The sequence below is a fragment of the Pelophylax lessonae genome (genome assembly GCF_965119305.1).
Source record: "Pelophylax lessonae genome assembly, chromosome: 7".
In the NCBI taxonomy this organism is placed as follows: domain Eukaryota; kingdom Metazoa; phylum Chordata; class Amphibia; order Anura; family Ranidae; genus Pelophylax; species Pelophylax lessonae.
In genome coordinates this window covers 273,045,542-273,117,630 of record NC_138774.1, presented here as the reverse complement: position 1 = coordinate 273,117,630, position 72,089 = coordinate 273,045,542, and the positions used below count along the sequence as shown (strand labels likewise).

At 44.4% G+C, this 72,089-nt stretch overlaps 3 protein-coding genes across 4 annotated transcripts in view; 1 reads left to right on the top strand and 2 right to left on the bottom strand.

Moving 5' to 3' along the window:
- Nucleotides 1-8,193, bottom strand: part of NUP188 (nucleoporin 188) — a 152,020-nt gene extending 143,827 nt beyond the window's left edge. For both annotated transcript variants that reach the window (XM_082263034.1, XM_082263035.1), the window contains exon 1: nucleotides 8,098-8,193. In XM_082263034.1, coding sequence (XP_082119160.1) covers nucleotides 8,098-8,126 — 29 coding nt within the window. In that variant the 5' untranslated portion in view covers nucleotides 8,127-8,193. The remainder of the gene's footprint in view (nucleotides 1-8,097) is intronic.
- A 35-nt stretch (nucleotides 8,194-8,228) lies between these two features.
- Nucleotides 8,229-12,557, top strand: DOLK (dolichol kinase). The gene is made up of 2 exons (XM_082264340.1): nucleotides 8,229-8,288; nucleotides 10,644-12,557. Exon 2 carries the CDS (start codon nucleotides 10,776-10,778, stop codon nucleotides 12,339-12,341), a length of 1,566 nt encoding a protein of 521 aa, XP_082120466.1. The 5' UTR covers nucleotides 8,229-8,288; nucleotides 10,644-10,775; the 3' UTR covers nucleotides 12,342-12,557.
- Nucleotides 12,558-25,585: 13,028 nt separating this feature from the next.
- On the bottom strand, nucleotides 25,586-65,520 carry PHYHD1 (phytanoyl-CoA dioxygenase domain containing 1). Its single transcript, XM_082263937.1, has 11 exons — nucleotides 65,386-65,520; nucleotides 59,806-59,964; nucleotides 58,204-58,279; nucleotides 56,792-56,839; nucleotides 55,502-55,557; nucleotides 55,356-55,418; nucleotides 52,656-52,677; nucleotides 49,316-49,444; nucleotides 36,542-36,658; nucleotides 28,937-29,063; nucleotides 25,586-25,729 (listed from the first exon to the last, which is right to left on the bottom strand). Exons 1-11 carry the CDS (start codon nucleotides 65,416-65,418, stop codon nucleotides 25,684-25,686), a joined length of 876 nt encoding a protein of 291 aa, XP_082120063.1. The 5' UTR covers nucleotides 65,419-65,520; the 3' UTR covers nucleotides 25,586-25,683.
- Between the last annotated feature and the right edge of the window lie 6,569 nt (nucleotides 65,521-72,089).

The following is a 72,089-nucleotide window of genomic DNA, read 5'->3' as shown; positions in this document are numbered from 1 at the left end:
CCAGCCTGATGATGATTTTGTTTCCACTTTTTATAACAATATCAATCCTTTGATTGCTCAAAGCAAAAATGACTGAAACCCCAGCTGGAAGATTACTGCTCATTAGACATGAGCTCCGGAGTGTTCGGATGCTCATCAAGACGTATGTGAAGCTGTCACCTGTACCGAGCCAGGCCCCTTTCACACGGGCTTTCCGATCAGGTCTGCCTGTCAGTTTTTCATGGGGACCTGATCGGATGCTCCATGCGCCTCTCTGGGTGACATGTCTGCCGACAACCGCTGTTATCCAATTCGATGTGGTCCGTGAAATCCGGCCATATAGAAACCCTATTTTCTATCCGTCTGGACTCGGATCGGATTGGATGAAAAACGGACAGGCCGTCCGTTCTCATCCGATCTCCCACAGAGGAGTACGGTCATCGGACAGCTACATCTCTGCAAAGTAAGTGGAGATGGAGCTGTCATCCGCCTGCTCAGCGGGGATCGGCGGATCGATCCCCACTGAGCAAAAACGGAGTCCGCCGGGTGGAAAGTCCTTGTGAAATTACCCTAAAAGGCTCCTTTCACGCATACGGACCATTTATTTCATCAGTTCAGTCACGTTTTCTTGTTATCCGTTTTTCATCCAATCCATTTAATGGATACCATATAGGGCTTTCATCAGTTCAAAGAAAACTGATGTTGACGGAAGCTGATGAAAATGGATGTAAATGAATAATCATCCATTTACATCCGTATTTCCAATCCTGTCTCATCCCTATTCCCATCCTGTGTCATCCGTATTTCCAATCCTGGGTCATCCGTATTTCCATCCTGGGTCATCCGTATTTCCAATCCTGGGTCATCCGTATTTCCAATCCTGGGTCATCCGTATTTCCAATCCTGGGTCATCCGTATTCCCATCCTGGGTCATCCGTATTTCCAATCCTGGGTCATCCGTATTTCCAATCCTGGGTCATCCGTATTCCCATCCTGGGTCATCCGTATTTCCAATCCTGGGTCATCCGTATTTCCAATCCTGTGTCATCCCTATTCCCATCCTGTGTCATCCGTATTTCCAATCCTGGGTCATCCGTATTTCCAATCCTGGGTCATCCGTATTTCCAATCCTGGGTCATCCGTATTCCCATCCTGGGTCATCCGTATTTCCAATCCTGGGTCATCCGTATTTCCAATCCTGGGTCATCCGTATTTCCATCCTGGGTCATCCGTATTTCCAATCCTGGGTCATCCGTATTTCCAATCCTGGGTCATCCGTATTTCCATCCTGGGTCATCCGTATTTCCAATCCTGGGTCATCCGTATTTCCAATCCTGTGTCATCCGTATTCCCATCCTGGGTCATCCGTATTCCCATCCTGGGTCATCCGTATTTCCATCTGATCTGTTTTTATCCGATCCGTTTTTTTAAACAGATAAAAAAATAGGGCTTTCATCCATTCAAAAAAAAAAAAAAAACGGATGTTGACGGAAGCAGATGAAAACAGATGTAAATGAATGATCATCCACTTACATCCGTTTTTCCATAGGAATGCATTGATCTCCGTTTTTCATCCGTCAACAGATGGATGAAAAGCAGACAAACGGTCCGTATGTGTGAAAGAACTAAACAGATGTGTAGGAAGCCTAAAACTGGGAGAGGAACAGCCAAACTCTGCTACTAAGGTGAGGATGTGGAAGACATTTTCATGTCACAGGTCATACACCATGGCAAGACTAAGCACAACAAAACACAAGGTAGTTATACTACATCAGCATGGTCTTTCCCAAGCAAGGATTTCAAAGCAGATTGAGGTTTCAATGTGTGGTGTTAAACCTCTTTTGAAGAAGCAAAAAGGAATGGGAAACGTTGAGGACCGTAGATGCAATGGTAAGCCAAAAAAAAAAACTTAAAGACACATCATGCTTACTTCCTTTCCACATCAGATGTCCAGCAGTGCCATCAGCACAGAAACAGAAACCAGAGGGACCCGGGTACACCCATCTACTGTCCGGAGAAGTCTGGCCAGAAGTGGTCTTCATGGAATTACTGCGGCCAAAAATGTCATACCTCTGATGTGGAAACAAGGCTAAATAATTCAACTCCTAAAAAAGGAATTGGGGTGCAGAAAAGTGGCAGCAGGTGCTTTGGACTGATGAGTCAAAATGTGAAATATCTGGCTGTAGCAGGAGGCAGTTTGTTGGTGAAGGGCTGGAGAGTGGTATAAGTGCCTGCTGACAGCAGTGAAGCATTGTGGGGGTTCCCTGCAAGTTTGGGGCTGCATTTCTGCAAATGAAGCTGGAGACTTGGTCAGGATCAATGGTGTTCCCAATGCTGAGAAATACATGTAGCCCCCTCCTAGGTAGGTGCTAGGTAAAGAGATTGTTTTGCTCCATCTGCTTATCGGGGGAGCCTGATCAGTAGTTTTTCCTGTTACATGTGTGATTCACTTTGAGAGAGAGTGTCCCCACTGTATCCAATAGGGGAGCCTGTTGGACAGTGGAGGAAACCCAGCCAGTGACACACAGGCTTTTGTGGCTGTCCCAGTGGCAGGGCACAAGAGTGGTGCATTTTGGGATGGGTCATAAAAGCCAGGGGCACATGAGACAGGGCGTCTTTGGGTGGGAAGCCAGGTCCCAGGAGGAGGGTGACGGTTTGTCTCTCCTCCTGTCAGCAAGGAAGGTGGTCACAGGCAGTCGGCCTAGTGGATCAAGTGTGTGATGCTGAGCCAGGAGGTCCAGGATACTGACAAGAGGAGCTGAAGGCAGAGCAACCCAGGGAAAAACAGTGTCCGTGAGTACCGGGAAGCTTGCCAGGGGTCTTCCCAGGAAGGGGACCACTCCAGTGGAGAGTCGGTGGGCAAGGGGCTAGCATGCAAAGAAGTGAGAAAGGGAGTGCCAAGTCAGGACCCTGAAGAGAAGTCAGGAACCAATTTTCTACTTCACTTCAGTGGCAAGGTGAAGCAGCGGCCTTGCTGGACTCATTACAGTTAGTGTCCTCAGAAATTGTGCATAGTTCAAGTTGGAGTATTCCATTCATCCCTTCTCCCATCCAAGTTCCAAAATAAAACACAAAAACCAAATCACCTGAACTGTTCATTGTCTGAGCCAAGTCTTAAAGTGATGAGTTTTACAGACTGTTGCTATGGGTAACCCAGGGGAATCCACACTCAGAAGCTCCCAAGGGAGCAGTGCTACATACAGGCAGATACTTATCCATCATGCCAAATCATCACAGAGGTGTGTGATTGGCCCCAAATCTTTTCTGCAGCAGGACGACGAGCCCAAACATACAGCCAATGTCATTAACCACTTCAATACTGGGCACTTTTACCCCCTTCCTGCCCAGGACAATTTTCAGCTTTTAGTGCTTTCATATTTTGAATGACAATTGCACGGTCATGCAACACTGTACCCATATGACATTTTTTATTATGTTTTTCACACAAATAGAGCTTTCTTTCGGTGGTATTTAAACAGTTACAGACTGCCCGCTGCAGTTATACAGTGGCAGGCAGCCCCTCCTGCACAAACTGACGTAGGGGTACGTCGGTCACGTGCCTGGCACTGGGGGGCGAGCGCGAGCGGGGATGCCAATGCACGGGGTCGCGATTGCCGCTGGCCACCCGCGATCGTTCCCCGCTGAAAGAGAACGGGCACCTGTTGTAAACACAGCCGACCGTTCTTCTCTCTAAAATTATCAGAGCGCCTGTGATCCTCCTATATAGGATCACAGGTCTCTATGGTCATTTCACAAGCACAACCCCCCCCCACAGTTAGTAAACACTCCCTAGGCTTACATTTAACCCCCTGACCACCAACTAGGTTAACCCCTTCCCTGCCAGTGTCATTATTATAGTAACAGTGCATATTTTTAGCACTGATTACTGTAGTAATGTCACTGGTCCCCCCCAAAAGTGTCAAAAATGTCAGTTAGGGGTCCGATCTGTCCGCCGCAATCCCGCTAAAAATCGCAGATCGCCACCATTACTAGTAAAAAAAAAAAAAAAAAAAAGACAAATCTATCCCCTAAAGCAGTGGTCCTCAACTCCAGTCCTCAGGGCCCACTAACAGGCCAGATTTACAAGATAACTGAAATACATCCCAGGTGATATCATTTGCTGCTCAGTGATTGCAGTACTCTAGTCTGCATCTCCCCAAGGTAATACCTAAAATCTGGCCTGTTAGTGGGCCCTGAGGACCGGAGTTGGAGGACCACTGCCCTAATAGACACGATAACTTTTGCGCAAACCAATCAATATACACTTATTGGGATTTTTTTTTTTTTTTTTTTTAACCAAAAGTATGTAGCAGAATACAAATTGGCCTAAAAGGACGAAAAATGTTGATTTTTAATTTATTTTTGGGGAATGCTATACAGCAGAATGTGAAATTTTTTATTTTTTTTCAGAAATGTTGCTCTTTTTTTTTTTTGTTTGTTTATAGCGTAAAAAATAAAAAAATCGCAGAGGTGATCAAATACCACCAAAAGAAAGCTCTGTTTGTGGGAAATAAGGACTTCAATTTTATTCCAGTACAGCATCGCACGACCGCGTAATTTTCCGTTAAAGTAACGCAGTGCCGAATTGCAAAAAATGGCCTGGTCATTAGGGGGCAAATCCTTCCAGTCCAGAAGTGGTTAAGTAACTTTTCTTCTTTGCTGATGTGCACTGATGAGGCTGCACTGATGATCATTGCCCTGATTAGGAGTTTAAATGTCGCCCCCATCACAGGTAAGATGCTGATCGGCTTTCCTTTCCTCAAACTCTGACAGTGTCATTGGCTCTTTACACTGATTGGTGACATCCTGTGTCTGAGGGACACGGCTCACCACTGATGACCATGCTGAGTGCCCCGGGGACATGCAGGCACGGCATCACCATGACATCCAACCATAAGCGTTCCACCTAGCCATCAATCTGCTATAGGCCAGGTTGGAATTGGCTAAGAACTGTTTAGTGTAAAGAGGAACAAGGAGTCCTGGAAGTGATGGCCTGGAAGGGCCAGAGTTCTTTGGACAGTAGATGGGCATTCCTGGGTCCCACTGGTTTTAGCCAGTTCTGTGATGATGGCACTGATGGACATCTTCTGATGTGGAAGGGAAGCACGATGTGTCTCATCTGCTGCATTAAGTTTTCTTGGCTGACCACTGCATCTACAGTCCTCAAGATAGTCCCATCAATGATGGCCTCAATGCTGAGAAATACAGGCAGATACTTATCCATCATGCCATCATTGAGGCGTGTGATTGGCCCTAAGTTTATCCTGCAGCAGGGCAATGACCCTAAACATACAATCAACATTAAAAACAAGGAGTCCTGGAAGTTCTGGTTTGGCCCCCACAGAGCCCTGATCTCATCATTATCAAGTCTGGATTACATGAAGAAAATACACAGAAGGCTCTGAGGCAGCCGAGAAGATCTGTGCTTACTTCTCCAAGATGTTTGGAACAACCGACCTGCCGAGTTCCTTCAAAAACTGTGTGCAAGTATACCTAGAAGGATTGATGCTGTTTGAAGGCAAAGGGCGGACACCTCAAATATAGAATTGATTTGTATTTCTCCTCAATTCATTTACTTTATATTTTGTTATTGAGAGAAATAAACTATTAAACACTTAGAATCTTGGAACGCATTCTTTATTTACAGCATTTTTCACACCTACCTAAAACTTTTGCACTGTAATATATATATAGGATATATATGCTGGGAGTTGTAGCGGAGGATAGCATATAATGCTGGGAGTTGTAGTGAAGAGTATATAATGCTGGGAGTTGTAGTGTCAGTAGAATGTGTAATGCTGGGAGTTGTAGTGTCAGTAGACTGGGTAATGCTGGGAGTTGTAGTGTCAGCAGACTGGGTAATGCTGGGAGTTGTAGTGTCAGCAGACTGGGTAATGCTGGGAGTTGTAGTGTCAGCAGACTGGGTAATGCTGGGAGTTGTAGTGTCAGCAGACTGGGTAATGCTGGGAGTTGTAGTGTCAGTAGAATGTGTAATGCTGGGAGTTGTAGTGTCAGCAGAATGTGTAATGCTGGGAGTTGTAGTGTCAGCAGACTGGGTAATGCTGGGAGTTGTAGTGTCAGTAGAATGTGTAATGCTGGAAGTTGTAGTGTCAGTAGAATGTGTAATGCTGGGAGTTGTAGTGTCAGTAGACTGTGTAATGCTGGAAGTTGTAGTGTCAGTAGAATGTGTAATGCTGGGAGTTGTAGTGTCAGTAGACTGGGTAATGCTGGGAGTTGTAGTGTCAGCAGACTGGGTAATGCTGGGAGTTGTAGTGTCAGCAGACTGGGTAATGCTGGGAGTTGTAGTGTCAGCAGACTGGGTAATGCTGGGAGTTGTAGTGTCAGCAGACTGGGTAATGCTGGGAGTTGTAGTGTCAGTAGAATGTGTAATGCTGGGAGTTGTAGTGTCAGTAGAATGTGTAATGCTGGGAGTTGTAGTGTCAGCAGAATGTGTAATGCTGGGAGTTGTAGTGTCAGCAGACTGGGTAATGCTGGGAGTTGTAGTGTCAGTAGAATGTGTAATGCTGGAAGTTGTAGTGTCAGTAGACTGTGTAATGCTGGGAGTTGTAGTGTCAGTAGACTGTGTAATGTTGGGAGTTGTAGTGTCAGTAGACTGTGTAATGCTGGGAGTTGTAGTGTCAGTAGACTGTGTAATGCTGGGAGTTGTAGTGTCAGTAGACTATGTAATGCTGGGAGTTGTAGTGTCAGTAGACTGTGTAATGTTGGGAGTTGTAGTGTCAGTAGACTGTGCAATGCTGGAAGTTGTAGTGTCAGTAGAATGTGTAATGCTGGGAGTTGTAGTGTCAGTAGAATGTGTAATGTTGGGAGTTGTAGTGTCAGTAGAATGTGTAATGTTGGGAGTTGTAGGGTCAGTAGAATGTGTAATGCTGGGAGTTGTAGTGTCAGTAGACTGTGTAATGTTGGGAGTTGTAGGGTCAGTAGAATGTGTAATGTTGGGAGTTGTAGTGTCAGTAGAATGTGTAATGTTGGGAGTTGTAGTGTCAGTAGAATGTGTAATGCTGGGAGTTGTAGTGTCAGTATAATGTGTAATGTTGGGAGTTGTAGTGTCAGTAGAATGTGTAATGTTGGGAGTTGTAGTGTCAGTAGACTGTGTAATGCTGGAAGTTGTAGTGTCAGTAGAATGTGTAATGCTGGAAGTTGTAGTGTCAGTAGAATGTGTAATGCTGGAAGTTGTAGTGTCAGTAGACTGGGTAATGTTGGGAGTTGTAGTGTCAGTAGAATGTGTAATGTTGGGAGTTGTGGTGTCAGTAGACTGTGTAATGCTGGGAGTTGTAATGTCAGTAGACTGGGTAATGCTGGGAGTTGTAGTGTCAGCAGACTGTAATGCTGGGAGTTGTAGTGTCAGTAGAATGTGTAATGCTGGGAGTTGTAGTGTCAGTAGACTGAGTAATGCTGGGAGTTGTAGTGTCAGCAGACTGGGTAATGCTGGGAGTTGTAGTGTCAGCAGACTGAGTAATGCTGGGAGTTGTAGTGTCAGTAGAATGTGTAATGCTGGGAGTTGTAGTGTCAGTAGACTGAGTAATGCTGGGAGTTGTAGTGTCAGCAGACTGGGTAATGCTGGGAGTTGTAGTGTCAGTAGACTGTGTAATGCTGGGAGTTGTAGTGTCAGTAGACTGAGTAATGCTGGGAGTTGTAGTTTCAGTAGACTGTGTAATGCTGGGAGTTGTAGTGTCAGTAGACTGAGTAATGCTGGGAGTTGTAGTGTCAGTAGAATGTGTAATGCTGGGAGTTGTAGTGTCAGTAGACTGAGTAATGCTGGGAGTTGTAGTGTCAGTAGAATGTGTAATGCTGGGAGTTGTAGTGTCAGTAGACTGAGTAATGCTGGGAGTTGTAGTGTCAGTAGAATGTGTAATGCTGGGAGTTGTAGTGTCAGTAGACTGAGTAATGTTGGGAGTTGTAGTGTCAGCAGACTGGGTAATGCTGGGAGTTGTAGTGTCAGTAGACTGTGTAATGCTGGGAGTTGTAGTGTCAGTAGACTGAGTAATGCTGGGAGTTGTAGTTTCAGTCATTCTCTCCTCAGAGTCTTCCCGCCTCCTGACTACATAGCTATACACACGCTGGTGTCCGGTCTTTCCTCTCCCCTCCCCCCACACGTACCTCACGTCCAAGCCCCCGGTAGCCGCCATCTTCGTCTCCTTCTCGCCCACCGCCGAACACGTGACCCCGCGTCACCCGCCCGCCACACTACACCGGGGAAGACGAATTAGCCGCTGCCGGAAGTCGCGCGGCTCCGGGAAACGTCATTTCCGGTAGCCTGGTGTCCGGAGCCCAAGATGGCGCTGTCCTAGGTAAAGGTGGCGGAGCGGGGAGGGCGGGTGATGTACGGAGATCGGTGCATTGTATTCAGGGGGGATTCAGCGGCCATGTTCATTCATTTATATTTTATGTATAGCCGGTGTATAGGACAGTACGGGGTGTGTATAGAGTATGGGCTCAGGGAGTTCCTCCATACCTTTCATTTGTAGTTTTTACACATTTCTGTGTGACCCCCTTCCAGGGGACTTTTCTCACTTTTGCTCAAATTTACTGACAGCACCAATTTTTATCGAGGAGATGGTCAGAGACTGCAGACATGATACAGGAGATGGTCAGAGACTGCAGACGTGATACAGGAGATGGTCAGAGACTGCAGACATGATACAGGAGATGGTCAGAGACTGCAGACATGATACAGGAGATGGTCAGAGACTGCAGACATGATTCATGAGATAGTCAGAGACTGCAGACGTGATACAGGAAATAGTCAGAGACTGCAGACGTGATACAGGAGATAGTCAGAGACTGCAGACGTGATACAAGAGATGGTCAGAGAATGTAGACGTGATACAGGAGATGGTCAGAGACTGCAGACATGATACAGGAGATGGTCAGAGACTGCAGACGTGATACAGGAGAAGGTCAGAGACTGCAGACGTGATACAGGAGATGGTCAGAGACTGTAGACGTGATACAGGAGATGGTCAGAGACTGTAGACGTGATACAGGAGATGGTCAGAGACTGTAGACGTGATACAGGAGATGGTCAGAGACTGCAGACGTGATACAGGAGAAGGTCAGAGACTGCAGACATGATACAGGAGATGGTCAGAGACTGCAGACATGATACAGGAGATGGTCAGAGACTGCAGACATGATACAGGAGATGGTCAGAGACTGCAGACATGATACAGGAGATGGTCAGAGACTGCAGACATGATACAGGAGATGGTCAGAGACTGCAGACATGATACAGGAGATGGTCAGAGACTGCAGACATGATACAGGAGATGGTCAGAGACTGCAGACATGGTACAGGAGATGGACAGAGACTGCAGACATGATACAGGAGATGGTCAGAGACTGTAGACATGATACAGGAGATGGTCAGAGACTGCAGACATGGTACAGGAGACGGTCAGAGACTGCAGACATGGTACAGGAGACGTTCAGAGACTGCAGACATGATACAGGAGACGGTCAGAGACTGTAGACATGATACAGGAGACGGTCAGAGACTGTAGACATGATACAGGAGACGGTCAGAGACTGCAGACATGATACAGGAGACGGTCAGAGACTGCAGACATGATACAGGAGATGGTCAGAGACTGCAGACATGATACAGGAGACGGTCAGAGACTGCAGACATGGTACAGGAGACGTTCAGAGACTGCAGACATGATACAGGAGACGGTCAGAGACTGCAGACATGATACAGGAGACGGTCAGAGACTGCAGACATGATACAGGAGACGGTCAGAGACTGCAGACATGATACAGGAGATGGTCAGAGACTGCAGACACGATACAGGAGATGGTCAGAGACTGCAGACACGATACAGGAGATGGTCAGAGACTGCAGACATGATACAAGAGACGGTCAGAGACTGCAGACATGGTACAGGAGATGTTCAGAGACTGCAGACATGATACAGGAGATGGTCAGAGACTGCAGACATGGTACAGGAGATGTTCAGAGACTGCAGACATGATACAGGAGATGGTCAGAGACTGCAGACATGATACAGGAGATGGTCAGAGACTGCAGACATGATACAGGAGACGGTCAGAGACTGCAGACATGGTACAGGAGATGTTCAGAGACTGCAGACATGATACATGAGATGGTCAGAGACTGCAGACATGATACAGGAGATGGTCAGAGACTGCAGACATGATACAGGAGATGGTCAGAGACTGCAGACATGATACAGGAGATGGTCAGAGACTGCAGACATGATACAGGAGATAGTCAGAGAGACTGCAGACATGATACAGGAGATGGTCAGAGACTGCAGACATGATACAGGAGATGGTCAGAGACTGCAGACATGATACAGGAGATGGTCAGAGACTGCAGACATGATACAGGAGATGGTCAGAGACTGCTGGTGGTGACTACAATAGACCATATCTATACAATGTGTGCTGAATCTGCTGTGTGTAGTCTGCACTGGAAATCTGTGTGAGCGGGAGAGACAAATGACATAACAGGAGGATCCCAAACAAAGACCTCCATGGCAGGACCATTGGGTAGTGTCAGATTTAGAATTATATATATATATATATATATATATATATATATATATATATATATATATATATATATGAGATTTTATCCTTTAATGATGTATACCTATTAACATGCATGACGTATCTTTTAGGTTTGTTTGCGGACTCTCCAGCCAAGGAAGATGAGAAATCCGGGGAAACCTTCGTAGACACAGACAAGCGTGAACCGTTTCTGGAAGCGTTGTAGAAGTTTGGTCGCCTTTGGATCGGAGGTCTCTGGCAATATGCAGAATAAACTTCTGGTGGCGGAGTCCCTTGTGGTCTTTAGCATTGTCCTCAGTATTCATTCTGTAGTGTGGGATCGCTTTTCCTGGTGCACCCTGGCCTTGGCTGTGCAGGCTTTTTATGTGCAGCACAAATGGGATCGATTGCTGCAGTCCGGTGGAGCAGTGTTCCAGTTTCGATCTACTGCCAACAGCGGACTCCTTCCAGCCAGTATGATCATCCCTTTGCTGGGCATTGTGATGAGGGAGAGGTGTAAGGCTTCAGGCAATGTTTACTTTGAAAGGTTCGGGGTGGTCGTATCAGCCACCGGAATGGCCTTAGCCTATTTCCTGTCCATAATTGCACTGGGTATTACCAAACCTGTGCCGAAAAACACCTGCATAGTGTGCGGAGCCACCGCTTGTGCGGTACTGTATACTATGAAGAACTCTCTGGCCGTGTCAGAAATTATCGAAGTTCTGGAGGTGCTCCTCATCTTTGTATATCTCAGCATGATTATCCTTTACTTGCTGCCACGGTGCTTCAGTCCTGGGGAAGCCCTCATTGTCCTTGGTGGACTCAGCTTCGTTCTTAACCAGCTTATCAAACGCTCCTTGAATGCCGTGGGTGGAAAGGGAGATCCCGTCGATTACCTCCTGCTGGTGACTTTGGTGGCTTTAGTCCTGTTAGGAATTATTTTCTCAGCCCTGTTTTTTTTCATGGACTCCACCACGTGGACCTCCTCTTTATTTTTCTACATGATGACCGCCGTTTTAGGTCTGGGAGTCTTTGTGCCCTGGCTGCAGTACCTCATCAAGAGACATCCGCTCTTCTGGTTGGTGGAGTTTCTGGTTCAGAGCAAAACACGACTGTATCTCCTCATGTTCTGGACATTCCTTGTTCTTGTTGCTTGCGGAATTGTTCTATTTCAAAATTCGAAGAGATCCACGAACTCCAAAAAGCCGCAAGTCTCAACCGTAACCCGCAAGTACTTTCACTTTCTTGCAGTGGTCGTCTACGTTCCTGGAGTCATGTATGATCGATCTTTGCTCTATGTGGCTGCAGTGGCATGCTTGGCTGTTTTTGTGCTATTGGAATACGTTCGCTTCTTCCGTATCAAGCCACTTGGACAGACCTTGCGGACTCTTCTGACACTGTTCTTGGATGAGCGGGATAGCGGTCCTCTGATCCTCTCACACATTAGCCTTCTTCTGGGGATGTCGGTACCGGTTTGGCTCTTTCCAAGGCTCTGCGCAACATCTCTTTCTGGCCCCTCGACCTTGCTGCCCTATTGTGGCATTTTGGCAGTGGGAGTTGGTGACACTATAGCTTCTGTCTGTGGCAGCTCAATGGGGGAAATTAAATGGCCTGGCTCTAAGAAGACATTCGAGGGGACCGTCATGTCCATCTTTGCCCAGATCATCGCGGTGGCCCTTATCCTTATATTCGATAGCGGTGTAAATATTAACACTGGCTACGTCTGGTTAATGGGGTCCATCACATTGGTGTCATTGCTAGAAGCTTTTACTACCCAAATAGACAACTTAATTCTGCCGCTTTACATGCACATCATGTTTATGGTCTGAGGAACTGAAAAGTCTTCTGCCCTCTGAAAAGTGAAAGTATTATTCTACCCAAAGCTGATATTTCTGGTTCAGGTGTATTATGGTAGGCTGAGTCATGAACTATGGTTTGCTTAATACCTTTTGAAAGGAAAGATCTCTTCACCTCCATGTCCAAGGAGTCTTCCTCTTCCTGATCCAATCACTATCATTTTACGTAAATTAAAAAACCCTACAGGGAGAGCGCTAATGCCCGCTCCACATGGATGGAGCTGAGGGTATAAGAGCTCTTTCACACAGGCGGACCGTTCAGATCCGCCTGTCCGTTTTTTTGGCGGATCTGAACGGTCCCCCCATGCATACCTATGGGGCATCGGATGTCAGCGGAGACATTTCTGCTGACATCCGATCCGTCAAATCTGGACGGATGGAAACCCTATTTTCCATCCGTCCAGCTGATCGGATGAGAATGGACCGGCGGTCCGTTCCCATCCGATTTCCCCCATAGAGATGTATGGGGAACTGACAGCTGTGTCTCCGCACACAGCGCAGGGAACAGCTGTCATCCTCCTGCTCAGCGGGGGATCAGCGGATCGATCTCCCACTGAGAAAAATGGACTCCATCTGACGGACGGAGTGTGTGAAAGGGGCCTAACTCTTGCTGCTGGAATCCATGAGATATAGAAGACTTATGTAAATGATTCAGCCCCCACTAGCACACTATATAAAACCAATATCAGCTTTGGTGAACTGCCCTCAAATGGATTACTTTGAAGTTTATATCAATTATGAGTCTTTGATTGGACTGTTTACAAACCTGTTGCATGATAGAGCTGATGGCCTTGAAATAGTGAATATACGTATATAGCTAGTGAGTGAGAATCAATTGTGTTAGAAATACACCAGGTTAATGCTGTACTGAAGTGTTAACACCTTACAGAGTAATGGGAATTGATCCAAGCAAATGAGATGAAATTAGAGCTGCAAAGTTTGTCTGTTTTAATAAAACTGGAACGAAAAGAAAAGTGGATTAACAGCTACCAGCCAGGTTCTAGCTTAAAGTAGTTGTAAACCTCCGACATGAAATATGAACAAAGCATATCCTTCTATACGGTGTACTTGTCTCAATCCAGAGCACTAAGAGTCATATCTGTCCGCTGCCCCATTCCTCTGCTATAAGCAGTAGTCACTTCTGACAAGTTTTCCTGACACCAAAGGAAAAATAGTGACAGGGGAAGGAGCTCCAGCTGATTGACAGCCTTGGTTCTGTTCCTGTGTGCTGTTTAAAGGGGAGGGGGGGGTATTCCTCCCCTCTGCTCTCATAACTCTCCTCACTGATGTAACTTCAGTCCCCCCCCCCCCCCCCCGCATTTCAGAGCTGAGAGATTTTGTGTAAATTGTGCACATCGAATGAATGTAGGAAAGACGGCTGTAGATAAACAGGTGCAACCTAAGATAGGGTCTCCAAACTATGGCCCTCCAGTTGTTTAGGAGCTACAATTCCCGACATGTCTGTGAATTTCAAAGTTTTACAATGCCTCATGGGACGTGTAGTTCTGCAACAGCTGGAGGGCCGTAGTTTGGAGATCCCTGACTTTGTTGGTAGATTTCCATTAGATTTACCTTCAACTATGAGGTGAGGGCCTGCCTGATTGCATACAAATTGAAAGTGTTTAGGTCTGACCTCATATTGTATGGTTTTGGTAAGTCTGAAGGAAAAAATCTAAAGAAAATTGTATAGTGTGTATCCAGCTTTAGGGTCCTTTCACACGGGCAATCTGATCCGATGCACCTGTCAGTTTTTCAGGCGGATCCGATCGGATGCTCCATGCAGCCCTATAGTGCAGTGGATGTCAGCGGAGACATCTCCGCTGTTATCCGATTCTGGACGGATGGAAACCCTATTTTCCATCCGTCTGGAGGATGGGACCGGATGAGAACGGACAGGCGTTCCATTGTCATCCGATCTCCCCATAGAGGACAGCGGGGATCTGACAGCTCCGTCTCTGCACACAGAGCAGAGACGGAGCTGTCATCCGCATGCTCAGCAGGGATTGGCGGATCGATCCCCCGGTGAGCATAACGGACTCCGTCGGCGGTTGCGCCCGTGTGAAAGAACCCTTAAGAGAATTTATTTTAGCTCTGTGTAGGAAGTGAGGCCAGTCACTTCACTGGATATATGGAAGGGTTTACAACCACTTTAAAGCAGAACTAAATGCCCTCTAGCAATGTGATGGCCGCAAACTACCTCATCGGCTTTAACATCTTCACCTGGTCTTCTTTCAGGTTTTGGATCATTGGCCACCCTGGGATGACTTAATGCTAACGCATTTAAGGAAGTGCATTCATTTGACAGATGCTGAATTAGTACATTGTAAAAGGGATTGCAAACAGGCAGGAAAACATTTTTCATTGCAAAAAGAACATCGTATTTCTCTTTTGCAATAAAAAGCCTGCCTGTTCACACATTTTGAAATTTTTCCTGATTGACTCCTGGACACAGCTGGAGTCAATCAGCGGGTCCGCCGGGACCCACCAATCGTTCGGGAGACGGCAGAATGGCGATCTATGGCCCTCCAGCTGTTCAGGAACTATAATTCCCATCATGCCTAGTTAGGTCTGTGAATGTCAGAGATTTACAATGCCTCATGGGAATTGTAGTTCCTGAACAGCTGGAGGACCATAGTTTGGACACCCGGCAGATCGTCATTCTCTGACAAGGGAAGATAGAGATCCTGTGTTTCTTTCTACTAAGCAGGAACACGGATCTGTCTTCCCACAGTACAAGCACCCCCCCCCCCCCACACACACACACAAACAAACAGTTAGAAAGCACTCCCCAGAAAACACATTCAACCCTTTGATCGCCCCTGATGTTAACCCCTTCCCTGCCAGTGTCATAAGTACGGGGTAGGAGCTCCAGTCTCCTCCAAAAAAGTAAAAGCAGCTACAAATGCTGTACCTGCTGAATTTTAATGTAAGGACACTTACCTGTCCATGGATCCAGCGATGTCCTCACCTGAGCCAATCCTTTATTATGCTTCGAGTGCAGGTGTCGGTGTTCTGTCATATCGAAGGATAATATGATCCGCACAGTGTTGATGTCATGCCAGCTGATTGGCAGATCAACTGGAGGGACGTCACTACTGCGCATGCACAGATTGTCAGAGGCATTATCCAACAATCTGCAGTAATCGACAGAACGCCGGCCTCTTAGGTTAAGGGAAACCAGCAGTGAAGCCTTCTGGCTTCATAGCTGGTTTCCTACTGTGTATGCAGGAGGTGCGCACTGCGCTTTGTGACCTGTGTGTCCTAGAAGGGTAGGGGGGCTAAACATCCTCACAGATAGCCACTGTGATCTGACCTGGAAGTGGGAATCTGTTGAAACCAGGTACCCCCCCAAAAAAAGTGGGAAATGTGGCGGGGGGGGGGGTTGCGAACCAGCAGAGCTTCCGCTTTATGTGAAGTTTTGCTTTATGTACACTTGTGTGGACGTGGCCGAATGCAGTTAGTCGTAATGAGATCTGTACATATCTTAGGCAAATGCAACTCTCAGTACTTATAAAGGAATCCTATCTATAGCAGCGCTAAGAGTATGAAAGTCTGTGTTTGACAGAAAGCAGAAGGTAAGGAGGTTGGCTGTATTCTAGTGGTCCAGGCTTGCTAGGAAAATTCAAATTCTTTCCTTTAGTTGCTTCTGGCCCCATTGACATTGAGCCAAGGCAGTTATTTTAAAAAGGAAAATATAACAAGGTTATAACTTCTGTATGACTAAATATGGCCTATGTGAATCTACAGGTTTTATTGACAGCCCAGTACAGGTCAGATGCTATCAGCTTTTGGCTGCAAGTTATATTATTGGTCCTTGAATTCTTTCCTAGAAGCACAACATTTGCATTTAAAAAAGTCATAAGAATATTCACAGATGAAGACTTTCTCAGTATTTGCAGGTATGCAGTACACATTCAGTCTTCTCCATAATGGTGCAGAGTAAATTTTAGCAAGTCGAGTTGTTATGGGTTACTACACGTGTATTGTTTTATCAAACAAGTCTGATCAGAACACAATTATTTTAGTAGTTATGGCCATGTCGTTTTTGAATGCTCAGAGTAACATTCGCTGAAATAAGAATTAGGCCCAGCTCTAAGGCACCACAACGGATCTATCCAATATTAAAAAGGGGTTGTAAAGTCAGAAGGGTTTTTATCTTAATGCAGGGGTGTCAAACTCAATTGCATTGTGGGCCGCCTCAGCATTATGGTTGCCCTCAAAAGGCCAGTTGGATCTCTAAGACTAAGTGCCGGTTCACACTGCAGAGGCACGACTTCGGAAGCGACCTGTGAAGTCGCGTGCACCGCGAATTCGGCACGACTTGCACGGACTTCATAAAATGAATGTCTATGCAGGTCGCCCCGAAGTAGTACAGGACCCTTTTTCCAAGTCGGAGCGACTTGTATCGCTCCTATTAGAACGGTTCCTGTACCAGTCAGTCGGACTAGTGTGAATGGACACTTAATGTCCAGAGCACCCCACCCTCCTTACATCAGATGTGAAGAGCCGCCCACCCATCATCAGAAGCTAAGAGTCCCCCACCCTCCCTTATATCACAGCGCACCCCCGTTAGCTTGTGCTGCTTCCAGGAAGAAGGTGGGTGTGGATCTGGAAAGCAAAAAGTGTAGGGTCTGGAGGAGGGCAGAAGTCTGCTGAATGCCGAGACCAGGGTAGGAGGAGAAGAGTACCTTCTCTGCACAGAGAGGCACAAGATTTGTAGGAGGAATTCTGTCCCTCACCTGCCGACTGCTGAGACAGAGGGGAGGGGACAAAGAAGGTTCTCTCAGTAGCTGCACAGAGAAGCTGGCAGAGGAGTTTTGTCCTCCTCGCTGCTGCCAACTGCTGAGACAAGGGGGTGGGTGGAGAAGAGGGTGCGCCACAGCTCAGTAGAGGAGCGATGGCCACGTAAGATGGCTTTGCGGGCGGATTCGGCCCCTGGGCCTTGTGTTTGACACGTGTCCTAATGCATTCTATGTATTGGGATAAAAAGCCTTCTGTGTGCAGCAGCCCCCCTTATACTTACCTGGGCCCCCTCTAAATCAAGCTATGTCCACGACTGTCTCAGCAGTCTGCGACTCCCCTCCTCATTGGCTAAGACACAGCAGCAGTGCCATTAGTTCCTGTTGCTGTCATTTAACCACTTGCCGACCGCCGCACGACTATCTACGTCGGCGGTCAGCCCCTCACAGGCAAAGTGACGTAGGGCTACGTCACTAGCTTGTGAGGGTCTAGGGAGCGAGCGCGCGCCGCCAGAGGCGCGCTCCCGCGTGGTCACGGGTCCCCCGCGCGTGTGACTGGCGGACCCGATGTCCGCCGGCCACTCTGCGATCGGCGGGGGAGAGGGAGAAAGTCAGGCAGCTTGTGTAAACAAGCTGCCTGTCATTCTCCCCTCTGTATGAGAGATGATCATATGGATCTACTATGTAGATCAACTAAATAGAATATCTACGCCTATCCCTGGTGCAGCAAAAAACAGGGGCGTAATAAAATAAAAAGACATGTGCCACGTCCTGAATGTCAGAAATGCAAAAAAAGGGGGAGAAATAAATGGACTTTGAGGGCACCGTAATAAAAAACATAACACTTTATTTGGGATAAGTATTAAAACCACAGAAGTGTATATCGACCGATCAACATGGACAATTTCATTGATCAGAGGATGCAAGTGATAGGTGAGTGGGGGGAACCTCACCACCTGGAACATACAGTACAACAAACAATACAAGATTGCATTTAAATAATATACAAAAGAGAAATAGGGCGCTATACGCTGCACACAGACCGCACCACGGTGCAGGCAACGCAGAGCGTCCTGTACAAAATGATAACAACTTCCAAAAGGAAATAGAACAATATATCCAATTGCTCTACATGTTTCGTCTGGTGTTCAGACTTCATCCGGAGCGGTTTGGAATATAAATTCCATAGGAAGATGTTGTTGGAGCCAACCAATAGGCACCAAAAATAATAGACCAATCTTGTAATACGTAATCACGAGGGGTGACCTGTTGAGGTAGCTGGAGGAGCACGCGCTGCTTAAGGTCAGATTAAAAGGTAATCAGGTAGTCACAATATAGGGTATGCCTGTTCCATACATAGCCGGACATAAGACATATAGTAAAATAGCAGGCAGTTCCTCCAGAACGAGAAAAGCATGCAGCGCGTCCTCCAAATGCTCCTCAGGAACCCAGATCAGTGACCCCCGGATGGGGAATGACCACCATCTATGTTATGTTTTTTTTTTTATTACGGTGCCCTCAAAGTCCATTTATTTCTCCCCCTTTTTTTACTATGTAGATCAGTTGATCACTCTGCATACAGCTGAAGCCACAGCTAATCACAGTAAGAATCACGCCCCTAGGGGGACACACAGCCCCTCCCTCTCAAATAAAGTTAACCCCTTCACTACCAGTATATTTTTACAGTAACAGTGCATATATATAGCACTGATTACTGTAGAAATGTCACTGGTACCCCCAAAAGTGTCAAAAATGTCAGTCAAGGGTCCGATCTGTCCGCCGCAATGTCACAGTACCGCAAAAAAAAAAAAAAAAAAAAATCGCAGATCGCCGCCAATACGCGTTAATAAAAAACAACAAAAATGACATAAATCTTTCCCGTAGTTAGTAAACGCAATAACTTTTGCGCAAACCAATCAAAATACGCTTTTTGCGATTTTTTTTTTTACCAAACATAGGTAGCATAAAACAAATTGGCCGAAAATGTTAAAAAATTTTGATTTTTACATTTTTTTTGGGGGGAATTTCATATAAAAAAAAGTGAAAAATATTGTTATTTTTGCAAAATTTACGCTCTTTTTTTGTTTATAGTGCGTGATCAAAAAATCGCACAGGTGATCAAATAGCGCCAAAAGAAAGCTCTGTTTGTGGGAAAAAAAGGACGCCAAATTCGTTTAGGTACAGCGTCGCACGACCACGCAATTGTCCGTTAAAGTCACGCAGTGCCGAATCGCAAAATACCCCCTGGTCGTTTAGCAGCCAAATCCTCCGGGGCTTAAGTGGTTAAAGTCAGTTATCCAATGAGGAGAGAGAGAGGGGTGGGGCCGAACTGCAGCTCCGTGTCTGAATGGATACACTGAGCTGTGCCTCGGCTCGGGTGCCCCCTTAGCAAGCTGCTTGCTGTGGGGGCACTTAAAAGGAGGGGCCAGGAGAGCCAAAGAGGGTCTCGAGAAAAGGAGGATCTGGGTTGCTTTGTGCAAAACCAACTGCACAGAGGAGGTAATTATAACATGTTTGTTATTTTTATTGAAAAAAAAAAAGGAGACTTTACAATCGCTTTAAAGGTTTAATCTGTGTATATTTTGCCTTTTACGATTCCTTCCATCCTCTTATATCGCCATGCTAATGAAACCTTTGTGTTTGTATTACCTTACTTAGAACCAGTGACATTGTTACTAGGTTTCTGTGCAATACAAGCAGATTGTGACTGGTGGGAAGGGCCAGCAGGGTGCTGAACATAGCTTCCCGAAACACAGAACCCTTCCTTAGTACTGCTCTCAGGAGCCCCCAGCCCGATGCAAGCAGCAGGCAGGTTGCTAGGGAAAATTTTAAATTTTAAAAAATTGCATGATAGGTTGGTGTATGTCTGTCCGGAGAAGTGGGTGTCTGACAGATGCTGGTTGATTTACTAAAACTGGGGAGTGCAAAATCTGGTGCTGCTGTGCATGGTAGCCAATCAGCTTCTAACTTCAGATTGTTCAATTAAGCTTTGATAAAAAACCTGGAAGCAGATTGGTTTCTATGCAGAGCTGCACCTGATTTTGCACTCCAGTTTTCGTAACTCAACCCTATGATGTTTACATGAGGACTGCCATTGGTTACACCCACGGGACGCCGAGCTTTCACAAATGAAAGTACTGAAATCCAATAAATGAAAGGGGTGGACCAGGGACAGTAAAGGCCACTCTACCAAGCTTGGCTTTCTTTTGTTCAGCCTGCAGTCTAAGGCCAGCCATAGACAGTTTGAATCAAGATGTATGGGCAGGCTAAACGAACCAAGTTGACCGATCAACTTGTGTATAACCAGCCTGCTGGATTTTGCATGCTATTATCACCAGCGGCTGGTACAGTCTCTAGCAATAATCACTGTCTTCTCACGTCAGGGACTGCTTCCCCCCCTGCCAGAAGAATACAATGACTCAGCGGGAGGGATTCCCCTGTCAACACTGTCTGTGTTGATGGGGGAAACAAGTGGATTTCTTTCCGGCAACCAGCGGTTGCAGAAAAGTAATTTGCTCTTTGTATGGCCTTCTTTAAGGGAGAAAATAAGTCAATCCCCACCCATATGGAAGAAATGGACTGGATGGCGGCACTCCAAAAATTAGTCCTTTATTGAACAAAACAAAAATACATGAAAGATAATCATACCACAGCGGAGATGATGACACTGGCAGCTAATGTGTTTCACACCCAAGCTGGTGCTTAGTCATGGAGTAACACAGTGTCTTCCCCCCCCACCCCACCATCAGCATGGATTGAGTAATCTCCAGTGCTATCTATTGAATTTAGACAGCCATAGCTGCCTGAATACACTAGCACTGCCAAAAAGTGGCTGTACGAGATTGAATGCAGTCACTGTTTGGCTGATAATTTTCCACCAGGCTCAGTTGATTTTTAAATTGCGTGTTGTAGAACCAGGTGGTGCTTGCAGGGCCATCTAGGGCTCGGATGTTGGCCAGCTCAGAAGTATTCAGCCAAATGTGGAGGCCTAAATGCTTGGGAGACATAAGCTGATGTTGGACAACATGTAACATAAGTAGGTTGTATTTCACTTGCAACAGCTTCTAATGCACATTGTGAGAAGCTCACAGTGTGCAGTAAAATCAAAGTGAGCAATTTCAGTACGGGAGAGGAGCCTAAACAACTGTGCAAGACTGAAGGAAAGGCAGGGATCCAACTTTTAGGAAACCTCGGATAATAAAAATGGCACCACCATAAGGTACCAGTACATAATTTTTTTTTCTCATTATGCCCCCATGAGCTTCTTATGTAAAACATCAACTTACTGCAAATCAGAATACAGGGACTCTTCCTTCCCCATCCCACAATAAAATGACAGTTCTTCAATAATCTGTATTGCATTGTGAAGTGCAAGTGACAACCTTATGTTTTAATGTTTTGAAAGGTCCCAGCATTTCATTGTAGGTGGCTTAATGCTCTGAGCTACTGGGAGGCATTGGGTTTTCTTTGTGGGATGAAGTGACATTCCTCTGCTCTGTTGGCTACAGGATGAAGTGACATTCCTCTGCTCTGTTGGTTACAATTGATTATTACTGGTTTATGTTAAACCATGCCCAGAAGCATCCAGTACCAAACTGACAGCCCTGGGTGAAGTCCCATATTTTGGCATTAATCCTGTAGTTTATATCTTTCCTGGTTCATTTATTAATGTACATTTAGAGGCAGAGTTTAGATTAAATTATAACCTCTGAACAAAATCTTTCATTGCCAAGCTTTTACTAAACAGCCAAAATCTAAATATGGTCTGATTTCTGTACCTACATGTACAATATGCATTTCCACTTTGATTTTCTAATGTGCAATCATTGATGTAAATCTTTATTCCTTCAGTATTGTGTATAAAACAACCCACACAATATGAAGAAAAAAAGTAATATGTTAAATTTTGATTTTAAAAATGTTGATTTTCTTATCTCTATTTATTGTGTATTGTATTTATATCTCTGTATCAGGTAAAAAGTATTACAATGTGCATACTTTCTTTGAAGACGTATAAAATCCACATGAACTAAACAAAACACGTTTTTTTCCAATATAAAAGAACACTTTTGAGAAACTTGTGTTTGTCCATTTTTATTGTTTCCATGGCAACAAAGATGAATGGCAGAAGCATTAAAGTAGAACTATAGGCAAAACTTTTTTTTTTTTCCACTTTGGATAGAATAAGGGAGGATTATAGCCTGTCAGATTTCCTTTCTCCATCTGTGTGGCACTGGGGAGATTTACCTTCACTTCCTGTCCCATTGCCAAACAGGAAGTCAGGGGAAACCCCTGCAAATTAAGGGAATCCCTTGGGGTTCCCCAGGTCACCAGAATTAGTGTCCCCATTGGAAGATTTCCCCTCGATTACATTTCTGGGGACAACCCAAAATGTTGTGATTTTCTTTTACTTTCACTCTCAATGATAATAGTAAACAGGACAAATAGAGAGAGTGAATCTCATTACTGGGGGCACAGGCAGCAGTAAAAGCTGGCAGGTGTTCTAATTTCTCTCCACTCTGCCTAAAACAAAACAAAAAAATGCAATTTTTTGACTTACCCTAAGGCCCCTTTCAGACTTATGCGACGATTTTGCAAGCAATGGCAAGGCTATATGCCTCAAAACGCATTAAAATCGTGGCAAAGTAGTGCAGGAACTACTTTGAAGTCGGTGCAACTTCAAAACACACTGATATGAATGGGGCTCATTGAAAATAATGGAAAACGACTTGTCATGCGATTTTGCGGTCCAAAATCACGGGACAAGTCGCACTAGTGTGAAAGGGGCCTTAATTCCATTTCTCTGATCTCCATTGACAGACACAGCTCCTTATCTTCTTGACCATTGGGTTATACTGCCCCCTATAGTAGGACACACGGCAGGAAAAAGCTTGACTACGCCTATGGGGCAGTCCTAGGGGGTATACACCCACTCTCTGCTATAGGCACTTGGGGGTGGGTGCTGTGTCCGTCAATGAACATCAGAGAAATAGATTTTATGGTAAGTCAAAAATCCCATTTTCACTTTTGTTCATTGACGGACACAGCTCCTTATCACTAAGTGCCCCAGTAGAGTGCGCCTTAACAGGTCCTGACCCTTAATTGAATAGACCTGAATCACTGTCTGTCTGATCCATCTGGAAATGGTAGCAGCAGAAGCAGCCAACCCTTTTGGAGGTCCATCCGTGAGTCCAAATAATGAGTCTGACTTTTGAAAAGACTCCATAGCTGCCACATACACCCCTATTGCCCGAACCACATCCAGGGAATGCAAGACAATTTCCTTAGGATGTTTGGGCCTGGGACAACACAATGTCTTCATTCAAATTGAAATCAGAGACAACCTTTGGAAGGAACAATGGACAGAGATATAGATCCACCTTATCTCTGGGAACCACCAGGTAAGGTGAACGACAAGACAATGCCGCCAGCGCTGACACCCTGCTCGCAGAAGTAATAGCCACCAAAAAGGCCACCTTCTGGGACAATGTAAGCAGGGGAACCTCCCTAAAACTTTCAAAGGATGGTTTATGAAGAACTGACAGCACCAAACTGAGGTCCCACGGCGGCAATGGAGGAGCCAAGTGTCGAACTCCCTGGATAAAGGTACGCACCAATGAATGTGTGGCCAATAGACATTGAAAGAAAACCACTAAGGCCAAAACCTGGCCCTTGATGGTACTCAGGGCCAGGCGCTGCTCAACCCACCCCACCCCCCATTGGGGGAAAGCCAATATCCGAGCCACCGATAAGGAGCAAGGGTGAACCCCAAGAGACTCGCACCACGCAATGTACGTCTTCCAAGTACAATGGTAGATCTTCCTAGAGGTAGATTTTCTAGCCTTTTAACAGCGTAGGAATCACCGATTCAGACAAACCTCTATGCATCAGCACCTGGCTTTAAACAGCTAAAAGCCATTAAAGCCAGTGACTGTAAAGCATGATGTAGGATTAACCCTTGGGACAGCAGATCTTCCCTTAGAGGAAGTCTCCAAGGAACATCGGCGACCAGCCGTACCAGATCGGTGTACCAAGACTGGCGAGGCCAGTCTGGAGCAACTAGAATGACGGAATCTCTTCTGCCTTGATTCTGCGCAGGAGTCTTGGCAGAGGTTTGAGGGGGGGGGGTGTAAATCAGAAGATACTGACGCCAAGGAGCCACTAATGCAACTGTGGCGTCGGCCAGATGATCCAGAGACCATGCCAAAAACCTCCATCTTCCTGTTGAGAGGAGAGGCCAACAGGTCCACCTCGGGAGTAGCCCACCAGAGACACAACTGATGAAACACTTCCAGATAAAGTGACCATTCCCCCCTGGTCCAACGCCTGTCGACTGAGGTAATCCACTTGCCAATTTTCCACCCCTGGAATGTGTACAGCAGAGGGGCTGGAATAAATCGTTCTGCCAACCTTAGAATGCCAGCTACTTCCTGAGCCGCCAGGAAACTTCTTGTGCCCTCTTAGTAATTGACATAGGCCACGGATATGGCATTATCCAATTGAATTCATACCGGACACCCCTGGAGACGAATTGTCCAATGATCCAGACAAAGTCTGATCACTCTGAGTTCCAGTACACTGATCGGCAGTCTGGACTCTTCCAGAGTCCAGACCCCCTGAGCACAATCTGTGCCAGGGACGCCTCCCCAACCCGGCAGGCTGGCATCCGTATTTTCCCTGTCGAAGTGCCGGAGAACGAAGCCACCAAACCAGGAACCCCTCGTACCCTGGCTCAACAGGATCATATTGTCTAGAGAATAATTGCCAGGACCAGAGATCCCAGCAAGGAACTAGGTCCTTACTCCTGACTAGGCAGAAAAAAGTGCCTATAGCTGAGAGTGGGAGTATACCCCCATAGGCATAGTCAAGCTTTTTCCTGCCTAGTGTACTAATCCTGTAGGGGGCAGTATAACCCAATGGTCAGGAAGATGAGGAGCTGTGGCCGTCAAAGAACGAAAGAGAAAAAAGTTTTGCCTTTAGTTATACTTTAAAGAAGGACTACGGGCAAATTTTTTATTTTCATTTTGGATAGAGTAACAGAGGGGTATAACCCCTGTCAGATTTTTTTTTTTTTTAACATTTGTGTCCCATAGCAGAGATTTTTCTCCACCTCCTGTCCCAAAGCCAAACAAGAAGTGAGAAAAAATCTCCGCAAATTAAGGAAATTTCTTGGGTACCCCCACGTCACCAGAACTAGTATCCCGATTGGAAGATTTCCCCACTATTACTTTTCTGGGGACAACCCAAAATTTGTGATTTTCTTTTACTTTCACTTTCAATGATAACAGTAAACAGGACAAATCAAGACAGTGAATCTCCTTAACGGGGGCACAGACAGCAATAAACAACCAACAGGGGTTCTAATCCATGTCCCCTCTATCCAAAACTAAAAAAAAAAAGTTTTGCATTTATTTATATTTTAGGTGACATGAGAATTTTTAACTTGTGTTGTGTTCCCTGATTACTAGAAAAAAAAAAAGAAAATAGTAAAATACGTTTATGGCCTAAAAGTGATGATGGTTCCCTTTTCCATTGCAGTGAGGACCGGTCCAGCAAATGCTCCTCAAGGGTTCATGTCATGTGTACAAAGGTGGAAATGGTAGTTCAGCAGTTGGTTGCAACCTGGACAAAAGAAAGTTTACAGAAAAATAAAATACTAAAGAGAACGGGCATCCTGGACAATTGAAATATTGAGAATAAGTAGCATTGTATTCCTATTTTCAGCCAGTAGATGGAGCTTCAGGATCACTTTTACATGTTTCCTGTTATTTCCTGAAATCGTTTGCTTTGAGGTTTAGTTTGTCTGATTGAAACAATCAATAAGGGATGAGTCATTGCTGTGATGACACCGAGTTCTTTAAACAGGCATCGTTTAGATTACCTAAGAATGCTACTGTGGTTCAAATGTGAAAGAGAAGCTAGCTCTACAACCTAAATTAATTAAAAGGCAGGTCCTCTACTGCTCACTAAGGTTCGTGCATATGGTTATAAAGGCAAAAAGGTTTTTTATCTTAATGCATTCTTTGCATTAGGGTAAAAAAAAAAAAAACTTTCAAAAGTTGCTCCCCTAAGCCCCCTTGAAACCCCTACCTAAACCCAATCTCAGTCCAGTGTTGTGCCTGTTTGCAGCAGCTCTTCTCCCTTCTCACATGATAGTCAGCAGCAGGAGGAGCCATTGAATCCTGCTGTTGTCAAATCCTCATGATCGAGCCCAGGCAAAAGCAAGCAGCTTGCTATGGGGGCACTTGGAGAAAAGTAAAAGCCAAGATCGCTGACAGGGGACCCCAGTAGAGGAGGTTTGAGGCTGCTCTGTGCGATACCATTGCACAGCGCAGGAAAGTTTGATGTTTTTTTAAAACAAAAAAAAAAAAATAACCTTTACAATCACTTCAACATTCCTCTGCATGATGCTGTATGCATAGCATATTATAAGCACCAGCAGTGTGTGCTGCTTGACCCTTTCCTACCTACAGTCTAGAAAACATTAACATTCCCTTTTATGATGCTCAATGCTGTGTACTCATAGGTGTGCGCAGCCTATTGCATTAGGGTGTGCACCCCAAAGTTTAAATACACATGCATGTGTTTGCCTACATGTATATGGCCCCGATACATTACTCTCCCTGCTGGCAAAGTGAAATAGAAGTGTGTGGCACTTCTCTTATGGCAGAGCAGGTCCGAGGGAGATCTTTCCCATCTCCTCACTGGCAAACAGAGCGATAATGCTAATGTGCCCTAGGTGATTAGGGTGTACCCAGGCACACCCGGCACACCCTGTGCGCACGCCTATGTGTGTACTGTATATGTTAAGCACCAAATGGGGTTTAGGCTCCGTTCACATATTGGCGTCCCGGATCGTGGGCAGCGATTCTGCTTGTGATTCCGAATCATGGCAAATCGCGGGATGCCGCACGATTCCTGTCGCATCCAATGGCACCCCGAACGCGGCATGATTTCTTGTGATTATCGACCGACTTATCACAGTAAATTCCCGCAAACAGAATCGCGGGATGCCTGTCAACCAAAAATCGCGCAGCATTTGGGGTGCCATTGGAAGTGACTGGAATCGTGCGGGCATCCTGCGATTTTCAGGAATTCGGAATTGCGGGCAGAATCGCTGTGATTCTTCCCCCGATCCGGGGCACCAATATGTGAACGGCCTGTACTTAGCCCTTCTCTGCCCACAATATTTAGAATAAATTAGTATTAGTAAAGAGTTTACAAAGGCTATATTTTTCTAATCAGAATATTAAAAATGTAATGCTTACCTGCTCTGTATACAGAGCAGCCCCATTCCTCCTCTTCTGGGGTCCCGTGCCAGCACTGTCAGCTCCTCCTCTTCTGTGTCTGCCCTTTCTACCTCTGCCCCCTCTGATTTTGGAGAAACAGAGTGTGACCCTGAGAATGATGCGTAGCTGAGATCTAGGCAGATCAGGCAAATAAGAGACAGGGAAGGGGCTTGAATTGTTTCACACGGACAGTCCGATCAAGTCCACCTGTCCGATCAAGTCCACTGACACCCGCCGGCAACCAAATTGATCCTGTCTAGCAAAAACAGACGGATGGTGGATGCATTCCCCATCCGTCCAGTGGATCGGACGACAGTCGGATGGATACGGACAGATGGTTCGTTTGCATCTGATCACCCCATAGAAAGAACAGCGGGGCTGTGTCCGTTCTGCCTAAAAACATATACCGTATATACTCGAGTATAAACTGACCCGAATATAAGCTGAGGACCACAATTTTACCACAAAAAAACTTGGAAAATTTATTGACTCGAGTATAAGCCTAGGGTGGGAAATGCAGCAGCTACTGGTAAATTTAAAAAATAAAAATAAATACCAGAGGCTGCGGGCATGGTGCAGGAGATGCAGGGCTGAGGGCATGGTGCAGGAGATGCAGGGCTGCGGGCAAGGTACAGGAGATGCAGGGCTGCGGGCATGGTGCAGGAGATGCAGGGCTGAGGGCATGGTGCAGGAGATGCAGAGGCTGCACAGGGGTCTTACTTACCCATCCCTGAGGCGCCTTACAGTTAAAAATGGCGCTGCCCGACGCCACTCGAGTATAAGCCTAGGGTGGGAAATGCAGCAGCTACTGGTAAATTTCAAAAATAAAAATAGATACCAGAGGCTGCGGGCATGGTGCAGGGCTGCGGCATGGTGCAGGAGATGCAGGGCTGCGGACATGGTGCAGGAGATGCAGGGCTGCGGGCATGGTGCAGGAGATGCAGGGCTGTGGGCATGGTGCAGGAGATGCAGGGCTGAGGGCATGGTGCAGGAGATGCAGAGGCTGCACAGGGGTTTTACTTACCCATCCCTGAGGCGCCTTACATTTAAAAATGGCGCTGCCCGGCGCCACACGTCATTGAGCATGCGCCGTCTGCCCTGAGAATGCATACGGGCTTCCCGAGCGGTGGCGGCGCATGCGCAGTGTACATGTCGAGCCGGCCGCTGCTGATGTTCGGTCAGCTCCAGGGAGAACAGGTAAGTGACTCAAGTATAAGCCTAGAGGGGCTTTTTCAGCATAAAAAATGTGCTGAAAAAGTCAGCTTATACTCAAGTATATACGGTATAATGTTTTGAAATTCTAAATAATTTTTAGCAAAAAATGCTGATTTTTACATGTATGAGAGAAAGGTCAGAATTGGCCCGGACTGGAGGTGGTTAAGTAATGTCTGTAATACACGGACCTGTCATCCGCCTGCTCAGTGGGGTTCAGTGGACAGATCAGCTGAGCAGGTGGATGCACATTACGGAATCCGCCCCATCTGAAAGAGGCCTTACTAAAAACTGCCCTAATAGCTTAGTTACACTTTAAGGCTCTTACCAGTTTTCTGAACTCCAGGTGGTGTTTTCTGATTCCATGACATGGAAGGAGTAGGCATGGCGAGAGTCTGAGGAAGTGTTCGGCTCACTTTTGTGGACAACCTCTCCTTGGATCAGCACTAAGCTTCCTAGACATAAGAAAGGGGAGTTTAACCTCACACACAATTACTTCAATATCATTCCATTTGCAATCAATGAAACAGAGATACTGGCTTTTTCAAACATTGTGGCAAACCTTGATACTGATGCGCAGATGGTAAGAAAAATATATAAGCGAAAGGTTGCCTTTGCTGAAAATTGTGACAGCAGTGGTGTCAGAACCCAGACACTGTCATCAATATGTGCAAACGCAGGTTAAATTTCACTGTGCTGCCACCCAAAAGTGACAATGGGGTCGATTCACTAAGAGTTAAATAACGGCAAATAAAATGCAGTAAAATACCACATGCAGTAAATCAGTTGTGAAAGTTTAATTCACTAAGAATTTACCGTTAAATACCGAATGTGGTGTTTGTTCGATTTAGCATTAATTACTGCATTGAGCGAATTGCTAAGGAGCGGACCAGGATTTGTCAAAAAACAGCCTGGGGGTCGGGGGGACCTCCAGGCTGTTTTTTGACAGTGCTGGTTGCTAAGCAGCGGGCCGGGAAGCAGGCTGCCACGTCTTTAACAACCGATGACTCATCAGCTGTCAGTGGCTTACCCGCTAACAGCTGATTGTAAAAAACAAAAAGCCAACAATTAAAAAGTATGAGAATAAAACAGTGTTGCCCCCTCCCCCCCCCCCCGCCCCAGTCCAAACCAGGCCCCTAGGGTCTGGTATGGATTTTAAGGGAAACCCCACACCAAAATGTATAAAAAAAAAAAACGGCATGGGGGTCCCCCCTCAAAATCCATACCAGACCCTTATCCGAGCATGCAGCCCGTCGGGTCAAGAAAGGGGGGGGTGAATGAGTGTGCCCCCCCGAACCATACCAAGCCACATGCCCAACATAGGGGTGGGTACTCTGGGGGTCGCCCCCCCCCCCCCCCTTCTGACCTGCCAGGCTGCATGCTTTGATAAGGGTCTAGTGTGGATTTTGAGGGGGGGACTCCACGCTGTTTTTTTTTTAAATTCAATTTTGGTGTGAGGTTTCCCTTGAAATCCATACCAGACCCCCAAGGGCCTGGTTTGGATTGGGGGGGGACCCAACACCATTTTATTCTCATACTTTTTAAATTGGCTGTTTGTCATCGGTTGTTTGTTTTTTTTTAAAAGAAAAATGTTCTCATACTTTTTAATTGTCTGCTTTTTTCTTTACAATCAGCTGTTAGCAGGGAAGCCACTGACAGCTGATGAGTCATTAGTTTCCCGACCCGCTGCTTAGCAACCAGCTATTTGTCAAAGAACAGCCTGGGGGTTCCCTGACAGCTTATAGCTATCAGCGGGGCAGAGGAGAGAGCCGAGGAGTCACGTGAGCGCCGGGAGACGCTCTGATATAAAGGTATATAAGGTTTTTACAGCCCAAGCACAGGGACACATAGCGTTATATAACAGAGGGGATGGCATGCATGTGTCTTTACAGAGGAAGACGTTCTAAGATTGCTGTCTAAAGTGAAGACAAATAAGTCACAGGGTCCTGATGAGATACACCCAAAATTATTAAAAATTAAAAGAGCTTAGTGGTGAGCTGGCAAAACCATTAACAGATTTATTTAACCAATCATTAGTAACAGGAGTCGTCCCGGAAGATTGGAAATTGGCAAATGTCGTGCCCATTCACAAGAAACGTAGTAGGGAGGAATCGAGCAACTATAGACCAGTGAGTCTGACATCAATAGTAGGCAAATTAATGGAAACCCTATTAAAGGATAGGATTGTGGAACATCTTAAATCCCATGGATTGCAAGATGAAAAACAACATGGGTTTACTTCAGGGAGATCATGTCAAACAAATCTTATAGATTTTTTTGACTGGGTGACTAAAATAATAGACGGTGGAGGTGCAGTAGACATTGCATATCTAGATTTTAGTAAGGCTTTTGACACTGTCCCACATAGAAGACTTATCAATAAACTGCAGTCATTGAGCATGGACTCCCATATTGTTGAGTGGATTAGGCAGTGGCTGAGTGACAGACAACAGAGGGTTGTAGTCAATGGAGAACATTCAGAACAAGGTCATGTTACCAGTGGGGTACCTCAGGGATCTGTACTGGGACCAATTTTGTTTAATATCTTCATTACAAAAGGCCTCGATGGTAAAGTTTGTCTTTTTGCTGATGACACAAAGATATGTAACAGGGTTGATGTTCCTGGAGGGAAACGCCAAATGGAAAAGGATTTAGGAAAACTAGAAGAATGGTCAGAACTCTGGCAACTGAAATTTAATGTGGATAAGTGCAAGATAATGCACCTGGGGCGTAAAAACCCAAGGGCAGAATACAGAATATTTGACACAGTCCTGACCTCAGTATCTGAGGAAAGGGATTTAGGAGTAATTATTTCAGAAGACTTAAAGGTGGGAAGACAATGTAATAGAGCAGCACGAAATGCCAGCAGAATGCTTGGATGTATAGGGAGAGGTATAAGCAGTAGAAAGAGAGAAGTGCTTATGCCGCTGTACAGAACACTGGTGAGACCTCACTTGGAGTATTGTGCGCAGTACTGGAGGCCATATCTCCAGAAGGATATAGATACTCTAGAGAGAGTTCAGAGAAGAGCTACTAAACTAGTACATGGATTGCAGGAAAAAACTTACCAGGAAAGGTTAAAGGACCTTAACATGTATAGCTTGGAAGAAAGAAGAGACAGAGGGGATATGATAGAAACTTTTAAATACATAAAGGGAATCAACTCGGTAAAGGAGGAGAGCATATTTAAAAGAAGAAAAACTACCACAAGAGGACACAGTTTTAAATTAGAGGGGCAAAGGTTTAAAAGTAATATGAGGAAGTATTACTTTACTGAGAGAGTAGTGGATGCATGGAATAACCTTCCTGCAGAAGTGGTAGCTGCAAATACAGTGAAGGAGTTTAAGCATGCATGGGATAGGCATAAGGCTATCCTTCATACAAGATAGGGCCAGGGACTATTCATAGGATTCAGATATATTGGGCAGACTAGATGGGCCAAATGGTTCTTATCTGCCGACACATTCTATGTTTCTATACAATAGTGGGTTAACAACCACTTTAAAGCCTAACTCTATGTTTAATGTCCCTTTTAAATAGTTCATTTGGGCCAAGTTGGTCCACATTAACTGTTTACTGCACTTGCTGGGCACACTCCATAAACCGTATATAGCCTTCTCTACATACAGTGGACAGTGCTGTGTTCCGGCAGTGGTAGGGGGACTTTCCTTTCCACTCCGGATTCAAAATAGATTCGGGCTGAGCGCTCCTTAGCCATTCACAGGAAGTTTTGTATTGTACGAATAAATACAAAGGTTACTCTGATTTGCTGAAGAAGATATCATGATGTCATTAGCCCACCTTTCCTCCTCAGCCAATCAAAGAAACCTCTGTATTCATTCATAGAATACAAAGCTTCCCGTGAATGGTTGAACAGCGCTCAGTCCAACTGTATTTTGTTCTGGGAGTGGAAGGAAAGTCCCTGTCCCACTGCTGAAACACAGTGCTGTATAATGTATGTAGCCAAGGCTACATATAGTGCACCCAGCAAGCGCACCTGTTTGTGCAGTAAATAGTTTTGGCCCAATGTATTTAAAGCGACATTAACCGTGGAGTTAGGTATTTGGAGTTAGAAGGTAGGTCCTGGATTCTTTGGATTCCAGCAAAGTTCAGCCAATGGGCAATAAATGGATCCCATTCTGTGGCTCTCATTAGAAAGACTTTTGGCAGTTGTTCTTTGTTTCAATAGTGTGGACCTTCTAGAGCAGGGATCTTCAAACTATGGCCCTCTAGCTATTGGGGGAACTACATGTCCCATGAGGCATTGTAAAACTCTGACATTCACAGACATGGCAAGGCATGATGGGAATTGTAGTTCCTGAACAACTGGAGAGCCATAGCTTGGAGACCCCTGTTCTAGAGGGTGTCACTGAGCCCTCCCCTTACACAATCACAAAGGTTAAGGAGGTTTGGGATAGGAGTGCTGAAAGGTTTTATAATATTCCAGCAAGACCTCCCACAATGTCGGTTTCATGACGATAACCATATTTCCAGGTTACCATATTATACATTCAAGTACCATACAGTATTATTATGCAGAATTAAGCCCCAAGTTGACAGATACTAACCAGAAGGTCCCACTGTGTAGATTCCTTAGAAAATTGAATTGTGACCCCCCTCATCTAGCTGCACCTCGTAAGATGGGGGTGTTTAGGTGCTAAAATGATCGTATGTTCACAATGCAGCAGTGTACACATGTTATATGAGCATATCTCCATTATAGCCAGCGTTATGAAAATGATGTACACTTGGAGAACTGTGCTGTTTTAAAGGGACACCTTGGATAACAGAAAGCCAGATCTAACTGCGTATTGGTCTAAATGTTTTACAGTGGTCAATTATAACCAGCATTAAGGCCTGTTAAGCTTGCTGTAGGTTTTATTGCCCACCTGACACCAATTAACAGATGTACTTATCTGGTCTGGCATATGTCAATAACGGAAATGTTTTAACAAACATCTTTCAGAATAACCATTAGCATTTTACTACAGGCTATAGCCTATTTGAGCAAACCTACCAGATCCCATTAGCTAACCCAAGGCCCTTCCTCCTTGTGGAATTTATGATATGGACAGATCGTATGATCTCTTCTAAGAAAGTTTGACATTCATTAAAGTGGTTGTACAGTATATGAGAATCTGAATGCTGCAGACGTAAGGTGGAATTCCAGGCTATACTCACTTTTTATTCTTTTTATCAGAAGGCGGCTATACCTAAATAATCATAAACAAGCACTCTCCCCACTCCTAACACCTATGCTAACTAATCTGTGTCAGAAAGATGTATATACTTACCTATTTTAAGGCCACTACAGTGATCATGTGATCGTGCTCCCCTGTGTCAGCCAGTGGTGGCTGCAGGGGAGAGCGGACATTGGATGGGCCATTGAAGTCTATGGGTGATTTCACTGTTCTAGTCTTTACTAGCTGTTGCCAAGTAGTTGCTCCTCTCCCCTGCAGATGCTGCTGGCTGACACATGGGAGATCGTGTGATTAGACTGGAGCAGGCTTTCTTTTACAGGTTTGTCAGCATGTGTGTTAGGATTGGGGAGGAAGTAGTTTTAGGATTGGTTAGGCATAGCCTGGAATTCCACTTTAAAACGAATTTAAAATGTAAACAGGGTAGGCGTACCAGTAAGATTCTGACCCAGTTTTGGTGATGCCCAGACCTCATTTACTGTCACAAAAACCACATTAGCAGGATTGTCAGGTCCACAGTTAAAAGCAGTTGAACCTATGTACAAAGCTCAACTTTCTCACCCATCATAATAAGGGACCAATAGGGAGAATTTGGCTGCTCTGGCTGGCATTTCCAGGTTAATTGCCAATTCTTGAGCTTTCAGACTGGTCTTTGGATTGTTGCAGGAAGCCACTGGTGGAAAAACAGAGCGTGGGCGTGATATAAAAACATAGGGCATCCCAGACCGGAAGTGATGTTGGAGACCAAAGTATGCCAAGTATATGATATACCAAAGACGTTTTATTCACTATTTTAATGTAGCAGTGAGTGAGTAGTGAATAAAATAGATTTTACTGGCAATATTACACTTAGGGAGGTCACTTGGTTTTACCCTAGCATATGGACAACCACGTGTGAGGGAGCCTTAAAGGGACCACAACCACAGAATACCCCAACTAACTGAACAGGACAGCAACTGAGCGAACATTGATGGAGGATGATTTCTTAATGTAACCAAAAGCGGATTTGATTACTAAGGTGGGAATACTGGGAGCGCTTAGATGTCACTTTCGGGTTTAAGCACACCATTTGTTTTCATGTTGTCACGCTGAAGTTGATATCACGAAAGAATGACAACTGGGCACGTTCATTTCTGTTGGATGCTAATGATTATGCACTTTCAGCACATGTGCACTTTATTATAAACATGTCCTTGTTATGTACTTTTTTGTGAACTTATTTTTCTGATGATTTGATATATACAGTAGGTATTACAGACTATTTGAGCATACCAAATTAGGTTATTTTAGTTTTTGGTTTGCGTAACACCAATTTTTATTTTTATATATATATATATATATATATACACCAGAGGCTTAACTAGAACCTTCAGGGCCCCAGTGCAAGAAACCATGAAGGGCCCCCTGGGGCCCTTTACTCTCGTTGCGGGGCCCTTTCACAAGTTCTGCAGTGGGCCCTCTTCCTGCCATCTTGGGGCCTACCCACGGTGGTGGAATGCCAGGGCCTTGTCGCAAGTGTGACCTTTGCGATCCTGGAAGTTCACCCACTGGTGTCAGTAGTTTTTTTTTTGGTATTTTAATTGTATTATTTTTATCATTTTATTTAATTTTTTTACAATGTGACTGACTATGACTCTGTCCATTCAGAAAAGGAAGGAGCTGGTAAATTACATATTTACTGACCCCTTCCTGGTTCTCTATTGTGACACATCCCCTGCAGCAGCCGGCAGGAGAGGGAAGGGAGCATTCTGAGGGGGGGGTGGCAGCACAGAAGGGGGGGGGTGGACCAGGGGAGCACACAGGGGCCCAGAGACAGCAGAACACAAGTATACTGGATAGGAGAAGTGGCGGGGGGCATCGTACAGAGGAACCAATCTCCTCCATTTTCCTCCTGCAGCTACAGAAGGAAAAAAGGAGGACATTGATTTCTCTACATGCTGCCCCCGCCGCCCCTCCTATTCAGGTGTACAGGGGAGCCACATGGGCCCCCTTGAGCATGGGGCCCGGTTGCGATTGCAACCCCTGTAGTTACGCCCCTGATATACACATACATACACACACACACAGACACACAATAGGAAGAATCAGCTATCATGGCCAAGTTATTTATTTATTTTACTTTTTTTAAAGTGAAATTTGCAAAGCGCTTCAGCTGTAAATAAGGCATACATAAAATACAGTTACGTAACTAATAGAAAAATGTTTTAATGCTTGTTTAAAATGGAACCAGGCCTTTTTACTCTTTCAACACCATTCACTTCTATAGGGGAGATGCATTCCTTCCATAATACAGCTCATCCATAAGAATGAATGGGGCCACAGGGCACATGTGCACCTTAAAGATGGGCCGGTGGGCCTGTTAGAGAAGATGCGTGATGCCAGGCAAGGCCCCACAGTGAAAATCACAGAAATGTAGAGCAAGGTAAAAATTGACCAAAGATGTTCAGAAAAAATAAACTTACACTTTAAGCAAAAACTGTGCAATTTAACTAATAAAGCAGAATGATGAATGGTAATGGTATTAAACAGGGGCAGTGGCTGTTTTTGTGGCCTTACGGAGCGTTTTTTCCTTAAGAATATAGGAAGAATTGATGATGATTGCTGGGATATTTTATTTTCCCTTCCTCTGGAGCCATATTCCGGGAGATGGAAAGTTCTGCATGATGGATCGGAGTCTGTTTTTAACCTAACCAACTATGTAAGTGCGTAGCGATGTATGAGATGAATGCAATCACCTTTTGGCACTGGAGCCGGCACAAACTGTTCTTCATTATAGTGTGGCTCTTCTCCAATGAACTCTGTACAAGGGATCGTGCCGGGCAGCGTGCGCAGCATGCGGCGTGAAATTCCACCTTTTTAGAAACAGAAAAGTAAACATTGGTTAAAGCATATGTAAAAGGCAAGTTAAAAGTTAACAAAACAATGTAGGCCCAGTTGTAGCTCCTAATTATCCTAATCAAAGCACTATCCTAGAAGAGGTTTTAGATCAAATGATCAGACAGTTTCAAATGCTGCAAACTAAAGGCCTACAATCCGATTGTACAATCTTCTAAGAAAAAAATAGGTAATGCGAGAGCCTTCTTAAAGAAAATGTTAAATTTGAATCCAGAAAGGCAGGTTATTGCACTACATAGGTGTTAGTAAATCTAAAGGATCTGTGAAATCAAATTGTAACATTTATAATCTGTTTTACTATCCTGAGAGGTGGTGGGCTGTGTATAACGTTGGAAGATCGGCTTACCATTATGCTCTAATGTCGAGCAATGGTGCATGTGCAGTATGGCACAGCCCTCCATATTTCAGGAAACTAAAGAGCATCTTGGGGGTTGAAAATTTTGTGCTTATGGAATAAATTAAGGCTGCAGCCTACCTCAAAATACAATCTGTAGGGGCTGTAGTCAATAAATGGATAAGGGAGTAGTGAGGTGAATGGCGCTGCCTTTAAATAGATGAATAAGGGCACTAATACGAACCTAATAGGCAGGATAATCCAAAACACATGTGATCGTACTGCTGTCTCTAACACCACAATAAATATAATAAATACATATCAATAAATACATTGAGAACTGCAAACAGTGCAACAAAGTGTTGATACGTGGTGTGACCAGTAAATAAATATTAGTTATGACGCAGTCAAAGAAAACACATATATATATATATATATATATAGTATAAATATAAAGTGCTCAGTGGGAAGTGACCAGCATAATGATTCAATAATATCCAAAGTGCGTTAGCAGGTGGTCGATAAAAATGGATTTTTGTAAAATCTTACCGTAAAATCCTTTTCTCTTAAGCTCATTGACAGACGTAGTCCTCGTTGATTAATAACAACTCGGGTTATACTGCCCTCTACAGGAGTAGGACTAGACAGGAAAGAAAACGTAATGGCCACACCCTAGGGGCAGTCCCAGAAGGTATATCCTCTTACTTCCTGCTACAGCAAATCAGTTATGTCACAAAGCAGTGTTTAGAGAATTTAACCCAACCCAACTCAAAAACAGAGGAGCGGGTACTACGTCTGTCAATGAGCTTAAGAGAAAAGGATTTTACGGTAAGATTTTACAAAAATCCATTTTTCTCTGTCGCTCATTGACAGACGTAGTCCTCGTTGATTAATAACAACTCGGGACGTCCCAAAGCAGTACCACAATGAGGGGTGGGAAAATGGAAATTAAAATCCAATCTAGAAGGCCCAACCGGTGCCAACTAGAAGTTTTAAAGGCTCATCAATCAAACGATGAGACTCAACTGAAATTCCAACGGAAAAAAACCCTCGAGGTAGACCGCCGGTCTCCTCAAATTGCGGCCTGCAAAACCTTGCGGCCAAATGAGGCATCCGCCGATGCCATCACATCAACTTTATAAAATTTCGTAAAAGGTATGTACCGACGACCAGGTGGCCGCCTTGCACACCTGGACCACTGACGCCTGATGGCGGTAGGCCCAGGAAGTACTGAGCGCTCGAGTGGAGTGCGCCTTAACAGGGAACGGAGGATTCCGACCCTTAATACAATAAGCCTGTACCACCGTCTGTCTAATCCATTTGGAGATAGTCGCGGCAGATGCAGGCAACCCCTTTCTGGGCCCATCCGTGATCACAAAAAGTTAATCCGTCTTACGGAACGATTCCGTAATCTTCAGGTATACCCTGATTGCCCGCACCACATCCAAGGAATGCAACGCACATTCCCGATGACTGGGCTTAGGACACAAGGAAGGTAGCACAATATCTTCATTCAGATGAAAGTCTGAAAACCACCTTAGAAAAAAAAAAAAAAAAAACTTCGGATGAAGAACTACCTTATCCCTATGAATCCCCAGATATGGGGAATGACACAATAATGCAGCCAGTTCTGACACCCTGCGTGTAGAAGTGATAGCCACCAAGAAGGCCACCTTCTGGGATAATGTAAGCAAGGGAATCTCCCTGATATTTTCAAAGGGAGGTTTCTGAAGAACCGACAACCCCAAATTAAGATCCCAGGGTAGTAAGGGCGCGCGCACTGGCGAAGCCAAGTGCTGCACCTCCTGGATGAAATTCCGCACCAAGGAAGAGTAGCCAGAGGCTTCTGGAAGAAGATTGCTAACGCTGAAACCTGACCCTTGATAGTGCTCAAGGATAGTTTCTGCTCAACCCCCTTTTGCAGAAAAAAAACAAGATTCGGGTCACCGAATAGGTACGTGGGGGAAATCCCAACGATTCACACCACGCAATATAAGCCTTCCATGTGCGATAATAGACTTTGCTGGAAGTCGCTCTTCTTGCTTTAATTAGAGTAGGAATAACTGAAGCTGACAATTCCTTGTCCTTCAGTACCTGGGTCTCAATGTCCAGGCCGTTAAAGCCAGCGACTGTAAAACACGATGGAAGATCGGTCCTTGAGACCGCAGATCCTCCCTGAGAAGAAGTCTCCAAGGAGCGTCCGCGACTAGTCTTGCCCAAGTCGGCGTACCCGGCTTGAGGAGGCCAGCCCGGAATTACCGGGATAACTGGAGTTCCCTCCACCTCTATCCTGCGGAGAAATCTCAGCAGTAACTTGAGAAGGGGGAAGACATACAGTAGCTGATACTTCCCCTACGGGGCGTTCAGCACGTCTGCTGCGTCCGCTAGAGGATCGTGGGCCCTGTTGAGCCAACCTGCCAACAGATCTATCTCCGGGGTGCCCCAATGAAGGGACAGCTGGTGAAATACCTCTGGATGAAGAGACTATTCCTCTAGATTCCTCAAGTGCCCCTTGGTGATCGACATAAGTCATGACCGAGGCATAGTCCGATTGGATCCGAACCGGGCTGCCCTGGAGCTGCTCGGTCCAGTAAATCGGACAAAGTCTGATCGCTCTCAGTTCCAACACATTTATCGGTAACCTGGAATTTATCAGAAGAAATGACTTCCCCTGGCTGAGCATCGGAGACCGAAGCCACCAGACCAGAGCCTCCCTGGTCCGCTCGCTCAATCGGATCCGATTGTCCAGGGAATCGGAATTCCGATTCCATATGAGAAGAATCTCCTCTTTGAAGAATTCGGGTATGAGACTGGGCAAACGGTACTGCCTCTAAAGAGGCGACCATCAATCCCAGCCAGTTGACGGACAGCAACATCCGAATCATTGACTGAATCTTCTGGAGTTTCTCCGCATGGAGAAACACTCTTGCCAAGGATGTATACAAAATTAGGCCCAGATAGTTCAGTCTCCTGGTGGGAACCAGGGATGATCTTTGGGAAAAGCAACGAAAACGCTGATGTCCTGCGAAGATGGGGATATGAAGATAGGCATCCTAAATCTCTATGGACGCCAGGAAATCCCCCTGATGCAGGGAGGCCACCACTGTATGGATGGACTCCATCTCTTCCAAGACCAGAATTGGACGCACCTAGCCCTTTTTCCTGGGCATTGTGAACAGGTTCGACTAGAACTCCTCCAAGGAATGGGAACTACCACTGCTTGTTGCATCAAGCTGTCCCCTGCAAAGCTTTTTAAGCGACCCGGGGATGTCGAATATTGGAAGGGAAGAATCGCACCGGTGGAAGTGATCGAAACTCGATCTTGTATCCCGACCATATGACCTTGAACCCCTTTATCCGGGATTCTGGAAAGCCCTGGATCCGGAAACCGGTGAAGACGTCCCCCCACCCTAGGGATGGGTGGGGCCCATTATGTCAATCCAACGGGATAACAGTGGCTTTATTTAGTCTGGAAATTGGTGAGTCCACTATTGGTGGTACCGTCCATCTTTGTAATGAGGGATTCCTCAAAATGATAGCGCCTAGCAATGCGTTTGGAAATAGCAGGGCTCGTTTACGGACGACCCCATTTGAGCAAGGGAAACCCTTCATCATTTTGGTAGGCTTGCTAGTACCAAAAAAAGGAATACGAGTCTCCGCTACCTCTGCCGGTGTAACCTCAAGATTTAAGGTTTCCCGGACAGACACAACTAGTGCTTCCACCAACGCTTCTTGTGCTATGGCGGAGGCAGAAGCGTCCTCCTTACTGTCTGAGGAGACCATACCTGAGACAACAACAACCCCAGAAAAGGGGCTGCAATGACCAGCTCAGAATCCGTATCTGAAGTATCAGATGACATAGGGGTAGGCGGGGGTCGCTCTTCTTGACCCCCGTCCCTGACAGGCTATCTCCACCCGGGATACCAAAGACTCCAAAACTGCTGATAATGCATCATCACAAATGGGGTACTGGAGGGTCCTGCGGCCACCCGGAGGGGATCAGGTGGGGATACATGTGTGGCAGGGTTCATGTAACAAGACACTTGCCAGCAAACACAAAAAAATTAATTGCAAGAAAAAAACATTTTTTTTTTTTTTTTAACTTAGTCCCCCAGCGCAATAGCGCCCCTCAGTCTACCTGCTTGGACCCCTCAGAAAGAGAGAGAGAGAGAGAGAGAGAGAGAGAGAGAGAGAGAGAGAGACCCCAAGGCTCACCTGATGCACAGAAGTTTCTTATCAACTTGCTTCCAGCACTGTCTGTTACAGACAGGAAGTCTTTGGCTTGCTTTCCCTGGGCCAAGGAGGCGGCTCCGCCCCTTTACACGCCTTCCGGTGCCTCCCAATTACTCCACGAGGTGTTTGGTCACATCAAACATGGCCGCCCCCATGCTGGAGACACGAGGCTACGCAAATATGGCGGCCTTGTGTGATCTGCAAGAAAAAATGGCGGCGGTCTGAATAGGATAGCGGCGGCTTGCAAGCTAGCAGCGGCCTGCGGGAGGTGTGCATTCGGCCTGTGCGGCCTACGGGAATGCCTCGGCCTGCGGGAGGCTGTGTGGCCTGTGGAAGTGACCGGCTTTCTGGAGGGATGGCGATCTGTGGCTGCAGTGACTCAGGCATAGGCATCGGCCTGTGTACACACTATGACAGGTAGGATACCTCTATACCTCAATAGTAATGCCTTTTAGTAGTCTGCCACTGACTTCAGTCACCCTTACAGTCATATAGTGACTTTAGATTGTCAGCTCCCAAACCAAGCCTCCTGGTTTCTGTTCACAAAATCACACTCAAAATTGGGGGATCTGTGACCTGTTATAGGATAGAGGGGAGACCCAGAAACTGAGTGTCCGACCATCCCAGAGAGGGGCCCGCGTCCACCAACAAACCCGACAGGGGGAGAGGGGGAACATTCTACTCACCATACCGGAACCAGGCGGGCGCCAACTCCTGACAGAACCCCTCTCCACCGGGGTGGGGGGGCTGTCGACCAATACGGACGCCGTGACTCTGCTGGTCATTGGCGTCCAGGCGAGACGTTTAACTCGCAGGGTCAGTCCCCGTCCAGTGGGACTATGTCGCGGCCGACCCAGCGCGGAGCTATGGCCTGCACGCGCTCGTAGGCTGAACTGGGGTGACCACTGGATCTCAACATCCAGCCCGTCGCCCAGTTTCAGCGTACTTGCTTGAAGATCTCACAGGAACACTGGAGAAAAAAAGCTGTTTAAAAAAGTATTTCTAAAAAAAAATCCTGCCAGGACCGAAGATCCTAGCAAGGAATCTAGGTCCTTACTCCTAACTAGACAGAAAAAAACTGATTTGCTGTAGCAGGAAGTGAGAGGATATACCCTCTGGGACTGCCCCTAGGGTGTGGCCATTAGGTTTTCTTTCCTGTCTAGTCCTACTCCTGTAGAGGGCAGTATAACCCGAGTTGTTATTAATCAACGAGGACTACGTCTGTCAATGAGCGACAGAGAAATATAGTGTTAGTTAGTCCAATATATGACTTCAGTCGTGCCAATTAAGATGGCCCTGATTGATTAACATTGCTTTTGTTATGTCAAGCGACCTGGGGCGACACAAGTCGCCTCACAAGTCGTGCTAGTATTTATTTATTGATATGTATTTATTATATTTATTGTAGTGTTAGAGACAGCAGTACAATCACATGTGTTTTGGATTATCCTGCCTATTACGTTTGTATTAGTGCCCTTATTCATCTATTGAAAGGCAGCGCCATTCACCTCACTACTCCCTTATCCAAAGTGCATCTTGGCCCTGCAAATGACCAGTATCACATAGGTGCCATTTGTTCCCGTTTGCAGGGGACAGTCCCAGTTTTGAGGGGTCTGTCCCCAGCAAACAAATATCCCAGGGGTGCAGCTCGACCTGCAACACAGCCATCCCAATATGACGCTGCTAGACTCTATAGCTGATTGAGCACGTGCAGCAATACTGAAAGGCTGGCTTTCTTTTTCTGATTTTTTGAATTTAAAAACGAAGGAATTCGTAATTTGACTTGGGGAAGTAGAGGCAGCACAAGAAGACAACCAGTTATGCTGTATGTCAGAAAAATGCTGACATGGAGGAGAGAGCAGAGGGATGAGCTCATCATTATGGGGCTGTTCCTTCACTGCCCAATTGCAAAAGGCACGGACCTGACTAGGCTGTATTGATGAACTTCAAAGAAGAGAAAAATCAGGTCATCAACTTGTCTCTACTGTCTGGCAGGCTATGTAAATGTCAGGACTGGATCAACAATAAATACAAATCCTTTGATTAGCAAAACATCTCCTATATTACAGTATGTGCTGCAACTGCACTTTTAGTGGTTTGCCTGGAGTACAGCTTTACCAAGTATATATCGATAGAGGAAATTTATGCTATCCCTATATATGCATCCCCATGAAGCTACACCATACATCCATCACTGCTAATAAAAGGTAACATCTTATAGGCATATAAAACTTTTCTGTATACCAATATATAATGTATACATGGGTCTATTCCTATACATGTATTTAGCGCAGTGTAACAGAAAAAAGTAGAATAAACTTCTTTAAACATAATATATATTCTATATACAGCTATTAAAGAGATAGGACGTCTTATTTGAGCCCTTTACTGCTATCTGTGTTGGCCCCCCCAGACGTATGTGACCGTATTGAGCCTCTTGGTATGTGAATGATGATCATTACTTGCAATAGTATGTTTAACATTAGAAAAACATATTTTGCTTTGATTAAATTAATAACATTTGTTTTGTAACTAGGCATATGTGGCGTATTTGTGGCTGGTCTTGAGGAAGAACGAAGCCTAACGTGTCAACCACTATGCCAAATCAACACTTCTTGTGTGAAGCCATATATAGAGGTTATATGGTTGTGCCATAACCTCATGGTTTATCTATGCATGCAAAATGTGTGTTGTTTTTAGGCATTATGGCATCGACTATGTCTTATATGATATTTAATACGTTATTATTTTATTAATCTACCGTCCCATGTGAGCGCCTTTAAGATCCACCATTAGCAGGACATGGTTCCTGCAAGCCTTTTACTGTACTAATTTGCGTTTGTATTTTTGGCACCCAAATACATTACCATACATTTTCCAACATTAAACCTCATTTGCCATGTAGTTGCCCACCCCATTATTTGTTCAGGTCTTCTTGTAAGGTTTCCACTTACTGCGTAAATGTTATTGCCCTGCTTAGCTTAGTATCGTCCTCAAATACAGAGATTAAGCTGGTCATCCCATCCCATCCCAATTTATGAATAAATTAAACAGGATTGGTCCCAGGACAGAACCCTGGAGGACCCCACTTTTCACACCAGACCATTCCGAGTACTCCCCATTTATTACCACCCTCTGGACTCTCCCCTGAAGCCAGTTTTCAATCCAGGTACTCAATCTATGGTCCATACCTACGTAGCTTAGTTTGTACGGTAAATGTTTGTGGGGAACTGTGTCAAATGCCTTTGCAAAATCCAGATACACCACGTCCACAGGCCGTCCTTTATCTAGAGATGGTAGCTAACTTCTTCATAGAAGGTTAAAATGTTTGGTCTGACCAGAACGATTCTTCATGAAACCATGCTGATTACTACTACTGATACTGTTTTCAATACTAAAATCTTGTATATAGTCCCTTATCCACTCCAATAGCTTGCAGACTATTGATGTTAGGCTAACGGCCTGTAGTTACCAGAGATATAGGTCAGCCCCTTTTTAAATATTGGTGCCACGTTGGCTTTTCTCCAATCAGCTGGTACCGTTCCAGTCAGTAAACTGTCCAGAAAAGATAGGAACAATGGTCTGGCTATCACCTGGCTGAGTTCCTTAAAGCGGAGTTCCACCCATTTTTAATACGTTGGATTACATAGATGTATGTAATCCCCTTTAAAACTACTTTTACCAATGGAAACTTTTTTTTTGTTTTGCTAGTAAATACCTTATTTTCTTGTTTATTCCTCCTCTCCTCACTTCCGGGTCCGATCGGCGATGACGTCATTCGGCGATTCGCAGTGTGTGCTGGGATGTATTCCATTCCAGAAATCTCACAGTATTACCCAGGAGCTGAGCTGTACTGTGTGTATTGAGCCCGTGACCTGCCCCGCCTCCTCTCAGTGAGTTGTACTGTATGCATTGTATTCAGGCCGTGCTCTGCCCCGCCTCCGCCCCGCCTCCTCTCAGTGAGCTCAGTGAGGATATAATGCTTTCAGTCCTCGCTCACTGAGAGGAGGCGGGGCGGAGGCGGGGCAGAGCACGGCCTGAATACAATGCATACATTACAACTCACTGAGAGGAGGCGGGGCAGGTCATGGCCTGAATACACACAGTAAAGCTCAGCTCATGGGTAATACTGCGAGATTTCTGGCATGGAATACATGCCAGCACACACTGTGAATCGCCGAATGACGTCATCGGCGATCGGACCCGGAAGTGAGGAGAGGAGGAATAAACAAGAAAATAAGGTATTTACTAGCAAAAAAAAAGTTTCCATTGGTAAAAGTTGTTTTAAAAAGGGGATTACATACATCTAAAGTTACGAAAATGGGTGGAACTCCACTTTAAGGACCCTCGGGTGTAAGCCATCTGGTCCCGGTGACTATCTTTGTTAAGTTTTTCAAGTACATTTCTGAGTCTTCTGTTAATCATGCGGGTGCTTCCTATGTTGTGTTATTAACATTAACATTACAGTCTAGATTACTGTGCCCCCCCCCCCAATTCTTTTGTGAAGACTAAGTAGAAAAATGTATTCTAAATCTTTGCCTTCTCTCTGTCCCTTGTGGCCAAATTCCCTTCATCACCCCTTATGGGGCCAATATGTTCTGGCCTCACTTTCTTACTATTTATATACCTAAAGAATTAGTTTTTTTTTTTACTCTCTTTCACTTTGTGTCTTTCGTGTTGTATCTATATTCTGTGTAATATAAATATTTCCTATGATCATAAACACCATCTAGTGGCTATAATGCTTTGTTTTTAAATATCTCATTCAGGAGAAAAAAAACACAATATGGCCACTAGATGGCGATTATGGTCATACGAAGATAATTATATTATACAAAATATGGCAGCATTATTTTTTTTTTTACATAGACCCCAGGGAAAACTTAATATGTTGACAAGGCATAATGTAATCCAGCTTGTACAAGCATAAAGAAACAAGGTCATTAACAAATTTATTTTTTTTTTTAACTTGTTTTTACTGTCCTGACTTACAATACTAAATTTGGCAGCAGGAAGTTTTTTAAACCAACCCTTCCTTATTTCACTATTTATAGAAGCTGCTGTCAAATATAAACTATAAGCAGCTCACCAAAGTACTGTATAGTCATTTAACTAAAACTCTGCTCTAATTTTCCACCCAATCATTCCTCCTGTGGGAGTTGCAATCTTGCCTCTTGCAGCACATAGAGGAATGGGAGTCAGGCTGCCAACCATAGCCTGCATGACAAACACACCTCTTCTTTTCCTGTGATAGTCATGTTGTGTCGCTGCTCTCAGCATAAGTCAGCAGCCAGGGAAAAGGTTGGAGAAATAAGGGCTTAGACCCTGACTTTTGACAAAGTCAAAATTTACATATAGGGGGCAGCATTGTTTCGTCTTTTTATGCTCCATGTTTTGCGATAATAAAGAACCGATTTTAACCTCCCTGGCGGTCTGATTATGTCAGGATTTCTGTGCTAAAAGCGGTACATTGTTTTGCATGGAAATCTGTTTTACATTTTAAAACTCACCTTCCCCTGCGATCCCCCGCCGTCCTCCCGCTGTGTGCTCGGCTGATGCCGGAACCTGTCTTCCGGTTCCCTTCCCTGCAAGTGTTGCGACGGGGGGGTAGGGTGTAACCCGCAGCAATTTCAAAAATGTAAATACACCAAATGAGATGATACAAAGCTGTGATCCTAACGGATTACACTGTATCATGCCATTTCACCACAAGATTTCACCTGGTGGCTTTTCCAGTGCCCTGCCTGTGCTTTTCCAGTTCTTTGTGCCTGGAAAATTGAGAAATTTAGACAAACTGGAAAACGGTGACAGCAAAACGGAGTTACTTGAAGAACACAGCGATAGCGATTCGTGGGAAAGTTCGTCATCAGGTACGGAAAGTGACGACAGTGACGATTCTGATGTCTCTTTCTGGCACATCGCTCCGTTGTAAATTCTGAAGAATCATTTGATAATCTTCCCAAATTCCACAAGCGATGTGTCAGAAAGAGACATCAGAATCGTCGCTGTCGTCACTTTCCGTACCGGATGACGAATTTTCCCACGAATCGCTATCGCTCAGTTCTTCAAGTAACTCCGATTCCCTGTCGCTGTTTTCCAGTTCGTCTAAAAGCGATTTTGCAAAAAAAACAAAACGCTTTTTGGACGCCATGGTCGTTCTCTATTTTCCAGGCGCAAAGAACTGGAAAAGCACAGGCAGGGCACTGGAAAAATCACCAGGTGAAATCCTGTGGTGAAATGGGATGATACAGTGTAATCCGTTAGGATCACAACTTTGTATCATCTCATTTGGTGTATTTACATTTTTGAAATTGCGGCCGGTTCCACCCCCCTGCGTCGCAACGCTGGCAGGGAAGGGAACCGACAGGTGCCGGCATTGGCCGAGCACAGAGCGGGGAGAGACAGTGAGGACTACAGGGAGGACGGCGGGGGATCGCAGGGAAGGTAAGTAACATTCTGGGGTAATCCCAAGTGTGGCTCAGGGTTACCGCTTTTGGTACTGAAAGTTAGCCCGACTCACACTCGGGAATACCGCTAGGGAGGTTAAACAGCTAATTAAAGGTACAACTTTCCTAACATGATGCGGAAATCGGTTTACTCTCATTGCACTCAATTTATAGTGACCCTTTAAAACAGAACTCCAGAAAAAAATCAACAAGATAAAAATGAATAACCAATTTACAGATAAACCAGCGTTTCTCACAATATTTACTTGCAAAGCAGAGTTTTCTGCTGCAGTACTTCTTTTCTACCACAGGATACCCTCAGTCTGATGGCCAGCATCATTCAATCCACTTCCTCTGAGCCCAGGTCATCCTGCACCCACTGAGCCTGCAGCTGAACAGTGAAAGCAGATCAGTGATGATCTAATTTCTCTGTCACTCTGCTGTCTCCTTGTAGTTCCGCAACAGCTGGAGGGCTGTAGTTTGAGGATCCCTGCTTTAGAGTCACTCTGCACATTCTGCAGTTTGGTGTGTTTAGTCTCCTTCTATCCCATCAGCATGTTTAGTGACAGCACATTGACTTTTATGTTAAATTGTTACCAAACCCAGGAGCCTGTATTCGCTATATCTGGTCTCCCACAGTACACAGAACATGGAAATGCAATTATTTTAGTAAATTTAAACTGCTAAATACCTTTTCTAATTAGTAGTATATAGCAGTCTTGTGATTTCCATCAATGTCTGATTAAAGCTTGTAGGAGGAGTTTTCATTCAACTCTGTCCAATGAGGTTGCAGGACCCCTGACCTTTTGTCTGGACAGTGCTGATTGGCCCTGTGCTGATCACATGCACCCAAGAAAAATAAAAATAAAAACTCTCTAGCAATACACACCAAACTGAGCATGTGCATAGTGACTCTAAAGCATGGATCCTCAAACTACGGCCCTCCAACTGTTGCAGAACTACACCTCCCATGAGGCATTGTTAAACTCTGACATTCACAGACATGACTAGGCATGATGGGAATTGTAGTTCTTGAACAGCTGGAGGGCCATAGTTTTAAGAACCTTGCTCTAAAGACTCTGCCTTATCAGGAGATGGTTTGGGGACAGTGGAAGAAGGGGAGGATCAGAGAAGACAGGATCAAACAGCCTTTTTACACAATGTGCTGGATTAACCCCTTAGGTTCCACAGTGAGTATAACAAGCATGCTTTACTGTTGTGGATTTAGTAACACTTTAATGATTACAGATCTACATTTATGTGTAACATCAACATCTGCCTGGAGTTAAGCTTTAAATCAACTTTCAGGTCTCAGGAACTCCTGCTAAAAATGACTATATTTACAACTCATGATACATTAGTGAGATGGTCAGTGGGAAGAATGCTCCTTACACTGGTGATCATTGGGAAGAATTACCTCCTTCCAGAATGCTAAAAAGATCAATGGTGTCATTGGGAAGTTATCTGAGCAGTAGAAATGGCTCATTGCTCAAGGAACCCCTAGCAACCTTTGCAAGAACCCTGGGGTTCCATGGAACCCTGGTTGAGAAACCCTGCTGTAAACAATCAATGAGCTAATTTACCATTCCGTTCTGCCTTACCCTTATGAGAACCTGGAATGAACCACAAGCAGCCGTTTTGTTCAGTCGCATCTTCAACAGCAATCCAGAATCCTATGATCTGACCAAGGGGTTCCGTGTGCAGGAAAGTGGCGTCCTGGTGAGGTGTGACTGGTGCAAAAAATTAAGTGGGTTTAAACAACAATCAAGCAGAGCTAATAAATTAAAATCAATTACTGTAGAGTTCTTTTCAAAGTTATAGGGAACAAGAAAAGTTAATTGTGCCTAAGCAGTACCCTGAAAAATGACTTTTTGTCTTCAATTTCTCCTTAAATATATCAGTACACTTCCTTATATTTATCTCTGCAGTGTGAGATCTAAGGCACTTCTGCCTCTGAGTGCTAGTCCAAGGAAATCTGGAGTGAGATTTGGTGATATCCCTTCTGTGCTGATCACTGTCCTCTTTGCTGAAGGCTCTGAATGAGGAAGCAAAGCCCTGCTTCTATCAAGATGTCTGCCTCCACAAACAGACACCATAGGTCTGTAATAAGAATAGATCAGCTTCTTGGAGACAACGGGTGACTAGTCATTTGCCTTTTTACCAAACTTTCTCTTAGGCACAGCATACATATTTCAGTTCCTCGAGAAGCACAGAGGGGTGCCAGATTAGGTGCAGCATTAATGATACTCCAGCTTATAATAAGCAAGACAAATATCTAAGCATGCCAATATCTTCTATGCAGGATGTGGAAACCTTACAAGCAGGCCTGAACAAAATAACGGGGTGGGCAACTACATGGCAGATGAGGTTTAATGTTGAAAAATGTAAAGTAATGCACTTGGGGGCCAGAAACCTGAAAGCAAGCTACTCACTAGGGGGGGAACCTCTGGGTGAGTCTAGGATGGAAAAGGACCTGGGGGTACTGGTAGACAACAGGCTTGGCAGTGGCATGCAATGCCAAGCCGCTGCAAGCAAAGCCAATAGAATACTGGGATGTATAAAAAAGGGGATTCACTCCAGAAATAAAGAGATTATTCTCCCTCTCTACAAGACTCTGGTCCGGCCACATCTGGAGTATTCTGTCCAGTTCTGGGCACCGGTCCTCAGAAAGGATGTGCTGGAACTGGAGAGAGTACAGAGAAGGGCAACAAAAATAATTAGGGGAATGGAGGACATCAGCTATGAGGAAAGACTACAAGCACTGAACCTATTCTCTCTGGAGAAGAGACGATTGAGGGGGGATATGATATCAATGTACAAATACTGTACTGGTGACGCTAGCATATGGAACAACCTATTCCGAGAAAGGGAATACAATAAGACACGTGGCCACTCACTAAAACTAGAGGAAAGGCGGTTTAACCTTAAAATACGTAAGGGGTTCTTCACTGTCAGAGCAGTAAGGATGTGGAATTCTCTTCCACAAGCAGTCGTATCAGCAGGGAGCATCGATAGTTTCAAAAAACTATTAGATGGGCACCTTAAAGACCACAACATACAGGGGTATACAATGTACAACATACAGGGGTATATAATGTACGGTTAACAGCAAACACACACACACATCATAGGTTGAACTGGATGGACGGATGTCTTTTTTTTTCAACCTCACAAAACTATAACTATGTAAAAGGGCAACTCACATCTTGGTAGATCAAATGAGCATCTATAAAATCATTCTGGTCAGTCCTCGGGCTCTCCTGGATGGTTCTGGGGAAATAGCGGCATCAGGCAATGGAGATGTACTGGTGGAAGACAGTAGTAATATGGCAGATTGTTGCATTAACTAGCATGGAACGCAAGATGTTGCCGGACGTGACGTCACTATGGAGGCCGTGCAGACGTAAAAGGGGCGGTAATGAGTTTAGAAGCTCATGCATCAGATAGTTCAGTTCCCCTCTAATATACTCCAGCTTCCCATTTTTAGATGTGATTACATAGTTAGTGAGGTTGAAAAAAGACACCAGTCTATCCAGTTCAACCCATGATGAGTGTGTGTGTGTGTGTTTTGCTACATTGGGTACATACACACATAGGCATATTAGAGGAGGAGAGTATGCAGGCTGAAAAAAATTAGAGGCACGCTCAGGAGAGCAGCTGAAAATCAGAAAAACATGGAACGCATCTAAATGCGCATAAATGCTAGAGGCATTTCAGCAATAATGCATTCCAATGGCCAGAATATTATCAATAAAATGCATTAATGGTCAAACTCTAAATGCATATGCAATATGTGGCAGCATTTTTCTGCCAGGAGTTCTGAAGTTGAGAGGGGCTTTAACAGACACCCCATGTGCAACTCCACCATTCACAACAAATTACACCCATATTTAGGATGTAACAGTGCCAAGTGAACCCCCCACCCCACTCCCTAAAAGCCCTCCAATGACAGTGTGCAAGAGTTATTCTCCCCTGCAGCAGCTGTCACTTGAATTTTGTGGGGCTGTGCATGGCTCCCCAGAAGACAGACTTGTAGTTCTCAATAGGATACAAGTGCGGAGAGCACCGCACTGGTAGTCCATTAACCCTTCCTCCAGCTCTCCAACAGAAAGCCTGTACCTTTGTATAGGTATGGAGGAAGAGTCTGCAGAAGCCTGGCACTGCACCTGTTATCCACTGATTGCGTGGGCAATGGCCTGCAGGCTCCTAGGCAAAAAATAAATGCACTTTTTTTTTTCCTACAAAAATATGTGCATTTATTATTTTTTAGAAGGCGGACTTAGCCTTTAAAGCAAAAGCACTTTACAGCACTGCCAAGCAGGAAGCAGATCCCACATAAGTAATATGGAAATACAGCTGCCCCATGGACATACATATTTGCAAACTGTACAAAGAAAAGCATTTTTTTTTCTTAGCACACTAAGATTTGTTATAAAAGACAATACTTGCCCAGTTCCATCCTTTTGGTCCCATGTAAAGGTATGCATAGCTATTAGATGACCCAATCCTTCCCAGGCACCGGAATCTGCCAGCAGGGGTCCTAAACATATATGGAGAGGTGGGGGGGGGGGCGTTTTGTATTTATCCTATATAGAGGGGTAAGGTAAGAAGAATATGGACCTCTCTGCCACCAAATCACAAGCAGGAAATGGAAAGGAGTCGAGAATTTTCATGCTAACCAATCTGTAACTGTGTGTTTGCAGGTACCGCAACACGGAGTCTTCCTTTAAACTCCAACTGCTGGCTAAAAAAGTGAGATCCCCCTCTACCTGCACCAGTATGGAAGGAAGGTGTCACAACATCTGCTGAATTTTCTATTTACATATCTATTTTCAGGCATTGCGGGACAATACACTGAGGTTAAGGAATCAAGGGATTACTGGCACACCAAAATATCCTATACTGCGTATATATAGGAGGTATGTTATCAAGATGCCTTACCTTCTCCTCCAATGTTAGGTTGCTGCAATAAAAAAATAAAAAAAGTAAAGGTTGTTACAATATTGTACGTCATCATAACTATACATATACTACACGTGATATACAGTGCCATTTTTAGAGCATTAAAGGGCCCCGGGCAATGCAGTGTGCTGGGGCCCCACCTACACAATCACCCACGAGAATAAAAATGCAAATTATTGATAAGGCGATATTCATTGGTACAGCAGTGCCAGGCTAATGACAGCTTCCAAGTTCGGCTGCTGGGCCTGGTGAACACACATACGGACGGGAGTCAGACTCGACTGTCCTGTGTATGTCTGTTCCTGTGGAGGCAGACAGGCATTCCTGCAGTTTTGGGCTCCTCACCCCACGGCCCAAGTGGCCTGATAGCAGCGCAGGGCCGACAAGCGCTTACCACCTGCTAAGTTCGGAGGGAATCGGGACAAATGCTTGGCTGGGGCTGGGTTGCTGGGCAGGTGGACCCCCTGGGCAAGTGGGGCCCCCGGGCAGCGTGCCCATTCGGTAAGATGGCCCTGGTGATATCACATATAGTATATAAACAACAGTAGTTCTCTGGAATAATATACTGAGCAAAAGAACAGCTGCATAATGCCTATTGTAAGGGCCGTACCATTCACAACTGACCTGTCTCGTACTGTTTGGAGGAGATGGTTGGCTGTGTACACCAATCAGCCATAACATTATGACCACTGACAGGTCACAGGAATATCGCATTACAATGGCATCAGAAAATTGGTGGGATATATTAGGCAGCAAGTGAACATGTTGTCAATGAAGTTGATGTGGTGAAAGCAGAAAAAAAAATGGGCAGTTTGTTGTGTATGGGGCTGTGAAGCCCATGGTGACCCGTGTCCACAGCCAAAAGCTTCTACAATGGTCACATTAACATCAGAACTGGACTACGGAGCAATGGTAGAAGGTGGCCTGGTATGATGAATCACATTTTTTTTCACATAATGTGGGTGGCCGGGTTCGTGTGCGTCACTTACCTGGGGAAGGGATGGCACCAGGAGGCAGTATAAGAAGGCAAGTCAGCAGAGCCAGTGTGATGCTTTGGGCTATGTTCTGCTGGGAAACCTTCCTGCCATTCATGTGGATGTTACTTTGGTGTCCATGCCTCAATAGGTCAGGGCTGTTTTAGCAAAAGGGGGCCCTACTCAATATTAGGTGGGTGGTCATAATGTCATTGCTAATTGGTGTACAGGTCCACTTTATTAGGCTGTGGTCTACTATACGTTACATTACATGTGTTTCAGCCAGAAAATTGGTGCCCATGTGAATCAATCTTACATTTCTATAATGTTTCTGCCTCTACGTCTTAACACTTGTTTAACCACAAAGCGCAATGCATCAAGTTCACTTTAATGCCCACCCATCCCCTTGCTTATTTTCACCTTGCCTTCACTCTCCTGCCACTCCGATTATTTCCAAGTATAGGGAATCATCTGATTACTTCCTATTGCTCCCACAATGCAGCGCTGGGTGCCCAAGCAGCCAAACAAGTCAAGTACTGTCAAGTAGGGGCAGGGAGATAGTCCTCAGCCCTGTGTAAGCTCCAACCATACAGACTTGAAACTTGCACAGGGTTCCTATGTTTGTGCTTCTCACTTTAAATTAAATTACAGGAGAAGTGCGGGAAAAAACAAACACACATACTCACCTACATACTGCAGCATCAGTCCCACATTGACTAAAGCCTAGTACACACGCAACGAATTTCCGCCGACCGGTCGTCCATCTTTTGTCCAGTGTGGTGTTTTGTTGGTTGGAATGTGCCTAGACTGCACACGAATTTTCCCGCACGACAAAATTCTACTTTAGAAGTGATGTCATGTGTTGGTTTGCTTTCTTTGTGTTCTTTCTTCTCTGAGCATGCCCAGTCTTGCTCATAAGATTTTTCCCTGTCGAAATCTGTACTGCCTTCACGAAAATCGGACGTGTTTTGACGGAGGACAAACATTTTATAGCCTGCACACCAGAGTTTTTTCGGCCGAAGAGTCGGTTGTCGGAAGCATCATTCTAACAAGCCGAAAATCGGCAGATCTGTCGGACGAAAATTCCCGGCCGAATTTCGACTCGTGTGTACGGGCCTTAACACTGAGAACTGAGCTTTCACATGACTGCTGATCACTCAGTTCTCGGGGCAGCTCTCAGCAGCGTGTGGAGAGGTTGAGCTAGCTGCCAAATAAGGCATACGAGTGGATCCCAACAATATTGGTTGGATTCTTCCAGAGCCTGGTGCATCTTTACTACATCAGCTGACAGCAGGCAGTAGCCCACTATCAATCAGCTGACTCTGGGTGACAGAAAAGGAAAAGTAAGTGCACTTCTGTGACCCACAAGAGAAGTATGGTCCATAATGCTTTGGTCATACATCTCTTTTAAAACATTTATTATATCATCTAACAGAGCACTTTAATGCACACACGTGGGTTGATTTACTAAAACTGAAGAGTGCAAAATCTGGTGCAGCTTTGCATGGTAGCCAATCAGCTGTTCACTTTAGCTTATTCAATTAAGCTTTGACAAAAAACCTGAAAGCTGAGGCAGAGGTGCACCAGATTTTGCAGTCTTCAGTTTTAGTAAATCAACCCCACTGTGTTTTGGAAAATGTTTGACTGCCTTTAAAATTAGAAGTTTTGTAGATATAGAATCACAATATATAGGTGCCTAGATTACCTTAAAAATATACATGCTCTGGACTATGACTGGCTTTACTAGGCCCAACCGACATCCCACCTCCTGTGTGGATAAAACAGAAATAAATGTTATCCGAGAACAATTCTAAAGAAAGTAAAGGCCACAATAAAAGAATGCTCACATACCTGTATTTTGGGGGAGTTGGTGATGCTTTTAAATACCGGGACATAAGCGTGTAGAGCTGAATTAAAGAAGAAAATTCAAGGAGTAAACATACAGTATTTATCTCCTATTTGCAATAAAATAAAGCAATAGCAAACCATATGGTAGTATTCTGCTGCTGGAAAAGAAAAGATGAAAATATTAGGGAAAAGCATTCCACACTTGTTTTTGGGGTTAGGTACCTCCGGCCTAAGGATTGGTGGGACTTTATGGGCAAGGTATAAATAGTAACGATGAATACAATACTTAGTAAAATAAGTTTTGTTTACTGTATGGAAAATCTTATATATACAGTGTACAATGGTAATGGTGAGGGGTTGTAGGCCCCTGAGTGAGAAGGGTGAGAAAGATAATGAAATGGTGACAATGTGTAAATACTACTACACAGCCAGTAAGTTGTACACTCCAAATAACACTCAGTATCTTTGAGACAAATACGATTCTCCTAAACTCACTTAATACCTTGCAGGCTCACAAGGCTCACGCTCTCGCTGTTTCTTGAGGGAACTCCATCTCCACTTGCGGCAAAACAAATGTATGTAACAATATTGTTTGGAGATACCATTGTTTGATATATCAATCAATAGGCATCACCAATATGTAACTTAGATTATCTATATGATTATTTCAGGAATATAATGTGACTTACACCCTTGAAAAAGGCTCTAGGATCGAGCCGAAACGCGTCGGAACGCAAAAAGAGGAAAACTCTCTTAAACGAAATAGAGAAACTTCCTATCTTACCAAGTCACTATTTACACATTGTCACCATTTCATTATCTTTCTCACCCTTCTCACTCAGGGGCCTACAACCCCTCACCATTACCATTGTACACTGTATATATAAGATTTTCCATACAGTAAACAAAACTTATTTTACTAAGTATTGTATTCATCGTTACTATTTATACCTTGCCCATAAAGTCCCACCAATCCTTAGGCCGGAGGTACCTAACCCCAAAAACATTACGAAAGGGACGGTGGCAAACCATACACTATTTTATAGGTGGATAATGATCAAACAACCCCCAGCATTCCACACTTGGTCCCCACCAACCTAGGCACCACTGAGTATAAGGGATTTTGTAGACAGAAGATAGCCTAAATTACTCAATTTAGAGTCAAGTAAGTCAAGTAAAGTCAGTACTAGAAACAATAACATTAAAATTACATTATAACACAATTTTTTATAGGTTAGGTATTCTGCTATGCTAAATACAGATATTAGCAACATACAATATACATTTTCTTACCGTGTCCTATTTTATTCACTGATTTTTCTTTTGCTACGAGAAATTCACCTGTAAAATATAAATCATCATCACTGATTTATATAGATTTACTGTTACAATGTTATTATAGTGCTCAGCAGATTCTATAGATTTCTAAAGCTGGCCTGTATGAATTTCAGGTTCTGCGGGCTTAACACTTGGCATATTCTTTATAGTCTTATTGTACAATCTATGAACAAAGTTTCTTTAGATTTTCTTCACTAGAATGAATGAATAAATCCAAAATTACAAAAGTGAGCTTTCAACCCTGCAGATGGGGGTCAAAACACGTTTTATTCACACGTTAATGAAAAACTAAATGATGGGCACTCAAGGATGTTCTTATATCATAATGAGGAGTAAAGCTGGAAACACTATCCAACTTTTGTGGTTAGATTTCCTTCAGATTTACCTTTTCTATGTAGTGCAAGGGCCTGCCAGATTGCATACAAATTGAAAGTGTTTAGGTTTGACCTCATATTATATGGTTTTGGTAAGTCTAAAGGAAAAAAAGTCTTCAGAAAATCTTAGTGTGTATGGCCCATTAGGCATATCAAGTGCCTAAAGAAAGACAAAAGAGGAAAGAGGGGGAGTAAACCAGTACACAGTAATGAGGAAAACTAAGTAAAAGCAAACTGGATTTGCACACTACAACCACCCAATCCAACAGGATTGGGTGGTTGTAGTATACAAATGCAGCTTGCTTTTACTTAGTTTTCCTTATTTACATGTTACCAAATTAAATGGGATTTCCAATGATCAGATGTTCTCCAGACCTTTCTTTGTTATGCTCCTCGCCCATTACTACAGCTATCACAGGTTGAAGGGACCAGCAAATCTGAGATCTGAGCAGCCACAGCAGTCTCTACAAAGTCCAAGGCTACCTCAGAAATTCACTGATTCTGCATCTACCGGGATGAGGACTATAGCTGGGGATTGATAAATTCAAAATTTGGACGGTTCATCAGGTACCGGCCAAATTTTGATCCATGTGTGACTGTCATTGCTCGAATGGGAATGTTGGAAACTTTTTGTCGATCAGTGCCTGCAGCCGCTGTCCTGGCAGGGGAAGGTGTGGGGGATGGAGGAATCCATTATTTTTTTCATTCAGCCAGCTGACTAAATGAAAGAAAAAACACCCATCTATGACCAGCTATACTTTAAAGCTAAATTACTGCTGGTTAAGAATGAGTCCAAAGCTTCCGCTGTCCTAGCAGGGGAAGGTGTGGGGATGGAGGAATCCATACTTTTTTTCATTCAGCCAGCGGACTAAATGAAAGAAAAAACATCCATCAGTCCAACACCAATGAGTCCAAAGCTTGGCCATAGGTTCACTTTAAGCAATGTCTCTGCTTAGTGCATGTAAAAAAATCTATATCATACAGTTATATTACCTTTATCATTGAACACCCCTTTCTCAAAAAAGAAGCGTATCTTGTCTCCACTGTTAAGGAAATAGTCAGCGCTCCCCTGTAAGAAGGATACACTTAAAAGGGAAACTAAATTCATGCAAAATATACTTTAAAGTGATATTACAGACCATTTAACCACACATGAAGTCACATGCTTTGGAACATTTTGTCCAACACCTCAAATCATCATCCTAATTTCTAACCATTTGCCTAGTCACCCATGAATGTTATTAAAGTTGACTTTAAAGCCAAATGGTTTAACATTTTAAATTAGTTGCTTATAGTAGGACTTTAATGCTCTTGCTATTCTTTTATAAAATTCCCCTTGGTTTTTGCTCCGCTAACTGTGCCCCAGCCCTGCTGGCCCATTTGTGGAACGTGGGTACCCCTTGTAACTCCCAGGACCTATGGAGTCTCACCGGATTCTCCAGTATGGGCATGCTCCTGCCACTCCTCTCCTCCTCCACATCAGTTATTGACAGTGGCTCCTAAGGCTCTGTTCCTCTCACTCTGCCTGTGTGTGCAGGGTTGGGAGTAGCTGTGTGGAAGGTTAAAGTTACAAAAACGGGGTCATGCATGTACCAATGACTCCAGGGAAACTCCATAGGTTTCAGCAGGAACAGGGGTCACCATTATTTCTTAGGTTAACCAGCCTGGCTGGGACACAGTTAGTTGAGCTAGAGCAAGAACATAGGGGACATTTTTAAAAAGAATTGCAGGAGCAAGCAAGTCCTACTATGAGCATCTAATTTAAAATGTGACTATCTGTGGTTGTTTCAAAAATAAATCTGATCACATCTAAAATCAGAATCCTGCCAGACCCCTGTGATGGGTTGATTTCCCTAACTTCCTATCTACAGTAGTCACTGGAAGAGAAAATGAGGGTCCCCACAACAGGTTTCACAGAAACTGTAAAATTCTGATAAAAATTCTAACCATTTCCTTCTGTCCAAAAAAAAAAAAAAAAGAATTGGCTGGAGTTAACATTTTAAGCTTTGTTTTGTCTAAATTGGCATCTAACATGGAATAATAAAACTACACAGCGAAATGAGTCATGCATACACATTTTTGTAAAGGTGTGGGCCATATACCATATAGTACATCATTCTGAAAGCTATTAATATCTAGAGTTCCCATGCTGTACCAGGGTTTGCTGGTCTTTTAAAGGTCAGTCCACCAAAAAGCGGTATTTTACTAATAGGTGGAACCTAGTGGGCCAATTATATGTATTAGATGGTCCAACGGCAGAAAGAGGTCTCTGCCATGATTCCCAACTCTGTTCCTGGCTAGCTGGGAGTTTAGTGAACCCAACTTTGCATGTTCTTGTTTCACCCAACACAGTAGGAAGATCTCATATTAGACACAGCAGGTGTCTAACCAAGGGGATCTCTTTAATAGATTTTCCAAGGGATAGAAAAAAGTAAATCAGGCAGTTTTCTTTTTGAGCATTTACCAATGTCATTTGCTATGCAAAACTGAAAACCGGTTTTGCATAGAAAGATTATTTTATTACATTAGGTATGTTCCCGTCATGCTGAGCACTTGTTTGGAGTTGCTGGCACTAGGATATGGCCCGTTGCATACCTGGGCTCGGAGCTGTTCTTCTTGCTGTGTGGAGAACTCTGTTCGTAAGTGAGGAGGCACGTCCATCTCTTGTATTATCCTCCCTATTTCTTCCTTCATGGACTTGCATTCTTCTTCGTTAAACAGTCTCTCCAGAACCAAAAACCCATTTTCACGGAACTGCACATCAAACATCCAATATTGCATACAAGATATTAATATGAATGTTTATAACAACAATAAGACTACAGCTACAGTCAGGTCCATAAATATTGGGACATCGACACAATTCTAATCTTTTTGGCTCTATCCACCACCACAATGGATTTGAAATGAAACAAACAAGATGTGCTTTAACTGCAGACTTTCAGCTTTAATTTGAGGATATTTACATCCAAATCAGGTGAAAGGTGTAGGAATTACAACAGTTTGTATTTGTGCCTCCCACTTTCTAAGGGACCAAAAGTAATGGGACAATTGGCTGCTCAACTGTTCCATGGCCAGGTGTGTGTTGTTCCCTCATTATCCCATTTACAAGGAGCAGATAAAAGGTCCAGAGTTCATTTCAAGCGTGCTATTTGCAATCTGTTGCTGTCAACTCTCAATATGAGATCCAAAGAGCTGTCACTATCAGTGAAGCAAGCCATCATTAGGCTGAAAAAACAAAACAAACCCATCAGAGAGATAGCAAAAACATTAGGTGTGGCCAAATCAACTGTTTGGAACATCCTTAAAAAGAAAGAACGCACTGGTGGGTTCAGCAACACCAAAAGACTCGGAAGACAACGGAAAACAACTGTGGTGGATGACCAAAGAATTCTTTCCCAGGTGAAGAAAACACCCTTCACAACAGTTGGCCAGATCAAGAACGCTCTCCAGGAGGTAGGTGTATGTGTGTCAAAGTCAACAATCAAGAGAAAACTTCACCAGAGCGAATACAGAGGGTTCACCACAAGATGTAAACCATTGGTGAGCCTCAAAAACAGGAAGGCCAGATTAGAGTTTGCCAAACAACATCTAAAAAAGCCTTCATAGTACTGGAACAACATCCTATGGACAGATGAGACCAAGATCAACTGGTTCTCTTGCATTTATGGATGATGTGACTGCTGACAAAAGCAGCAGGATGAATTCTGAAGTGTTTTGGGCTATATTATCTGCTCATATTCAGCCAAATGCTTCAGAACTCATTGGACGGCGCTTCACAGTGCAGATGGACAATGACCTGAAGCATACTGCGAAAGCAACCAAAGAGTTTTTTAAGGGAAAGAAGTGGAATGTTATGCAATGGCTAAGTCAATCACCTGACCTGAATCCGATTGAGCATTCATTTCACTTGCTGAAGACAAAACTGAAGGGAAAATAACCCAAGAACAAGCAGGAACTGAAGACAGTTGCAGTAGAGCCCTGGCAGAGCATCACCAGGGATGAAACCCAGCGTCTGGTGATGTCTATGCGTTCCAGACTTCAGGCTGTAATTGACTGCAAAGGATTTGCAACCAAGTATTAAAAAGTGAAAGTTTGATTTATGATTGTTAATCTGTCCCATTACTTTTGGTCCCTTAAAAAGTGGGAGGCACATATACAAACGGTTGTAATTCTTACACCATTCACCTGATTTGGATGTAAATACCCTCAAATTAAAGCTGAAAGTCTGCAGTTAAAGTACATCTTGTTTGTTTCATTTTAAATCCATTGTGGTGGTGTATAGAGCCAAAAAAAAAAATGGTGTCAATGTCCCAATATTTATAGAGCTGACTGTTTAACAATGATTTACATTTTTTGCTACCAAGAGATTTACCACTCACTGACAGCTGCCTCTTTAGGCAGAGCTACACGGGAGATTTTAGTTGAGCTACAACATTTACTAGAGATTAATTGCTAAGAAGTAGCAATTGATCATTAAGCAGATAGAACTAAAGAATCCCTATGGAATAAACTACACAAAGATATAACGTGTAGTAGCTACTTGTAGGGATCAACTGTAGATGAATGATTCATTGCACACTTAAGCAAGACAGAACAACACTACATTTGACTTGTGTAGCGTATCCCATAAGGAGCCATCTGTTCCATTTGTTTAGTGATCAATTTCTACTCCTAGAAAGGAATTACTAGTGATTTTGGTTAAGCCGGCCAAAGATGGTTTGAATCTCGACCGATTCAGCAAGGACCAGATTAGATTCAAACCATTTATGGGCAGGCTTAATGTACAACCAGCATGTCAGATTGTCTGCATGCGATCACGGTCAGTTGCTACAGCTGCTAGCAATTATCAATGTGTACTCCCGGCAAGGACGGCTTCCCGCACCCCCCCCTTTCCCCCACGAAGAGAACATAACTGTCTTGAGGAGGGAATCAAGCAATTTTCTTTCCTGCAGCCCGATGTTGCAGGAAAGTAGTTTGCACCATCTATGGCAGGCCTAAAGGTATTAAAGCTGGTCATACACAGATCGAATTTCAGCCAGTTCCTGCTGAATCAGATGAAATTTGTTCCTTGGGGTACCCTGTCACCACCACCCGCCTCAACAAAAGACAATTTTCCATTGACTTTTGCCAAAGGAGGAGGGTAGAAAATTTTCAGGCAATCATCACATGGAATCAGATGCAACCTTCACCTGGGCATTTGGACAGCCATGGGTTCCGGCTGTTAACATACAATAGCCAACACAGCAGATTCATCCATCCATGATGTTTAGGAATGGGGGCTGGGCGAATCAAGCAGTGAAGTTTGTTATGCCACTGGGGATAAAAATCTTATGAACAGGCACCTTCAAAACCCCCTGTGTAGTTCTAGCCCAAAGATTTCCAAACTGTTTAGCTCAATGACCAGTTCATGAGGTTTCAGGTTGTTCATTGACCGCCAATCATTTTGAAGTAAGGGAGTATGCTTTGTAATGTGAACATTTACTTACTGTATATCCCAGAAGGGAGAGGATGGAAGGTCACAGACAACACGCAAAGCACAATGTTAATCAAGGCCAGTAACAAGACATATCTAATACAGAAAACTCAAGGCTGTCCTCACTGGAGTTTTACCATTCAACCCTGGTTAGCACAGTCTCACCACTAGTAACCTCACTTTTAAGATCAGGGACTGTCATGGACCTCCACCAAGAGATTGACCCCACTCCTTCTTCCATAATTTATTGACCACCAACTAATTCCTGGTCATTTACTGACCCCCCCCCCCTTTTAATTCCCACTTTTTTTTATCAACCCCTTAGAAAGTCCCATCAACTCTTGGCGGTCACTTTTGACCACTTTACCACCAATACGGGACTGCCAGCACGTGAATAAAGCAGAACCCATGTTTTCGGTTTTAAAATTTAGTGGGGCTTCACCATGGGAATGAATGGAAATTCTATCATGCATATGAAAAAGAGCCTGGCATGGAAATTCCTGCAGCGATGGCAGTGCGGCTCCCAAATATTTAAGACCAAGCAGTCAAGATCTCATAGGAGCATGCAGAGGTAAATACAAGACCTTGGAGGATTGCTGGAAGGAAATGATTCTTGTATTAGAGGTGCAGTGACCCTTTAAATCTCTTAGTTGCTGAAGACAGAATCTAGGGCTATGGTTAGAGATTAGTCTTTGTTTCTAAGAGATTTAACGGTTTGTTGGCAGTAACCTCATTTGTAGCACACTGAAATGATCTGTGCTGCTAATGAGAGGACAGGCAACAAGTAGTCAATCTCTCTGTCAGAAAGAGATTTCATGGTCCATGTATCCCTAGGCTTAAATCACTCATGTCACCTAACCTCTACATGAAATATGTATCCTAATGTATCAGTGAAGTTTCACCACTGATGCTATTATTGAACAAAACCTGCAATTTATTCTGGGACACCTGTCATGAGAAAAGCATTGATGGTGTCAATGCTGACCTCCTTCACAAAATGCTAGGAGTTTGACACCCCTGCTTAACAGCATCCCCCTTGCTCTCCTGTTTCTTGACAACTCTAAAAATATGCATTTCTCATAACTTTATTTCCCGTTGACAATGGTCACAAAGTCAAATGGGATGAATGTTTTTTTCCAGCAAGGATACAGAGAGCAATAAAAAGCTAACAGGGGCTAAAAAAAACTTCACTCTCTTAAAAACTAAACTAAACACCTTAGTCACAAATAGCCTTCTCTTGTGTAATTCCCTATGTAGATTATGCATGAATAGGTTCACTTTTTGTAGTCTCTACTATTTTGGCAAATACAAGCAGTAATACTGAACCTAGAAAATAACATCTGTATCCCATTGAAACTGAAAACAGCCCTCGTTTACTAAGCTTTGACCGTTAATTGCCATAATGACCTTTATTTTAAGCAATACATGCCAAAAATAACATAAAATATATAATCAAATGATATTTGTTATGACAAATGACATTTGAGTTAAAACGGAGTTCCGGCCTCGGGGATGAAATTTAGATAAAAATACACCTGGGACAGTCAGGGCTAGTACATTCCATAATGGAGAGCCTCTGAACTGTCCCGGGTCGCGCTTACCTTTTAGAAGAAATACTTACCTTGAAAATATCTTCTCCAGCGCTGCCATCTCAGGTGTGGGCAGCTAAAGCCAGCGCGTCCTCTTCTGCATCCTCTTCTGTGTCCTCTTCGTCCCAGAATGCCCTGCACCGGCCCCGCTCGTCACTTCCGAGGCATGCGCAACATCCCTGCACAGCTTCTGGGCATGCCCAGAAGCTGTTTAGCAGGGAATGACGCGCCTGCACCGGAACTGACGAGCCGGGGCCGGTGCAGGCGCATTGACTCCTGGGAGCGATGACGTTCAGCTCCCAGGAGTCAATGCAAGCAGGAAAAGACGGCGCGGGCCACGGCCGAAGAGGGAAGAAGTTGAAGGAAGGCAAGTATACTTTCTTAAAAAATAAAGGTAAGAAAAGAAAAAATAAATTCAGGAGTATCCATTTGTTTTTTAGGGCATTTACAGCAAGCGGATGGGCCAAAGTTGTTTTTGAGCCCGGAACTCCGCTTGGGGAACACACTATAAAAAAATCGGGCGAACGATTGTCCCATTTTCCTTGCGGTTTCACAGAAAGTTGGAAACCGATGAAAGAAAATTCATACAAAAAAGGCTTTTTTGTTGTTTATTGTTTGATCATGCACAGTCTTTCTTTTCTGATTTTTCTTGTACAAAAATCGTCCGAAAACGGTACACATTAAATGAAAATGATTCGGTTTTTTTCCGTACGAGAAACATTTTGGAGTTTGTTACTTCGAGAATTTTCATACGAAAATTCAGAATCGGCTGTGGAAAGTTGTGTACACACTATACGAAAATTGTGTGAAAATTCTTTGGACGAAAAGGTTTGCCCGATTTTCCTATAGTGTGTACGAGCCTTTACAGTTTAGTAAATGAAGCGTAGCGTAGGAAGCGATTTCCCAGCATGTCTCAATACGTATCAGTCAGGCTGCCCCTGCTCACAGCTGATACTATTATGTAAAGACTAAACAACTGCTGCAAAGAATAACAACGATCAGGTTTTGCAGAACTAAAACTCCCAGCATGCCCTGCTAATCAGACATTAAAATTTAGGAGATGCACCTGGTGTAAAGAATACAGGTAGATAAATGGAGAATTTTTCTCACCTTCTGGACCTGTTCATCTGTCAGCAGAGCCATATTGAGCTGTGCAAAGCCGCCTGTGACCTCCTGACCAGGGGAGGATAGGAGAAAACACAGCAGATGATCCAAGGAGATAAAGTACAAGAGGCCCCTGCATTCCTCCCTGGCCATGTGACCGTAATCAGCTGACCAAAAGACAAAAGACACTTCGCAAAAAAAAAAAAAAACAACAACAACTTGCATTTTTGCATTAACTGTTATTGTGTGCAGATTAAAGTGGACCTGTCATACTGGTTTTGAAGAAAGGCAAGCCAAAAAAGGGGATTTTCTTCTTTTCTGTCCCGGTGTATACAATGCAAAACCATGCGCAGAATGTAAGGAAAGACACGAGGGATATTAGAACTGAATGGTGTTTATTATAACAAGTGTTTACAGAACTCTTCATTTATTCGTTTTATATATATATATATATATATATATATATATATATATATATATATAGATATACAGTGGGTGCGGAAAGTATTCAGACCCCCTTAAATTTTTCACTCTTTTTTATATTGCAGCCATTTGCTAAAATCATTTAAGTTCATTCTTCTTCCTCATGAATGTACACATAGCACCCCATACTGACAGAAAAACACAGAATTGTTGACATTGTTGCAGATTTATTAAAAAAGAAAAACTGAAATATCACATGGTCCTAAGTATTCAGACCCTTTGCTGTGACACTCATATATTTAACTCAGGTGCTTTCCATTTCTTCTGATCATCCTTGAGATGGTTCTACACCTTCATTTGAGTCCAGCTGTGTTTGATTATACTGATTGGACTTGATTAGGAAAGCCACACACCTGTCTATATAAGACCTTCCAGATCACAATGCATGTCAGAGCAAATGAGAATCATGAGGTCAAAGGAACTGCCTGAAGAGCTCAGAGACAGAATTGTGGCAAGGCACAGATCTGGCCAAGGTTACAAAAAGATTTCTGCTGCACTTAAGGTTCCTAAGAGCACAGTGGCCTCCATAATCCTCAAATAGAAGACGTTTGGGACGACCAGAACCCTTCCTAGAGCTGGCCGTCTGGCCAAACTGAGCTATCGGGGGAGAAGAGCCTTGGTGAGAGAGGTAAAGAAGAACCCAAAGATCACTGTGGCTGAGCTCCAGAGATGCAGTCAGGAGATGGGAGAAAGTTGTAGAAAGTCAACCATCACTGCAGCCCTCCACTAGTCGGGGGTTTATGGCAGAGTGGCCCGACGGAAGCCTCTCCTCAGTGTAAGACCCATGAAAGCCCGCATGGAGTTTGCTAAAAAACACCTGAAGGACTCCAAGATGGTGAGAATAAGATTCTCTGGTCTGATGAGACCAAAATAGAACTTTTTGGCCTTAAATCTAAGCGGTATGTGTGGAGAAAACCAGGCACTGCTCATCACCTGTCCAACACAGTCCCAACAGTGAAGCATGGTGGTGGCAGCATCATGCTGTGGGGGTGTTTTTCAGCTGCAGGGACAGGACGACTGGTTGCAATCGAGGGAAAGATGAATGCGGCCAAGTACAGGGATATCCTGGACAAAAACCTTCTCCAGAGTGCTCTGGACCTCAGACTGGGCCGAAGGTTTACCTTCCAACAAGACAATGACCCTAAGCACACAGCTAAAATAACGAAGGAGTGGCTTCACAACAACTCCGTGACTGTTCTTGAATGGCCCAGCCAGAGCCCTGACTTAAACCCAATTGAGCATCTCTGGAGAGACCTAAAAATGGCTGTCCACCAACGTTTACCATCCAACCTGACAGAACTGGAGAGGATCTGCAAGGAGGAATGGCAGAGGATCCCCAAATCCAGGTGTGAAAGACTTGTTGCATCTTTCCCAAAAAGACTCCTGGCTGTATTAGATCAAAAGGGGGCTTCTACTAAATACTGAGCAAAGGGTCTGAATACTTAGGACCATGTGATATTTCAGTTTTTCTTTTTTAATAAATCTGCAACAATGTCAACAATTCTGTGTTTTTCTGTCAGTATGGGGTGCTATGTGTACATTCATGAGGAAGAAGAATGAACTTAAATGATTTTAGCAAATGGCTGCAATATAACAAAGCGTGAAAAATTTAAGGGGGTCTGAATACTTTCCTTACCCACTGTATATACACATACATATACACACACAGGTATATAGCGCTGACAAATTACACAGTGCTTTACACATACTGGGTATTGTATTGCACATTCACATCAATCCCTGCCCTCCAGGACCTTACAATCGAAGGTCCCTAAACTCACATTCATGCATGAATACACTATAATACCAAAAGTATTGGGACGCCTGCCTTTACACGCATATGAACTTTAATGGCATCCCAGTTTTAGTTGTAGCACCGTAAACAACAACAAACACAGGGGCGCATAGGCCTAGTGCCTATGCGCCCCTGCATTTGTTGTTGTTTACAGTGTTTCCAGACTTCCCTGGTCGTGTAAGGAGCAGCAAGGCCGTAGCATTCCTCCTGGGTTGTGGTGTCCACAGCACCAGTAACAGTGGAAAGACCCTAATAAGGTGGACTAGAGACTACACCACTCTGAGCGCAGGGAACAGGTGCTTTGCACCAAAAACTTTATGTGTTAGTTGTAGCACCCTCCTAGGTAGGTGCTAGCGAGAGAGAGCATAGTTTTGAGCTCTGTCTCCTTACCAGAGGGGCTGCAGATAAATCTATATTGTTCTTTGCCTAGCAGAGAGCGGGATCGGTTAGTGAGGTCTGCTCATTGTGCTCAGTATGCGATTCATTCAGTCTAGAGAGTGTTTCCCGCTGGTCCAATAGGGAGGCATGTTGGACAGTGGAAGGAAACCTGACGAATGGGTGCACAGGCTTTTGATACAGTCCTGATGATTGGCAGAGGACAGGTCGCCTCGGTACATTCTGGGATACTGTATAAAAGCCAGGGGCACATGTGCTGAGGGGTCTTTGGTTTGACAGCGGAGTCCCCCCGAAGAGAGGGGGCAGCTGCCTCCTCCTCTGTAGAGGTGCCATGCGGTCGCAGGGGGTCGTCCTGAGGGCCAGAGGAGGTGCCTGAGAGGAGCTGAACCCAGAGGTCCAGGGAAGCTGACTGAGAGGGGAGACACTGGAGGCCCTGTGGCTGCAATATCGTGAGTACAGGGACTCGTGTCAAGGGGCCTGACCTGAGGGGAGCCACCCCTGCTCAAAGGATAGTTAGTGGACGGGTGTCAGAGAAAGAGAGAGAGAGAGGATACCAGGGAGAGTGTCCTGAAGATAAAAGATTGTTCACCAAGTAGTCTTGAAGATAAGAGACTTAATTTCTATTCATCCAAAGTGGCAGGATGAATCAACAGCCCGGGTGTTCAATAGCTGAAAGCAAAGTAGAGAAGATGGAGGTCCTCAAACATTATAATTAAATTGGAGTATTCCAATATTTCCTTCTCCTATCCCCATTATTCAATAAACAACACAACCAAATACCCCTGGACTGATTATTGAAGCGAGAGCCAAGAAGAATTAGGAAACTGCATTTGCTTATAGCCGTGCGCTGGTGACCAGGGGGGCCCGCAGAGTGAATATCTAGTAGTCCTCACGGGGGGTAGTGCTATATTTGGGGGTGTCGTCCGGGATGTACCCCTGGGTTACAGCAACGGTTGCTACCGGAAACGGCCGAATAGTCGCACCAAGTAACGCTGTGTCTTCCCAAGTAGTGTGCTGGAGTGTCAGTGAAGAAAGTATTATCTGCCCCACAGTGATCGGTGAAAGTCTGTTGATAAGTCATGGTCACAGCGGTGGTTGCTATGAGCAATGAATGGACAATTACCAAAGAAACAGTGTGTTTTCCCAAGTAAAGTGCTGGAAATTTGATAGAGAAGGAATGTGCTGTATTGTACAGGAGGACTGTGTCTTCTTTACAGTAATCGGTACAAGTGTTAATGGAGAAAAGCAGTGAAAAGGGACGCAGGGATCAGTGAGTCAGGGGTCATGTCTGTACATGTACTGTGAAGAAAAGTGATGGCTGTGCAGTTAGTGACAGCGGGACAATTTTCACTGGCAGTACGGGATATCGGTTGGCTTATGAGGGAAAAAGTACAACTTAGGCCCAGGTACGAATGGAAGAGGCAGATGTGTGTGTGTCGGTGGACACAGTTTGCAATGCAGTGCCATTTGTGCTGACTGAGCAAAGTTGTAGCAGCAGCGAGGAGGCACTGAGTGAATAGGCCCCTTGAGACAAACTCCTGTCAATGAGTTAGACGACACCAAATCAAGTAGAAGCTGTTTTATTGACTTTAGAACAGCTCAAACAGGAATAAAGCAATACAATGAAAGTCCAAAAGGAATGCAATGACCCCCAACACTATACAGAGACCTTCTATGCTACATATGTCTGCGAACAACAAGGCAAAGAATAACTGGGAGGGAGTTACACCAACCACCCAGATCAGCTTCATGGCATCAAGAAGTGCAGTAGAAAATACCTCTAAGACTACGCCACCATCAAACTCCCCGAGCGTGACCCAGCTATGTTCAAATCTGCCTGCAGGACTTTACTGTACACACATTAAACAACCCCCAACAAAAGAATAATGCTTGGCTGGTGAAGTCTGTAGAGGATATATATATATATATATATATATATATATAAATAAACAGTTCCCCAGAGAATGAAGGACAAAAGAATATTGGTTTTGCTGGCTTAGTTGGGGCCCTTATGGTGTTGTACAACTGATGGAGCTCAATATCCCTACTCAATAGTCCTACTATCTACTTAAAAGACAGCTGTAGCAAAGAGAACTGGAGGGGTTAAAGGGTAACTCCACTTTCGTGGGGAAAAAAATCAGCAAATAAAGAAAAACTATATAGTGTATACAATTGCACCACAAATCCTATTGTAATTGAATGTTATTAAAAATTACCTTTTCTTTTCAATCTGTAGCTGTTTTAAGTTACTGAAAATGCAATGCAATATGGCTACCTGGAGGTGTTCTGTACACAGAATGCATACTGACCACACCCCCAGAAACATCATTTCCTGCTTGTGTGATTGGCTCACCAATTTTCCCAGAAGTCTGCCTAAGATACAAGTCAGATTTCTGGCACCCCCTGCAACAAAAATGTCATTTTTGGGGAGATACTCGCAATATGAACATTTCTAAAGGGATGCAGGCCCAGCAGATTTCCTCATTAGAGCCCTGCAGCTGCCACAGCTGATAGATAATTATGAAACCACTCCCATTGGACCCAGTCAGCACAGAGGAACAAACAAAGATTTCTTCAGAATAACAAAAAGGTAGGACTCTGCAACAAAAGTTGTTATAATCCTTGCAATGTACAGAGATCACCCAGAGGGGAATGTTTTTTTTTTCTCAACAAAAGTGGAGTTACGCTTTAACTCAAAGACAAAGTCAAATCAGTGCAGTTTTGGGGTGCCAAGACAATAACCAATGAAAGTGGTTTGAGTAGGCTGGACAATCCCCAAAGGATGGTAAGGTAAGGCAATGATGAACTAAAGTGTCCGTGTCTGCTGTACAGTACAAAGAATGGGTCAACAACCCTTTCACCAATCTCCTGTGCTTCAGCGCAACTGTAGATAGTGGACCGTTTAGAAGATATTCTAGCGAGCAGCAGCGTGTGATGTCACAAGCGCATGCACTCTAAAGGAATGGCATACTTGTGCTGCTCCTTCAGAGCTGTATGTCGAGGCCGAGATTCTGGCACACATGTGTGGGAGTGATGTCATCAAGGTTTGGCCGGTAAGAAGGCTTGAGCCCGCGAACCTGGAAGGAAGATCAGGTGAAGATGGAAACCTTGTCAGCAGTGACAGCACGCCGCTAGAGGGCTTTGTTTCAATGTGAGAAACTTTTCTTTTTTTTAAAGTTTACTACTGCTTTAACCACTTGCCGACCGCCGCAAGTACATATACTGCGGCGGTCAGCCCCGGCCAGGCAAAGTGACGTACCGGTCACTAGCCTGTCACCAGCTTGTGAGCCAATAGCGGGCGAGCGCGCGCCCGCCCCGGCTCGTTCCCTAAGAAGTCAGTGCGTGTGACCGGTGGACCCGGTGTCCGCCGGTCACTCGCGATCATTCGCCGGGAAGGTAGTAAGGCAGGCGGCTAATGTAAACAAGCCTCCTGTCATTCTCCCCTGTGTAAAAATGGAGATCAGACGGTTCTACTATGTAGGACCGTTGATCTCTGTTTTTACACCAGTAGCCATGTCCCATCACAGTTAGAAACATGCCCCTAGGACACACTTAACCCCTCCCTCTCCAATACAGTTAACCCCTTCCCTGCCAGTGTCATTTTTACAGTAACAGTGCATATGTATAGCATTGATTACTGCAATAATGTCACTGGTAACCCCAAAAGTGTCAAAAATGTCAGTCAAGGGTCCGATCTGTCCGCCGCAATGTCGCAGTCCCGCAAAAAAAAAAAAAAAATCGCCATTACTCGTTAAAAAAAAAAAAAAAAAAAAAAAGACAGGAATCTTTCCCTTTGTTAGTAAACGCGATAACTTTTGCGCAAACCAATCAAAATATGCTTTTTGCGATTTTTTTTACCAAACTTATGTAGCATAAAACAAATTGGCCGAAAATATAAAAAAATTTCGATTTTTACATTTTTCTTTGGGGGAATTTCATATAAAAAAAAATGTGAAAAATATTGTTATTTTTGCAAAATTGACGCTCTTTTTTGTTTATAGCGCGTGATCAAAAAAAAAAAATCGCACAGGTGATC

Coding starts and splice junctions, on each gene's coding strand:
- PHYHD1 (XM_082263937.1), bottom strand. CDS start 65,418: ATGGCTCTGCTGACAGATGAACAGGTCCAGAAG. Junction 55,558..56,791: donor AGTGAATAAAATAGGACACG/GTAAGAAAATGT, acceptor TCTTTAATTCAG/CTCTACACGCTTATGTCCCG. Junction 25,730..28,936: donor ACCTGGAGTTCAGAAAACTG/GTAAGAGCCTTA, acceptor TCTTTTGTCCAG/GTTGCAACCAACTGCTGAAC.
- DOLK (XM_082264340.1), top strand. CDS start 10,776: ATGCAGAATAAACTTCTGGTGGCGGAGTCCCTTGTGGTCTTTAGCATT.